General features: G+C 41.8%; 1 protein-coding gene across 1 annotated transcript; it reads right to left on the bottom strand.

Moving 5' to 3' along the window:
* Nucleotides 1-24,898: 24,898 nt before the first annotated feature.
* LOC142651504 (desmocollin-2-like) lies at nucleotides 24,899-47,349 on the bottom strand. The gene is made up of 16 exons (XM_075826313.1): nucleotides 47,180-47,349; nucleotides 43,297-43,381; nucleotides 41,012-41,223; nucleotides 40,307-40,423; nucleotides 39,178-39,333; nucleotides 37,389-37,533; nucleotides 36,626-36,792; nucleotides 34,759-34,893; nucleotides 33,971-34,156; nucleotides 32,958-33,217; nucleotides 32,640-32,782; nucleotides 30,794-31,021; nucleotides 29,960-30,193; nucleotides 27,562-27,683; nucleotides 26,638-26,886; nucleotides 24,899-25,177 (listed from the first exon to the last, which is right to left on the bottom strand). The coding sequence occupies exons 1-16, from the start codon at nucleotides 47,240-47,242 to the stop codon at nucleotides 24,977-24,979; spliced, it is 2,703 nt and encodes a 900-aa protein (XP_075682428.1). The 5' UTR covers nucleotides 47,243-47,349; the 3' UTR covers nucleotides 24,899-24,976.
* Nucleotides 47,350-72,089: the final 24,740 nt, after the last annotated feature.

Raw genomic sequence — 72,089 nt, 5'->3', positions numbered from 1 at the left:
GATAAACCGGCACAAGCTAGCTTCCGATAAACCGGCACAAGCCAGCTTCTGATAATCCGGCTCAAGACAGCTACCCAGGTACTCTCGTCCAAGTGACTGTTATTCATATTTGCTTGGCCAGCTGCTACTCCGTTACATCGGAGTGGCCCAGTGGGTCCACACTCTCCACAGTCGGTCGTGACACAGTCTTTTATATGGGGTTGTCAGATAGAGCATCCCTAGTGACCAATCTGTATCAGAACCCTCAGAATTTCCGCTGCCTGACTTTATCACTAACCTTGACTTGGCAACTGTCTTAAATTTTTTCATTTCTCTTTTATAAGCTTTGCTCACCACTATTGTGCACTACTTCAGACATATATGTTATTATTACTTTTTTTGTGGGGGAGAGGTTTAATGCATGCAGGGATACCAGATGGTATGCAACTTTAAAATCACTGTATGCACTTATCTGATCGATGCATCAAAAGTATATATTTTAAAAAGTATACAATTGGTATACTGTTGCCATCTGATTGACAAAGTCCTTTATTCCTTTATTTATTTTTACAGTGGAGGTGAATTATTTTTTGCCTTTTTTTTTCTTTTTTTGATGGTCACTAACTTTTCAGCAAACTTTGCATAAATCAATAGTACAAGCGAATATGAGAAACTTTGTAATATATCTTATTAATGAAATCACTCTTTCACCACTTATCAGGGTCCTTTCCTCCCCCTCCTCCCTCTTAAATGTCCACTCACTCTGAATTTACTGCTTTTTCCATCTCCTCAAGAGGAGACAGATGGAGAGATCAGGTTACAGCTGCACATAGAAGTCTATGGAGAGAGGAGGGTAAAGAGGGAGCATGAGCAGAGTGAGAGAGGCATAGAGACAAACACAGAGAAACACTGCAGCTTACTAGTAGGTGTCCTATCTCACCCCAGTGCTGGATTCCCAGCTACACTTCTCAGTACTGCTGAGTTATGTCCATGCTGCTGCGGCTTCTTTTTATATATATATGTGTGTGTGTGTGTGTGTGTGTGTGTGTGTGTGTGTGTGTGTGTGTGTGTGTGTGTGTGTGTGTGTGATAGAGGTAGGGAGCAGGATTCTCCTCTTCTCTATGTGTGCAGTGTATAATAGACATGATAGTCATAAGGGTATGTGCACACGGTAGCAGGCTTTTACGTCTGAGAAGACAGACTGTTTTCAGGAGAAAACAGCTGCCTCGTTTCAGACGTAAATGCTCCTCCTCACAATTTGCGAGGCTTCTCTGACAGCCGTAAATCTTGAGCTGTGCTTCATTGAGTTCAATGAAGAACGGCTCAAATTACGTCTGAAAGAAGTGTCCTGCACTTCTTTTGACGAGGCTGTATTTTTACGCGTCGTCGTTTGACAGCTGTCAAACGACGACGCGTAAATGACAAATTGTCTGCACAGTACGTCGGCAAACCCATTCAAATGAATGGGCAGATGTTTGCCGGCGTATTGTAGCCCTATTTTCAGACGTAAAACGAGGCATAATACGCCTCGTTTACGTCTGAAAATAGGTCGTGTGAACCCAGCCTTAGGCTTCACCCACTAGTTTAGAGAAAACTGAGAATTAGAGATAGAGCATGCAGATGGGAAAACGCCACATACACATCATATAATGGCCAGTAATAGTGTTATTCCTCATGTACACACATATGACAACTCATTCTGAAAAGTCACCTGAAAAGGTAGGTACACTTTCAGATGGACCCCAACATAAACTATGCAAACATTTATCAGTGTGTTTGGACTTGTCAGCCATTTACCTCCATTATATAAAAATACATATTTAAAGAGGCTCTGTCACCAGATTTTGCAACCCCTATCTGCTATTGCAGCAGATAGGCGCTGCAATGTAGATTACAGTAACGTTTTTATTTTTAAAAAACGAGCATTTTTGGCCAAGTTATGACCATTTTCGTATTTATGCAAATGAGGCTTGCAAAAGTACAACTGGGCGTGTTGCAAAGTAAAAGTACAACTGGGCGTGTATTAGGTGCGTACATCGGGGCGTGTTTACTACTTTTACTAGCTGGGCTTTCTGATGAGAAGTATCATCCACTTCTCTTCAGAACGCCCAGCTTCTGGCAGTGCAGATCTGTGACGTCACTCACAGGTCCTGCATCGTGTCGGCACCAGAGGCTACAGTTGATTCTGCAGCAGCATCAGCATTTGCAGGTAAGTAGCTACATCGACTTACCTGCAAACGCTGATGCTGCTGCAGAATCATCTGTAGCCTCTGGTGTCGATGTGTCCTCGCTCGTCTGACACGATGCAGGACCTGTGAGTGACGACACAGCGTGATCTCTGGAGAACACGGCTGTGTCTGCACTGCCAGAAGCTGGGCGTTCTGAAGAGAAGTGGATGATACTTCTCATCAGAACGCCCAGCTAGTAAAAGTAGTAAACACGCCCCGATGTACGCACATAATACACGCCCAGTTGTACTTTTACTTTTCAAAACGCCCAGTTGTACTTTTGCAAGCCTCATTTGCATAAATACGAAAATGGCCATAACTTGGCAAAAAATGCTCGTTTTTTAAAAATAAAAACGTTACTGTAATCTACATTGCAGCGCCTATCTGCTGCAATAGGAGATAGGGGTTGCAAAATCTGGTGACAGAGCCTCTTTAAATATATAACTTTTTTGTGTTTCTGAAATGTGTAAAGCCTTAATGCCATGTAAGAAGTGGAGAACCTCTTTAAATAAACCCTGTTTATAAGAAGAATATGATGAGGTTGCACCCTTTGAAAGCATTGACTTCTAAATGCCTACCTGGCCCCATATGACCATAGATTTCATGCATCCATAAATACTGTTCGTAAATACGGATCCGTAGTCATTAATAGTCATCCGTAAATCATCTGCATATACGGAACAGTGTCCATAAATACAGTCCGTAGTGCATCTATATTTACTTATCCGCAAAAAGAAGAAGGAAACCACAAATGATATGCAACATCTGAAAACCTGGCATCGCCTAGCAACGCTTCCGTAATTACGGATGGCTACGGGTGCACATACGTAGCCGTCCGTAATTACGGAAGCACCGATAGACTTCTATGGGGAGTCCGTGCTGTAATTATGGACAAGAATAGATGTTCTATATTTTACGGATCATTTTTACAGAATGGACACCCCTCCCTAAAAATACGGAAAGGTGTCTATAGCCTATAGAAATGAATGGGTCTGTAATTACAGTCTGTAATTACGGATGAAAAATACGGTCGTGTGCATGGGGCCTTACTTTGTATTAACTTGAACCCCTCCTAACCACAACATGGCCCCTCTCTGCTTCTAGTATTCCTGTATAATAACAAATTTCAAATTCATTATAAAAAAAAATATACATACTTTAATTTGCTTGCATGTTATGAATATATAATTTATTCCTGTTTGAGAGATTACTAACTACAACACTAAAAGCCAGAATTTAGTAGACACATTTATTTAATAGTTGTCTGCTCTGTCGTTGAGGATAATGATAATTGCTAAATTTTGTTTTTTTGATTTGCATTTTAATTTTAACTTATGTAAACAGATTAACTTTATAATCACTAGTATAATTGAACGTCAAGTTAAAAAAACAAATGGAGAAAGAAATTGCTCTGTTTAGTATTTACAATTAATAAATGGAAAATGTATATACAAAGTATAATGTACAGTATAATCTGTGCTGCTACTAATGTTATTATGCATACATCACTTACTACAAAGTGTAGGCATCTTTTTTTACTTTTTAACAAGATTTTCCAATAACGGAAACATATATAAATACGGACATAGCTAGTTAGTAAAATTAGACATAGACTACTAAATGTGGATCGCTCTCATGAAGGTGCCCGCACAACTGGTGGTAGTCAGCCATGCGTTCAAAACCAAAAAAACGATCCAACATCTGTTTCACTTGTAAAAAACAAACACATCATTGCCAAACAGTGTCAATTTGCAGTAAAATCGTGTGCAGTATAGCTGTGCGGTATTCTACCACCAGTTCTTCAAGAATCTTAGTGGTCTGATTAGTTAATAAAACATGAGATAAAGCATTTATTAGGATTTTTCAAACAATTTGGCTAGGGCTACAAGGCAACTTTGCCTGTGTGATATCAAGTATCACAACAGAAATTGTGTATGATCTGTCTCCAACTTGCTATTGCATTAAAGTTGCAGGAGCTATTTTAGAGCTACGTGTCAACTTTGGTCATATGACCTGACGGTTAGAAGGTCGCATTGATTGTCAATAGTCGACGTGATAGTTTGGCAAATACACTACCGTTCAAAAGTTTGGGGTCACCCAGACAATTTTGTGTTTTCCATGAAAATTCACACTTATATTTATCAAATGAGTTGCAAAATGACTAGAAAATATAGTCAAGACATTGACAAGGTTAGAAATAATGATTTTTATTTGAAATAATAATTTTCTCCTTCAAACTTTGCTTTCATCAAAGAATGCTCCATTTGCAGCAATTACAGCATTGCAGTCCTTTGGCATTCTAGCTGTTAATTTGCTGAGGTAATGAGGAGAAATTTCACCCCATGCTTCCAGAAGGCCCTCCCACAAGTTGGATTGGCTTGATGGGCACTTCTTGCGTACCATACGGTCAAACTGCTCCCACAACAGCTCTATCGGGTTGAGATCTGGTGACTGCGCTGGCCACTCCATTAAAGATAGAATACCAGCTGCCTGCTTCTTCCCTAAATAGTTCTTGCATAATTTGGAGGTGTGCTTTGGGTCATTGTCCTGTTGTAGGATGAAATTGGCTCCAATCAAGCGCTGTCCACAGGGTATGGCATGGCGTTGCAAAATGGAGTGATAGCCTTCCTTATTCAAAATCCCTTTTACCTTGTACAAATCTCCCACTTTACCAGCACCAAAGCAACCCCAGACCATCACATTACCTCCACCATGCTTGACAGATGGCGTCAGGCACTGTTCCAGCATCTTTTCAGTTGTTCTGCGTCTCACAAATTTTCTTCTGTGTGATCCAAACTCCTCAAACTTCGATTCGTCTGTCCATAACACTTTTTTCCAATCTTCCTCTGTCCAATGTCTGTGTGCTTTTGCCCATATTAATCATTTCCTTTTATTAGCCAGTCTCAGATATGGCTTTTTCTTTGCCACTCTGCCCTGAAGGCCAGCATACCGGAGTCGCCTCTTCACTGTAGACGTTGACACTTGCGTTTTGCCTGTACTATTTAATGAAGCTGCCAGTTGAGGACCTGTAAGGCGTCTATTTCTCAAACTAGAGACTCTAATGTACTTGTCTTGTTGCTCAGTTGTGCAGCGGGGCCTCTCACTTCTCTTTCTACTCTGGTTAGAGCCTGTGTGTGCTGTCCTCTGAAGGGAGTAGTACACACCGTTGTAGGAAATCTTCAGTTTCTTGGCAATTTCTCACATGGAATAGCCTTCATTTCTAAGAACAAGAATAGACTGTCGAGTTTCACATCAAAGCTCTCTTTTTCTAGCTATTTTGAGAGTTTAATCCAACCCACAAATGTAATGCTCCAGATTCTCAACTAGCTCAAAGGAAGGTCAGTTTTATAGCTCCTCTAAACAGCAAAACTGTTTACAGCGGTGCTAACATAATTGCACAAGGGTTTTCAAATGTTTTCTAATCATCCATTAGCCTTCTAACACAGTTAGCAAACACAATGTACCATTAGAACACTGGAGTGATGGTTGCTGGAAATGGGCATCTATACACCTATGTAGATATTGCATTAAAAACCAGACGTTTTCAGCTAGAATAGTCATTTAGCACATTAACAATGTATAGAGTGTATTTCTGATTAACTTAATGTTATCTTCATTGAAAAAAACTGTGATTTTCTTTCAAAAATAAGGAAATTTCTAAGTGACCCTAAACTTTTGACCGGTAGTGTATGTGAAAGCCTTTGAAATAGTTTTTTGTTTTTTATAAAAGTGTGTTTTGTGCAACTTTCTATATAACTTTTATTAAAAATTATTTTTACTTTTTCGAGATACAGCTGCTTTGTATCCTGTATACAGAGCAGCTGTATCTAGCGCTGAAACCTGTATCTGTCAGGTCAGCAGAACTGATGGGTTCAGTGTCAGCAGAACCTGACGGATTCAGGTCTTAGCACACGATACAGATCATTTTTACAGAATGGACACCCATCCGTAAAAATATGGAAAGGTGTAAATAATTTGTAATAAAAAGTAATTTGAATGTTGCACAGAACACACTGATAGATTTTTTTAAAATGATTTCAAAGGTGTACATATCCTTTAACCCCTTAAGGACGCAGCCTAGTTTTGGCCTTAAGGCTCAGAGCCCATTCTTCAAATCGGACATATTTCACTTTATGTGGTAATAACGTCGGAAGGCTTAAACCTATCCAAGCGATTCTGAGATTCTTTTCTTGTGACACATTGGGCTTCATGTTCGTGGTAACATTTGGTCGATATATTCAGTGTTTATTGGTAAAAAAAATTGCAAAATTTAGAGAAAATTTAGAAAAAATTGCATTTTTCAGAATTTAAATGCATCTGCTTGTAAAACAGATGGTTATACCACCCAAAATAGTTACTAGTTCACATTTCCCATATGTCTACTTTAGATTGGCATCGTTTTTTGAACATTCTTTTATTTTTCTTGGACGTTACAAGGCTTAGAACATAAACAGCAATTTCTCATATTTTTAAGAAAATGTCAAAAGCCTTTTTTTTTAAGGTACCTCTTCAGTTCTGAAGTGGCTTTGAGGGGCCTATGTATTAGAAACCCTGATAAAACACCCCATTTTAAAAACTAGACCCCTCAAAGTATTCAAAACAGCATTTAGAAAGTTTTTCAACCCTTCAGGCATTTCACAGGAATTAAAGCAATGTGGAGGTGAAATTTGCAAATTTCCTTTTTCTTGCTGAATTTCAATATTATTCAATTTTTTTTCTGTAACACAGAAGGTTTTACCAGAGAAACACTACTAAATATGTATTGTCCAGATTCTGCAGTTTTTAGAAATGTCCCACATGTGGCTCTACTGCGCTCGTGGACTAAAACACAAGCCCCAGAAGCAAAGAAGCACCTAGTGCATTTTGAGGTCTCTTTTTTTTATTAGAATATATTTTAGGCAGCATGCCAGGTTTGAAAAGGTGTTGAGGTGCCAAAACAGTAGGAATCCCCCAATAGTTACCCTATTTTGGAAACTACACCCCTCAAGGAATTCATTTATGGTTGTTTTTACCATTTTGACCGCACAGTTTTTTCACAGCACCTATTTGAATTGGGCTGTGAAATGAAAACAATTTCATTTTTTCCAATAAGATGTTATTTTTTATTAAAATGTCTTATTTTCACAGGGAACAAAATACCCCATTTTGTGGCCCTATTTCTCCTGAGTGCAGCAATACCCCATTTGTGGCGATAAACTGCCGTTTGGGCCCATGGGAGGCCTCAGAAGGGAAGGATCGCTGTGTGTTCTTTGGAGTGCAGATTTTGCTGGTTTGGTTTTCGGGTGGCATGTCGCATTTGCAGAGCCCCAGAGGTATCAAAGCAATGGAAACCCACCAGAAGTGACCCCATTTTGGAAACTACACCCCTCAAGGAATTCATTTATGGGTAATGTGACCATTTAGACCCCATAGTTTCTTCACAGAACTTATTTGAATTGGGCTGGGAATTAAAATTGCTAGAATGTGCCCTGCTCTTACCCCTTCTGAGTCTTAGGGAGGCCTCTCAGATTTCTTCTAGCAGTGCCGCATGCCACAGGACTGGAAGAGTGGGACGCTGGTATAAAAATTATCCAGGTAGAGTTGGTCCGGCAGTGGGTGCACCAAATCGCACACAATTTTTGCATTAACTCCCAGTAAGGGGGGGGGCATTCTGGGGGCTGAATACTGCTGTCCTTCCCTTCATATATCCTAAATCTGTAGGTATACCCTCATGCACTCTCACATAGCTTATACATCTTCACGCCATACCTTGCCCTCTTACCCGGCAGGTACTCGCGGAATTGAACCCTCCCTTTAAAATGTACCAAGGACTCATCAATAGAAATACACTTCTCGGGGGTGTATGCTTGGGAAAACCGGGCACTGAAACGGTCTAATAGGGGTCTCCGTTTATACAAACGGTCAAAACTGGGGTCATCTCGGGGTGGGCACGACTTATTATCAGTATAATGTAAGAAGCGAAGTATTGCCTAATTTATTTATTTTTTTAGGTTACAGTTCAGTTCTGAAATTGCTTTGAGGGGCCCATATATTAGAAACCCCTATCAAACACCCCATTTTAGAAACTAGACCCCTCAAAGTATTCACAACAGCATTTAGAAAGTTTATGATCGCTTTAGGTGTTTCACAGAAATTTTGAGCAAAGTAGAGGTGAAATGTAAATTTTTTTTTTTTCATAAAATCCTCTTTTTTTTTTTATAACACAAAAGGTTTTATCAGAGAAACGCAACTTAATACTTATTACCCAGATTCTGCAGTTTTGAGAAATATCCCACATGTGGCCCTAGTGCTGTAATGGACTGAAACATCGGCCTCCAAAGCAAAGGAGCACCTAGTGGATTTTGAGGCCTCTTTTTTATTAGGCACCATGTCCGGTTTGAAGAGGTCTTGTGGTGCCAAAACAGTGGAAACCCCCCAAAAGTGACCCCATTTTGGAAACTAGACCCCTTGAGGAATTCATTGTAGTTTTCTTGGGGTGCATGCGGCTTTTTGATCAGTTTTTGTTCTATGTTTAGGTGGCGTGGTGACTAAAAAACAGCAATTCTACTATTGTTTTTTTATTCTATTTTTTTTACAGCGTTCACCGTGCGCTATAAATGACATATTCACTTTATTCTGCGGGGCGATACGATTACGGCGATACCAGATGTTTATAGTTTTCTTATGTTTTATGGCGTTTGCACAATAAAATACGTTTTGTAAAAAATCATTCACTTTTTGTGTTACCTTATTCTAAGAGCCAGAAAGTTTTTATTTTTAAATCAATAAAGCCGTGCGAGGACTTATTTTTTGCGTAACGAACTGTCGTTTCGATCAGTACCATTTTTAGGTACATGCGACTTTTTGATCTCTTTTTATTCCATTTTTTGGGAGGTGAAGTGACCAAACAATTGTGATTGTGGTACGGTTTATTATTATTTTCTTTTACGGCGTTCACCGTGCGGGATAAATAATGAAATAGTTTTGTAGTTCAGGCCGTTACGGACACGGCGATACCAATTATGTATAGTTTATTTGTTTGTTTATATATTTTTATTAATAATAAAGGACTGATAAGGTAAAAAGGGGGATTTTTACTTTTAATACTTTTAAAACTTTTATTTTCTTATTTTTACACATCTTTTTTTACTTTTTTTTAACTTTATTACTTTGTCCCACTAGGGGACTTGAGGGCAGGAGGCCCTGATCGCTATTCTAATACATGCGTAGTGCAGTGTATTAGAACTGTCAGCTACTCACTGACAGCAAGCATAGTGGGTCCTGACTTTGTCAGGACCCACTGGGCTTCCGTTGATGGCATAGCCGGACGCCATTGTTTGGTGTCCGGTTGCCATGGCCTCGAATTACGCCTGTTTAAAAACGGCTCCATTACGCCTACAAACATCTGCCCATTGCTTGAAATGGGATTTACGGTGTTCTGTTCCCACGAGGCTTAATTTTACGCTTCGCTGTCAAAATACGGCGCGTAAAAAGACACCTGCGAAAAGTTCTTGGGACGTTTTTGGAGGCATTTTTCATTGACTCCATTGAAAATCAGCTCCAAAAACATCCGTAAAATACGCCGTGAAAAACAGTTGCTACAAAAACGTCTGAAAATCAGGAGCTGTTTTCGCCTGAAAACAGCTCCGTATTTTCAGACGTTTCTGGTCACTGAGTGTGAACAATGGCGGATTATCATATGGGCGGTTCGGGCCCGAACCGCACATAATCTTAAAAACTATGCAGTGCTCTAGCGCAACTAACTGCCGCTGTGGACCGCGCTGGTCCCGCTTCCAACTGAACGTGCGTCCGGAGCTCCAGCTCCAGCATTCATTCTGCCGTGAGCAGCTCGACGCAGGCAGGCGCGATGTAGTGACGTCATCGCACCTGTCTGCACCGAGTCACTCACGGGACAGTGCAGAGGAGGAGAAGCATCCCCCGCCCGTCGTGGGAATGGGGATAGGTAAGTAATTATGTTATTTTTTTATTAGGTACGTACATATGGTGGCATTATACTGTATAGGACAGCTAAGGGGTACATTATACTGTGTAGAGGCAGCTATGGAGGGCATTATACTGTGTAGAGGCAGCTATGGAGGGCATTATACTATGTGGCAGCTATGGGGGCATTATACTGTGTATGACAGCTAAGGGGAACATTATACCTTGTAAAGGCAGCTATGGAGGGCATTATACTGTGTAGCAGATATGGGGGCATTATACTGTGTAGGACAGCTAAGGGGAACATTATACTGTGTAGAGGCAGCTATGGAGAGCATTATACTGTGTGCAGCTATGGGGGCATTATACTGTGTAGGACAGCTAAGGGGAACATTATACTGTGTAGAGACAGCTATGGAGAGCATTATACTGTGTGCAGCTATGGGGGCATTATACTGTGTAGGACAGCTAAGGGGAACATTATACTGTGTAGAGACAGCTATGGATGGCATTATACTGTGTAGGACAGCTAAGGGGAACATTATACTGTGTAGAGGCAGCCATGGAGGGCATTATACTGTGTAGGACAGCTAAGGGGAACATTATACTGTGTAGGACAGCTAAGGGGACATTATACTGTGTAGAGGCAGCTATGGAGGCATTATACTGTGTAGAGGCAGCTATGGGGGCATTATACTGTGTAGGACAGCTAAGGGGAACATTATACTGTGTAGGACAGCTAAGGGGAACATGATACTGTGTAGGACAGCTAAGGGGAACATTATACTGTGTAGAGGCAGCTATGGGGGCATTATACAGTACAGGACTGCTAAGGGGAACATTATACTATGTAGGACAGCTAAGGGGAATATTATACTGTGTAGAGGCAGCCAGGGGCGTAACGAGGAAAGACTGGGCCCCATAGCAAACTTTTGACTGGGGCCCCCCTCCCCGGGCCCCCTTCCCCTGGGTGTCACACAACCCCCCCTTGTAGATAGTGCCTTTTTTACAGCCCCTCCTGTAGATAACGCCATACAGCCCCCCTTTAGATAACGCCATACAGCCCCCTCTGTAGATAACGCCATACAGCCCCCCTGTAGATAACGCCATACAGCCCCCCTGTAGATAACGCCATACAGCCCCCCCTGTAGATAACACCATACAGCTACCCCTGTAGATAACGCCATACAGCCTCCTCTGTAGATAACGCCATACAGCCCCCCTGTAGATAACGCCATACAGCCCCCCTGCAGATAACGCCATACAGCCCCCCCTGTAGATAACACCATACAGGCCCCCCTGTAGATAACGCCATACAGCTACCCCTGTAGATAACGCCATACAGCCTCCTCTGTAGATAACACCATACAGCCCCCCTGTAGATAACGCCATACAGCCCCCCTGTAGATAACGCCATACAGCCCCCTCTGTAGATAACACCATACAGACCTCTTTGTAAATAGTGCCATACAGCCCCCCTGTAGATAACGCCATACAGCCCACCCTGTAGATAACGCCATACAGCCCCCCTCTAGATAGCGCCATACAACCCCCCCTGTAGATAGCGCCATACAGCCCCCTCTGTAGATAACGCCATACAGCCCCCCTGTAGATAACGCCATACAGAACCAACCCCCACTGTAGATAACGCCATACAGCCCCCCTGTAGGTAACGCTATACAGCCCCCCCTGTAGGTAACGCTATACAGCCCCCCATGTAGGTAACGCCATGCAACCCCCCTGTAGGTAACGCTATACAGCCCCCCCTGTAGGTAACGCCATACAGCCCCCCTGTAGGTAACGCCATGCAGCTCCAACCCCCAAAAAAATCCGACCTATAGTGTGTCCTACAAAAGACATGTATCCACAGGATAGGGGATATATGTGTGATCGCTGGCACTGATAAGGAGAACAGGGGACCGAAAGTCCCCCGAAGTCTACAGGGGTCTGTGTGTAGCGCTATCTACAGGGGGTTGTGTGTGGTGCTATCTACAGGGGCTGTGTGCATGTGGTGCTTTACTCTACAGTGTTTGACACAATTATATTCAGGGGCGCAGTCTATGGTGATATAATATTTAGGGGCCCAGCGTTTGGTACTATTTTATTCAGGTGCACAGTGTTTGGTGCTATTATATTTAGGGGCACAGTGTGTGGCAACATGATAATTTTATCTTTGTTTATAGGTGTGGAAATGTTGGAAAAGTGAGGAGCCAAAGACATCTGAGTGGCAAATTCTGCAGAAATGGGTCATGGCCTGGAAAAGTCGTCATGAAGTCTGGACCGGATGGAGTAGAAAAGAGGAAAAAAACTACGTCGTCACCAGTGAGTCACTAGATTTATAATCTGTCATCTCTCCTGACATGTTTATTATAGGAAATCCTTGTATTTCACAAAAAGTATTTGTGCAGTCCAGGACTGATAGACAAATAAGTGTTACTATTCCCCTTGTCAGGAGTATGTGTCCCTACACGGTGCGATATTGTCAGCGATGGCTGGAGACTGTCAGTATGTGGGGACACTGCCTTTTGACAAGGGGAGTAGTAACACCCATTTGTTAATGTCTGGACAAAAAGGAAGTGTTAACAATAGTTACAGGGCGGCGGTGGAGAAGGGGGGCCCAACTTTGGGTAACAGCCCAGGGCCTATGGTCTACTTAATCCACCACTGCGTGTGAACATACCCTTATAAAAATAAAACTTGCTCCGTTTCACTTCTGCAGCTTCTATGTATCACTGTACATGGAAGGTGCAGAACGCCATTGTCAGTTGAATCTGTCAGTGAGCTGGTCTGATGGCTGGGTCGGCACCCAAACTAAACCTAACCTAAGTCTAAGGGTATGTTCACACGCAGTGACCAAAACGTTTTGTAGCAACTCGTGTTTTTCGTGGCATATTTTACGGCCATTATTGGAGCTGTTTTTCAATGGAGTCAATGAAAAACGGCTCCAAAAACGTCCCAAGAAGTGACATGCACTTCTTTTTCGTGGGCGTCTTTTTACGCGCCGTATTTTGACAGCGACGCGTAAAATTAAGGCTCGTGGGAACAGAACATTGTAAAACCCATTGAAAGCAATGGGCAGATATTTGTAGGCGTATTAGGGGCGTTTTTTCAGGCGTAATTCGAGGCGTAAAATGCCCGAATTACGTCTGGAAACACTGCGTGTGAACATAACCTAAGACTGATCAAATCAAAGTTGGTCAAGGTGATGTCTCAGGAGCACACAGAAGCCGCTGCAGATAAAGCCGTCAGACTAGCTCACTGACGGATTCGGCTGACAATGGCATTCTGCAGCTTCTATGTACAGGGATACATAGCAGTTGCAAAAGTGAAAAAGAGCAACAGTTTAAAAAAAGGTACATTACAAAACTGATTTTTAGTGGAAAAATACATGTTTCATTACAAAAAGGCACCAGAGGTGTCTATAGGTGTCTATAGCCTTTATTTTATTTTTATTGAATCTTAGGCCTGATTCACACAAATGTGTTAAACGTCCGTGGGACGGCCGTTGAAACAGCGGCCGTCCCACAGACCTATGTTATTCAATGCGGCCGTTCACACAGCCGTTGTTTCAATGGACCGTGTGAAGGCTCCGTGGGAAAATAGGACATGTCCTATCTTTTCACGCATCCCTCCATAGACTCTCAACTATGGGGGATACGTGACATCGAATCGCGCAGCGCTGAGCACGGCTGCACCTCGGACGTGAAAACTGCCGTTTTTCACGTCCGAGATGTGCAGCGTTCGTGTGAGTCAGGCCTTAAAGAGGCTCTGTCACCAGATTATAAGTGCCCTATCTCCTACATAATGTGATCGGCGCTGGAATGTAGATAACAGCAGTGGTTTTTATTTTGAAAAACGATCATTTTTTTAGCAAGTTATGAGCAATTTTAGATTTAGTTTCTTAATGCCCAACTGGGCGTGTTTTTACTTTTGACCAAGTGGGTGTTGTAAAGAAGTGTATGAGGCCGACCAATCAGTGTCATACACTTCTCATTGTTCCAGCCCAGCTTCTTTCACTGCACAATCTCACTGTGCTGTGGATCATGCTGGGCTGGAACAATGAGAAGTGTATGACACTGATTGGTCACTGATTGGTCGGCCTCATACACTTGTTTAAAACACCCACTTGGTCAAAAGTAAAAACACACCTAGTTGGGCATTAAGAAACTAAATCTAAAATTGCTCATAACTTGCTAAAAAAATGATTGTTTTTCAAAATAAAAACCACTGCTGTTATCTACATTCCAGCGCCGATCAGATTATGTAGGAGACAGGGCTCTTATAATCTGGTGACAGAGCCTCTTTAATTACAGTTGGTATCAGCACATCCCAGAATTCTTTGCATCACTCAGCAATTTTAGCTTGTAAAAAATGCTGATTGCTCTCTCAGCAGAAACTCAGATGCTAGTACTGCCCTGCTGTCAGCCTACGGCGGTCCCACAAGACCAAAAATGGAAAACACCGTAACAATGATGGAATTTTTTTAAATGCTTATGCTCCATTTTGCAAAAGACCCTTGTATTTGTTTTTATGGTACACATTATAGAAATGTCAGGGAACATGCAAACTCCATACAGACAGACGTTGTCCCTGGTTAGATTTACACCCAGGTGGCCAGTGCTGCAAGACAAAAGCGCTAACCACCCAGCTACCCTGCTGCGTTGTATTATATCTAGTTACAATTTAGAACTGTGTCCATTGCCTCTCCTATTGGATTTCCGATCCGAGAAACACCATCATTACATTAACTGGTACAATTTAAGATCCACGTTGTATTCATTGATGAGGAGATTTGAAAAACTATGTTTATGTTTGTTTGTAATGTTTGCACTTTTGAACCTTGGTTTTAACTTTTTGACACTTTGGTGCAGTTATTTATTTATTGAGCTAACTCCGGTCAAAAAAACTTTATTATTAATATATAATGTTTATAAAATTCTACTTTATTGTACATTTACATTTCTAATACATTTTCAGCTGTGTAGTTTATTTTAGGTCATAGCTCCATCTTGTGGTGTGCCTTTATTACTGCAGTAACAAGCATCCCTGTAAGTTTATATTTAGCGCATATTAAGAGCATTACCAATCATTTGTCTTGAATCACTGTGAATTTAATTAAATAAAAATGAGAATTAGTATTGTTTGTAATTCGGTTTCCATGATTGCAACATGACGGCACACTGGAGGCTGACACTTGACCTCTGTAGAGACAGGAATAAAAAAGCTGGAACACCATTTTATTTATTATGTTACTTCATATACATGCAAAGGGACACATGAACCATCAAAACAAGAGAGCAAAATAATAAATGCCGTCATGGTGGACTCATGAAAATTGCATTATTGTGACAATAATTCATATTTTCTATCATATCCATGACGGCACACTGGAATATACCAGATGAGATAATTAGGGTCGGACAAAAGGCTGGAGGACTTGTCTTCAAATGACTTAGCCTTTGGACACAATGTGGTTCAAGCGGTAGTTTTTCTCAAATATATACGGGCTAGACCAAATGGCAGCTTTACACATCTGGTCTAAGAATGCCCCTTCTTTATCTGCCCGGGAAGAAGCAGCAGCCCGAGTGGAATGGGCTCAAATATTAGAAGGGATCTGATTCCCTAAAGCCTATAGGATTCCCTGATGGTGGATTTTATCTATCTTGCTATAGTTGATTTGGAGTACTTTGTTTTTACCAAAGAAACTGAATAAGAAAAGGAAGATATCTCTAGATACTTTTGGACTGCTCTTTTTACACCCAAACAGTTGAATTCTTTTTCCATTTTTGAGTTTACAAAGAATAAAGGAAGAATGAACTCCTGGTTCCTGTGAAAGTCTGTGACAAACGGGAAGAAAAATAGGATTAAGTTTCAACATGATACGGTCATCAGAAATTTTCAAATAAGGATCCCTCATAGAGAGAGCCTGAATATCTACCAACCGTCTAGTAGTAGTTATTGCAAAAATCAAACCTTAAACAAAAGAAGTTTTATACTGATAGATTGTAAATGGACACTAATTTTTCAAACAACATATGCTAATCGAGTAGTATACCTGATATATATCAACTTTGTTATTAACTCACTGTTAACGTCTAGACGTATTATCCAAGCAAATTCTATGTGAAGTTACTGTCACTAGGTGTTTCTGTTCCTGCAATTTGCAGCCCACCCCGTTGTCAAGCAAAATCTGTCTATAGTTACAAAACAGGGGAGACGGACCGCTGGAAGTGGGGTGCATCTCTTCACTACCTGCCTATACAAGTCTATGGAGAGGGTACTGGGGAGCAGAGAGAGAGAGAGAAGCAGACACGCTGCTGATAGAAGTCTATGGAGAGGGGGGAGAAGGAGGGAGCAGAAAGAGAGAAAACACAGATGCTAATGCCCATAGAAGTCTATAGAGAGGGTAGTGGAAACGAGGAGGGATCAGTAGCAGAGAGAGACACACAGACACGGATGCCAATAGAAGTCTAAAAGGAAAAGGAAAGGGTGAGTATTAAGGAGTAGCAGAAGCAGAGAGATAGACACAGATACTGCTGCCCATATAAGTCTATGGATAGGGGAGGGGGGAACATTAGGATGGAGCAGAGAGAGACATAGACACACAGACTGCTGCCCATAAAAGTCTATGGGGAGCAGAGGGAGAGCATAAGAAGGGAGCGGGAGCAGGAGCAGAGAGAAAGGCACAGACACTGACTGCTGGTAAAAGTTATATGTCCCCATAGTGCTGGATTCTCAACTACACTGCTCAGTATTGCTGTGTAATCTTCTCAATGCTGCTTCTGCTTCTGGCCGGATTCACACGAGCGTGTGCATTTGGCGCACGCAAAAAATGCGCCGTTTTGCGTGCACAAAAGGCACTTAGCAGCTCCGCGTGTCATCACCTTATGATGCGCGGCTGCGTGATTTTCGCGCGGCCGCCATCATTTTTACACTCCGTTTTGATGTTTTTAAACAGAAAAGCACGTGGTGCTTTTCTGTTTTCATTCATCCTTTTCACTGCTGTTGCCATGGAAGTGCTTCCGTGTGGTGCGCGTGATTTTCATGCACCCATTGACCTCAATGGGTGCGTGATGCGCGAAATACGCACAAAGAATGGACATGTCGTGAGTTTTTCGCAGCGGACTCACGCTGCGTAAAAATCACGCAACTGTCTGCACGGCCCCATAGACTAATATAGATCCGTGCGATGCGCGTGAAAATCACGCGCGTTGCTGGGACGTATATCCCGTTCGTCTGAATAAGCCCTAAGGGTGAGCTAGAGAGAGATAGTTTACCAGGATGTTCTCTGCTCTGTGTGTGCTGTGTATAGGAGACATGATAGCATTTGGGCTCCATACACTAACTCAGTGAAAATTGAGAATGAGAGAGAGAGCCTGCAGAGGGGGAAAACTGCTAAAAAAAAATTCATATATACAATTCATATAATGACAAGAAACAGTGTTGTACATCCATGTGGCAGCTTATTTTAAAAAGTCAACTGAAAAATGATGTACACTTTAAGTGTTCAAAAGGTGGTTTGAATAGAGTCATAAGAACTAGATTAAAATCACACTACGGGTATGTTTACACGAGGTCATTACGTCCGTAATTGACGGATGTATTACGGCTGCAAGTACCAGACCAAACACAGTGCAGGGAGCCGGGCTCCCAGCATCATAGTTATGTACGACGCTAGGAGTCCCTGCCTCGCTGCAGGACAACTGTCCCGTACTGTAATCATGTTTTCAGTACGAGACAGTTGTCCGGCAGCGAGGCAGGGACTCCTAGCGTCGTACAGAACTATGATGCTAGGAGCCCGGCTCCCTGCACTGTGTTCGGTCCGGTACTTGCGGCCGAAATACGTCCGTCAATTACGGACGTAATGACCTCGTGTGAACATACCCTAAGAAGGCAAGGGGTCTGATTGTAGGTCTAAGCCTAGAAGCTGCCTTCATAAATAATTTTATCCACCTGTGTTCAACTAGGTGGGCATCTAAGAAGGCACTGATGGAAGATACCTGCACTTTTTAGGTGCTGGGCCTAAGCACAAGTTCTGTAAAAAGTTAAGAATCTTCTGTAGGACTATTCTATCTTGATCAAGGAAGTCATCACCGTACTAAGTACATCTTAAAATAAATGGCTGAGGTAACTTGTTTTCTGCTTGATTTCAAGTTATTTATTACCTTTTCTGAGAGCCCCTTGGTTTTTTCAAGTAATACTTTAGGATCCAAGCTGAAAGGTGCAGCTGCTTCAGTTGCTGATGATAGAGAGGACATTGGGAAAGAAGATATTGTCTAAAGGAGAACATTTTGGGATTTTCCAAAGCCAGATGTTTTAGCAGAGAACCAAAATCTTTTTAGCCAACACAAGACCATTAGGGTGGCTATTACTTTCTCGTGGTGAATTTTTGCAGAACTTTTTGAAATAGCGGGAGAGGAGGAAACGCATAAGCGAGATCCATGTTCCAAGGCTGAGAAAAGGCGTCGATCCCTAGAGCACCTTCTCTGTGGTCTAGAGAAGAAAGCAGGTTTACTTTAGTAGCAAAATAGTCTATCTGGGGCAAACACGAACTTGTAGAAGGAAAATTTCTTGATCTATGGAGCATTCCCACAGATAGCTGACCATAAAGTCTACCTGATGGTCTAAGACTCTGATCAAGTTGCAATGAGCAGGAAGTCGTCCAGGTTTAGTACAATCAAAATATCTCCTATCTGGATTTGAGCTACCATTACCAGCATACGTTTTGTAAACTCTCTTGGAGCGGAGAATATTCCAAATGGATAGGCCAGTGAACTGTAGATGTAATGTTAAACTTGAAGCAGTTTCTATCATAAACCTTAGAAATGTTTGAGAAGTGATGTGATTGGGTACATACTAGTATGTGTCTTTTAGATCCAAGGTGCACATTACTGCATCTCCGTCTATTAAAGGTGTGGAAGATCTTAAAGATTCCATCTTGAAATGCCTGTACACAATCCATTTGTTGAGGAAGTTTAGGTTTATAATACTTCTGTAAGTCACATAAAAAAAAATTCCCCAAGGAACAGTGATGCCCTTCCCCTGCTGCAATAAAGGTTTTGGGACCATTACACCTACCCGGAGTAATGTTTAAATGCCTTCCATCATGTTTGATTTTAGAAATTTTTAAGATGGTTGTTTGGTAACCAAGAATCTTTGAGGAGGAAGAGATGAAAGCTCTTTTTCGTAACCATTTTGAATGATGTCCAGGAGCCGTTTGTTCTGGGTAATTCTGAGAATTCCAGGCGTGTTCTCCTACTCTGGCATCATTATTTACTATTCGATTTATTGTTAGGTTTGAGCAGGAAATCATTTCCCTTGCCACCTTTTGGATAACTCCAATGTCCCATTTTGCCTTTCCACCTGTAGTGTTGTCATTAAATCTAGGTCCACTAAATGGCTTCTTCCTTCTTGCAACTTTATCTTCAGAGAAATCTTTCTTTTTGTCAGTGGCTTTTTCTAGAAGTTAGCCCAGAGCTGAACACAAAAATTATGGAGCATAATTAACTTTTTGAAGGTGTATCCTCTGACCAAGATTTCACCCGTAGGGATCTTCTTGCTGAATTTGTCAGGACTCTTTCCCTTACCGTGAATCTTACAAATTCCGCCGAGGCAGCTGCTAGAAACCCAGTGTCAGACTTCAGCGGCACAATCTCCTCTTGAGATGCCTTACTTTTTTTTTTTTTTTTTATGTTTTTTAACTTGATATACATTAATCTTGCACCTTAGGAGATTCCAATGCTTTTTTTTTTTTATTAGACAGTCAATTTACCTTTCCATTAGATCCTTGGTGTTGAGAAGAATCTTCAAATGGAAGGGATGATTACATTGCAACCTGAATATCAATCTTTGGTGTTTCATTCTAAAGCTTGGTTTTATCTTATCAAACAGAAGCCTCTTTTTAATGCAAGAAATACCCAGAGGGTAAGTATATGGATTCTGTATGCTGGGGTCTGTCTCTAAACCTTTCATGTGTGGTACAAACTGCTGGGGCCCTATAAGTCAAGGGCCAGTCCTACCTGGTTTTCAGAGTGCCTGATGTCCCTTCTGAGGCAAAAACATAGCAGCACTGGTCAGGAGGCCCAGTGTGCCCAGCAGCTGCCGTGCAAATGGAGAGCAGTGCAGCAGGCAAGGGAACATTTCGGCCCCGCCCCAGAGTGCTGCGATTGACAGCTTGCATGCTATGTGATAAGACCAGCCAATTAGAGGAGAAAGCGGAGTCCCCATGAGGGGATGGAGAATAAGAGGGCCCCGCCCTCTGCTTGCACTATGGAGCTGAAACCGGGGTAGCTGGAATATTGGTGCCGGCCATGTTGAAATAAACGGTGCCGCAGGCAAAATGAGCAAAATAATCCAAACTACATGCTACTGCAGGGTAGGTCCAGGGAACCTATACTAAATACAAGCGCTGACAGGGGGGGGGGTTAACACGCACCATCCCCTCAACGCTTTTTCCTTCATCTCCCAGATGAGTGACCAGCAGAAACGCACCCTCAGCGTTACCTCCTTTACTAAGCGGACACTGGTGGGAGGAACGTTAGAGATGCTCCTTAGGCTGGCGTGTGACAGAGGAGCTGACGCTCTGGTCCTCACAGGCCAGTTAGACACTGGTGCATTTGCAATAAGACACCAAGCGCCCACCAAGGAGAGGACACTGGAGTCAACCCTGTGTCCCATCTTTTTGCTTGATGAAAAATAAAAAGAATAAAAGTAAAAATGTTTGTAGAGCGCTGCCATCAGCAGAAGTGTCTGCCTCCTACAGACACTAAGTTAAGACTGAATAGCCCTGTGTCAGTGGGCAGGGTATATCCTGTGGGTCACTTATTTAACTCTTAGTGTCAAGCCTCTTAGTGGCAACAGCATATACCCAGTCTGTGTTTCCCAATGTAACGAACGAGAAATATGATTTTAATTAAGGGAAGAACAGACAATTGTATCATAGTTTTTATTTAAAAATACTGCAAAATTGCATGACATTAAGAAATTTCATTTTTTTTTTTAGACCAATTTTTTTTTAACAAATTTTATCTACAAACAATTTGATACCATAAAACCATAGCAGCTCTTATTGGTAATATCTTTTATAATGACACAAAATTCTTAAAGAGGATTTCCCCACCAAATGTAAAAATGTATTAGTAAACCAGAAGATGAGGCACACAAAGTCTGCCAATTATATTATTTAGAGAGATATTGTAATTTTTTGGTTTTGTTGCACTGGTCATTTCTGCATAAGTGATGATCAAAAGCACAGCCCTATTAGTTATCACTTGGTTTCAACATCAGGTTCTTAGAAGAGAATACAATCACTTTATCGATAGAACACGCTGAAAAAGTAGGATAGCACCAGAATTTTTTAATCGACCAATATGGCTGTACTTCCGATTGCCAATTCTGCAAAAATGGCCACAACTGAGCAGAAAAATGGTAATAACTTTGGAGGTAAAAACATAAAATTACCCCACTGTGGCTATCAATTACTGACTAATATGGCCATTTTCACTTTTTGAGTGGAAATAGTCCTCAACATTAAATATGATAAAACAATAAAATCCCCAAAAAGAAAAAGCAGGATGTTTTAGCTTAGCTCTGACAAAATTAAGCTGACAAAGTTGCTCCCCGACATTTGCCATGCTAGCTCATCAGACAGGCTGCATTAAGAGTTTGTTGTATCATAAACCCCCCCCCCCAACTGTCGAATAGTCACGTAAGTTGCTGCCACTTCTTCCAGGACAATCGGAAAGCCGCAGTAGTTTGTCCCGCTGGTTGGTGTCGGAAAGCAGAAGTGCCGAAAAGGAATACATCTAGCAGTATATGTTGTACATCAACCTAAAACTTTTAATACAACAACTTAAAAAGGAGTTTATATAAATAAAGCGTAATCATTGTATCAGGAACTAAATAAATGTAAAACCTAAAAGATAATGTGTGCTTTAACTCCTCACCATTTTCAAGATCTCAGTTGGCTGTCAGCGAATTAAACATTCTGGTCTACAGCCTGACTACAAACCCGTACAGACCTAGTCCTGTTCACAGCTGAAAGGTGTCTACACAATTTCTACAGTGATGGATTTTACTTTCCGGCCACATGAAGCGGATTACGTGAGCATTTGCAGAGCCAATTTATTTTGCGCCACATCCGAAGCATAACAGTACCACAAAGTAAATGAGCTTTCAAGTAATCTCATCTCCATGCTGCAGAATTTTTCCGCATCCGCAGCATGTCAATGTATCTAGCGTTTCCGTCTCAAAACTATCTTTTTTTAAAACCAAAGCCACAGTAGATAATCCACATCAAAATGTAAATTCCACATAAAAACCTGTAATTTTAAGTCTGGAATTTACCTGCATTCATCTGCAGTTTTGATGTGGAATTAAATGTGAAAAATATGCAATGTGTGCATGTAGCCTCACTGATCTATTGTAGCAGGACAGGAGGAAGATTTGTGTTGCTGATTTTGTATTTAGTTAGAATTAGGGCTTATTTAGACGAACGTGTAATACGTCCGTGCAACGCGTGTGGTTTTCACGCACCTCGCACGGACCTATGTTAATCTATGGGGCCATGCAGACAGTCCGTGATTTTTACGGAGTGGGTGTCCGCTGCGTAAAACTCACGACATGTCCTATATTTGTGCGTTTCTCGCGCATCACGCACCCATTGAAGTCAACGGGTGCGTGAAAATCACGCGCAGCACACGGAAGCACTTCCGTGTGACTCGCGTGATTCACGCAAGAGCAGTAAAGCATATGAATGAAAACAGAAAAGCACCACGTGCTTTTTGGTTTACAAACATACAGAGTGTCATAAAGATGGCGGCTGCGCGAAAATCACGCAGCCACGCATCATATGGTGATGACACACGGAGCGGTTAAGTGCCTTTTGCACGCGCAAAACGCACACGCTCGTGTAAATCCAGCCTTAATACAATTTTATCCACCGCTCAGCTGTGAGAAGTTGGTGTATTGTTTAGTTAGCTCCTGGATTACTAGAACTCTGAGGATTTGTAACAAAAACATATATTGGAATGTTCCAGAAGGCTTTATTATACAGGGATTGCTTATTTACACGAAACCCGGGAAACCCCCTTAAATCACTAAACAGTCTGGAGCCAATTCACACACATTATGCAGTATTTTCTTACATGACAATCTAAGAATAAAAATGGTTATTAAAAAAGCGTATTCTTACAAAAATATTTTAACACTGTACATTTTGTATTCTAAGCAATGATTTAAATTTGGTTAACATCTACAAAAGTAAAACTTTGCAAGCAACAATGGAAAAAAAAACAAAAAAAAAAAAAATACACTTTCCCGTTTCAGTAAGCTCAATGCACAAAGTGTACAATTTAGTTTAGACATCACTTCCACAATTAATCTTAATCCCACAGAAGTTGTATACTTACAAACTATCTATTTAAATACCAGTGCAATTTACATTGGAGAATAAAAATACAAAAAAGCCTTGTTCACACTGAGTTTATTTGACGCACCAAAAACCGCATGCTTTAAGCTTCCCATTGATATCAATGGAAAAAACGCATTGCATAAGATGTGTTTTTTTTATGCGCGCGTATTTAAAAAAACGCGTTGTGTAAAAAAAGAAATCAGGTAAATTCTTGCGCCTAATTCCCACAGTCAATGAGAGTCCTAATTACGGGCCCAAAAATGCGTTAAACGTGTCAAAGAGGAGACACCTGTACATTAAACCCATCAAACGCTAGTGTTTTTTGTGAAGCGCTTTTTACACGTCTTTCTTTTTTTGAGCGCTGTGTGAACAAGGCCTAAATCAATGAAATATTTTGACAGCAGGAAAGGAGTTTTAAATTTGATTCAATCATTGTAATTTATATAGTGTCACACAACTTCACATGTGACCAGGTGTAGTAACAAGGTTGCGGTCATACCAGGGTCTTTAAGCCCAAAAGCTCCCTCAGTCCCATTTGAGGAAACCAGTACTATAAATCATGTGTGATAGTTTAGGTGCCCCGTTACAAACTTTGCATTGGGGCCTTCAAGTTATGCTTTTTGACTTAAACAGTTTACAGCCAATGGCCCATTAATGAGTGTATTTTTCCTGTTTTTTTTTTTAATCACATACAACAACAGGATACTAGCTCTCAAGTACAATGTATGCTACACAAATATAAATAGAACAAAAGAAAATAAAAAGTTTCTGCCAAAGTGTACTAAATTTCAAAATCATTCGTTCAAAATTTTCCTAGCGATTTCTAATAATTTCAATTTAAAAAAAATTCTGATAAGGTGCAGCATCTTAAAAATGAAATACCTACATTACATTAGATATGTGAGAAAGAAAACCCTACTCTTCCTCTGTGATAAAAACATAAGCAGTAATTGTTAGTTAAAAGCTATACAAAAAAAAAGAACCACAACTATTATAACTTTGTGCTGAACTGGATTTGGTGTTAAACAAATCTGATAAATAATGTTTGACTGGTGTTACGAACTGCAACAAAACGCAATATACAGAGACACGTAATACATCATCCGGAGAACAAAAGTCATTTCAAAACCCTAAAAAAGACAAAAAACTGGGCAATGTATAAAAAAAATAAAATCTAAAATGTATTTTCTATTCTAATTTTTGGAAAGAAGACCATAATTTAAAGCCAATATGAAATTTGATATTGTAGCAATATTTCACATAAAACCAATGTTAAAAAAATGGTTTCTACAGCACAAGTTTCCTTTATATCAGACTTTGATAAGTTGTTTGGGGGGAAAAAAAATGATTACATAAAAGAGTTCTAAATGACTAACCTAAGGATGTTGTAGGAATTTAAAATTTTAGAAGAATTACTACTTGTGGACATAATGCGAACTCATTTCTTTGCACAGACTTCTGCTAATGTCCTGAATTTAGGCTCTAATTGATTTAAAAAGTCCATTCTGTCTTCTTCTCCTCGAAGTTCACTGCAGCAGCCTACAGATCCAGCCACAGACCCTTTTCCCTCATAGTTGTATGGCACAACATAATCCTCACCATGTTGATGTTCTTCATCTTGGCCGCACATGTATAATTTCTGTCAATGGAGATTTAAAATATATTAAACCTTTTTTAAAGACCATGAAATTGATGAAAGTACAATGGGGCAGATGTATTAATGTAGTCTAAGATTTAGACCGTGTAAACGAATACAAGGCAGTCAGAAGATACACCAAATTCATCACCGTGGTGAATGCTGCATGATAAATCTTAGTAGACCTGCTAGACACTTTTCGCCTTTTTATACCACCTTTGATTTGGAAGCTTGCAACAGAATTTTGTGCCACTTTTTAGTGAGCGATGGCACATCTTAAGACAAGCCCCTTTCAGTTACCCCTTTTTCTGAACACTTAAAACACATCGAATAAGGCACAAACATCCGGTTTAACAAGAATGCGCCTAACTGCACAAAGATGCGCCAGATTTTACGACACCTTCGAGCTGCAGACACACTAGCACATTTGCCACAACTTTGCCCATGTGGGTAGGCAGAAACCCTTTTTCTGCCAGGGGTTTATGGACTTTTTGAAAGTGGCCACCTGGCACATTGTCAAAATATATATATAAATATATAGATCTTAAAGGGGTTTCCCCATCAGGGACATTTATGGCATATCCACAAATGTCAAATCGATGCGGGTCCCACCTCTGAGACCCGCACCCATTTCTAGAACGAGGTCCCCTAAACCCTGCTCTACCACTCTGTGCTGCGGCTGAAGCGAGTGATTTTCGATCATGAAGGAGAAAACTGCGTAGCCAGGTTTCCTTTAGTCCCATAGTAGTGAATGGCAGTTACGGTAGCAGCGTAGCAGGCGAGCTAGGGCTATAACTGCTGCAGCCAATCAGAGACCTCTAATTGTCTGCAACAGTCACATGCCAAGTGCATGTAAACATCCACTGGGAGTGCCGCCGCAGCGACAGTGCTGGATCGGCGGGGGCAAGGCTAGGCAAGTATTGCTTATTTATTCATTTCCAGCCCCTAATAAATAAAATAAAAAAATCACATCCTGGATAATCCCTTTAAGGCCCTTTCTACACGAGCTAATGATCGGTTTATCGAGCATTCATATGAACGCTCACTGCCAATCATTGCCCTGTTTAAAACAGGCAAACGCTCGTTCACCGGCTGATCGGATCTTTTAGGGCGTATTCACACTGTGTGTTGGCTGCGCAGCTAAATGTCACAGTAAAAATATGCATGTGTTTTTCGGTGCGTTTTTTCGGCCGTGCAGCCAAAACCACGGCAAAGTCGCACAGTGTGAAATCCCCCTTATGAAGCCAATGAAATGGTCGCTAGTCAGCATGTCTCAATGTGTAAACACGAAGACGTGCTGCCGACATGATGCAAATGCAAACCCCATACATTACCAATCACTGCTCCTTGTGACTGGAGAAAATGAGCGCCAATCGACGTGCTGTATAGTCAACCGGAGCTTGTTTTCATGGCCAATATCGGACCATCTAAAAAAGGGCCTTTACACATAAGCAGATACTTACATCTCCAAGACGAGTGTTCACAAAACTATGCCATTCTCCATAAGCGTGTCTGCCGGATTCCATCGTGTGATATCCTTCTCTATGAGACTGCAATGTCTGTCTACCACCAGGTTGGTCTAAACGCCCATGTGTTGTTTTCATAGTCTGTGTTATGTGTTGTCCATTTTGTCCGCTTTCATGTGAACCCGATGGAGCACGTCCAGAAGTTACCGGATTTACCAGGATCACAGGGACTTTGAAATTGGCGTCCTGTAAGAGAAAGAAATCACTAAATACCCAATCATCTTCGAGTTAGTGGGTTTACAAAACTAGAAACTACAAGCTTTGTCTATTCAATAGTTTTGCGGTTAGTCAGAGGGGCCAGAGCACATTTCATAATCGCTTTATAGGTAAAAAGAAAACAAAACAAAAAAAATCACATAGAAGTTATAATTTCTGATTGTTATACAAGAACGCTAACTCACAAACTACATGCCATTTCAAATAAGCTCAGTTTATAGAGTTTTAACTTTATACTTAAGGGGGTTGTCCGATTTCAGCAAATGAATGTCATTCTTTATATAAATTTAAAAAAAAAAGTTATACAATTTTCCAATATACATTTTTTTTTATTAAGTGCTTATGATTTTCAAGAGCTCTACTTGTTGTTACTCAGTAGGAACATTCATGGTTTACTTCCAGTGGATAAAATTCTGTCCAATATACAGAAAGTATATTAGAAAAGTGTATAACTTTAAAAATATAAAGAAGAACATTAATTTGCTGAAACTGGACAATCCCTTTAAATATTGGTACAATAGGATGGACACTTTAGCCATCAAGATAAGCACTTGTGTTGTGGCCTGCTCTACATAACTTAATGCAACTTGTAGCTATGGGAAACATTTTCACTCAAAAAAAATAAAAATAATTGTATGCACTCACCATAACATCCGCTCCAGGCGCTTCAGTGTTGTTTATAAGTAGGTTTTGCTGTGGTCCGTCATCAGGGAATCCAGTTTTAGATAAAGCTGCTCCAGAACCACATAGGCAGGCCATCAACAAACCTATGGGCCATAGAAAATAATTCTATGTTTATGATCCACAAAGACAGTAGTCTATGGTAGTGCTACCCCTTTAGTTCTACAGATCACAAGCATTTTCCTGGCTGCAGCAGTTTTTGGGTTAGAATTATAATTGTCCAATTTTCACCATAGTTTAATGATATAGTAGGTTCAGGAAAGATAAATTGAGCAATATTTTTATTTTCGCCTTGGACTCTGACTACTGATGTGGCCCTAGTTGTCTACATATGGGGAAATGGATGCAAGTTATATATTTTTTGTGGGTGAACTGAAAATCCCCTTTAATTTCTCTACAGTGCCATATCATGAAATTAAACATTACACAGGTCTTATTAAAGTCAAGGGGCTGTCTGGGAAATGCATGATCCTCAGAGCAAGAGATGCTCTTTGTAGCTCCTCTCAGCTATGGCTAATAGAAGAGGGTCCTGAATGGGGGACCCCTTCGTGTTTAAAAATGGGTTTTCTATACCAGGCAAACCCTATAAGTTCAACCTCTGTAGCAGTTTGGTTCATTCTGACCTCTAAGGATTATCGGATTAATTCTCTAGATTATGGCAGGGCATTTTCCACCTCAACTACCATTGTTTTTTTTTTATTGTATGGTCTCCATACAAAAATACATACCCACTTTTATTCTACAGTGCCTGACGAAGTATTCACACCCCCACCCCTTGGTATTTCTGCATTAAAATCTAAATTTAAAATACGTCTTAATTCCAGGTTATGTAATGCACCAGAAAAAAAAAAAAAGTCCAAACTGTTACAGTGGAATAAAAATAAATGCCCAGTTTATAAAATAAAATTAACCAGAAGAGTTGCGAGTGCATATGTATTCACCCCCTTTTCTATGAAACCCCTAAATGAGGTATGGTCAAAATTAGTTGTACAAGGTTCCCCTGTGTGCGATCAAAGTGTCACATGATCAGTCACATGACGTCTGTATAAATACACCTGTTCTGAAAGACCCGAGTCTTCAACACCACTAAGCAAGAAACATGAAGACCAAGGAGCTCCCCAAACAGGTCAGGGACTAAGTGGTCGTGAAGAATAGATCAAGGCTGGGTCATAAAAAAAATAATTATCCTAAACTTCGAACGTTCCATGAAGCACCATTAAATCTATTATAACAAAATAGAAAAAATATGTCACGACCACAAAGCTGACAAGAGAAGGCGCCCACCAAAATTCAGACTGGGCAAGAATGGCATTAATCAGAGATTTGTAAGAATATAAGAAAACACGTTTTAGGTTGGCCAAACAGCACGTGGCAGACTCCTCAAACACATGGACGAAGGTTACCTGGTCAGAGGAGACTAAAACTTTAGATGAGACTTTTTTTGGCCATTATGGGGAACACCGTTTGGCGCAAACTCAACACTTCCCCATCACTCCATGAACACCATTCCCACAGTGAAGCATGGTGGTGGCAGCATCATGCGATGGGGAGGCTATTCATCCGCAGAGACTGGAAATCTGGTCAGGATTGAGACGACTAAGGGCTCTTTAGCTAGAAACGCAGAAGCGTCCTTCCTAGGAATGTTTTCTGACTTTTTAAAATTTGTCGCTTTTATTCTAGAATTTGGACTAGTGCTAGAAATCTTTTTTTGGTCCTTACCAATTCTTGGGAAAAACCTGTTTCGGTCTGCCAGAGATTTGATCCTGCGATGGAGGTTCACCTTCTAGAACTCTAAATTTACTGTTAAAGCTACACTGGATTGGTTTTAAAAGGAAACGTTTAAATGCCTTACAAAGGACTAGTCACAGCCCAGACCTCAATCCAATTGAGAATCTGTGGCATGACTTGAAGACTGCTCTACACCAACACAACTCATCTAATTTGTAGGACTTGGAACTTTCTTTCCTGGAAAATTGGCAAAAATCCCAAAGTCTACATGTGCTAAGCTAACACATAACCAAAGAGATTTGCATCTGTAATTGCAGAACAAGATGGCTCCACAAAAAGTATTGACTTGCAGCGGGTGAATACTTACGCACATTAAAGCTCTTGGTTTATGGTCTTAATTATTGTTTGCGTCACAGTAAAAAAAAAAATTAGAATAAAAAAAATAAATAAATATGCACCTTCAAAGTGGTAGACATGTTGTGTAAATCAAATGGTACAACCCCCCCCCCCCCCCCAAAATCCATTTCAAGGTATGAACGCAACAAAAATTAGAAACATACCAAGTGGGTGAATACTTTTACAAGGAATGGTTTATGTAGCTTAATGGAGTAGGTAAGAACACAAATATACTTACAAAGAAGTAAAGCAAACAACAGCGCTGACAGGACCATCACAAGAATAGCCAGACCTCCGAGAGACACATTATTAGCGGATAATCGGCTGGAGCAAGAAAGACTATCGAAGCAATCACATTTTCGCACAACAATCTCCTGTGTAGAGCCAGAACCCTGCTTATCAACTATTTTTAATGGAACCACATAACTTCCAAGTGGAAGGTCACTGACTTCTTCTATACGTGCAGTACTTCCTAGAGATAAGAGAAATATGAATAAGGTTAATTATTTTCTTCAATACCATTGTTTTATTATGTTTGTGCGTAACAAATGTCACGTTAACAAAAAAAAAAGGAATGCAATTCCAAGTAAGAAATTTCAACTATAACAATATTTTAAGTTATTTGACATGGTTCAGATCTGCATTCGAGGTTCCGTTAGGGGCCTCAGTCACAGATCAGTCCGAAAATACCGGAAACAATAGCACAGCAAGCTGCACGATTGTTTCCAGCAAAACAACGGACGATGGAAACCCAATAGAGCCCATTAAAAAGTCAAGGAGTTCTGCTGGTGCCGATGGTATCTATTATACGACTGAACCGGCACTTTCGGCATTTTAGTTGTTTTGCCCCTCTGAGGAAAGACCATTGCAGATGTGAACGAGGCCGTAGCCAATCTTTTTCACCCAGGACTAGGTACTACCACCTATGAGCTGGGCAAGTAAAAAGCATTTGGCCACACACTATTAAGCAAATATGCAACACTAGAGGAATTTTGTAGTACTAAGCGATTGTGAGAAAGGTTTTTATACATAAATAAATTGCATAAAACACACCAACTAATACAGTACATACCATCCTGAGAAACGATGCGCCATTTGTTTGTGATAGTTGTATCTTTATTGTTATCCAATGAAAAGAAATAAGGTTTGCTGTGAGGCACACTGTCGTCATCAGTTGCTTCAACCGTTGCATATGATCTGCCAGTTCGGCAAATAGTTAATTCACTTCTTGGTACGGTTGGAATGTTGTCATTCACATCTTCAATAGTCATCAATAGTGTACAGGTACCAGATTTGCCACCTAGTTGTAAAGGGAATGAAATTAAAATTAAGAGTAGTCACTTACCCAGAAATTACAGCCACAGTTCATAGCAAAACTTATATCAAAAATAAACTTTGTGAATTAGAATATCTGCATTCAGCTAAAACGTGTATTAAGCTTATTAATTTAACAAAAAAAAAAAAAAAAAAGATATATAATTTTCCAATATACTTTCTGAATCAATTCTTTAGAGTTTTCAAAATCTATGTTTCCTGTCATTTAATGAGAACCTTTATAGTTTACTTTCAGATGATAAAATATCTTCCCAGATCTAGGGTTGCACAATGCATCGAAATATCGATGCTATTTTGATGGCATTCAATACTATGGATTCATGTATTTCGATACGAAGCTGAGCGGCCGCATTCTGATGGCGCGTGCACAACAAGTGTGTGCGCATGGAATCAGGCGCGGGCCAATGGCTGGATTACATAGCCGCAGCCTCGCTCTAATGGTGGGGATCAGAGAAACCTCTGATCTCCACCGCTATTCCCTTGAACGCCGTGATCAAACCAGCCCATGGCATTCACAGTGAAAATTAGCACAGGGAATCCCTGTGCTGCGATCGAGAGACATAACATATATGGGAAGACAGCCAGGGGTCTATTGAAGGAACTTTAGGGCTGTCTGACCAGATTTGGGCATACTGAGGTATGTCCCAACAACTGCCTGTGTACTATCAGTATACAGACTAATGTACTGGTATACAGATAGGTCAGTACATTGAAGAGGCTGTCACCAGTTTATAACTGCCTTATCTCCTACCTAATCTAATAGGCCCTTTAATGTAGAGAGCAGTTTTGTTTTTTTGAAAAATGTTTATTTTTGACCAAATTATGAATATTTTAAGATTTATTCAAATTTGTTCTTAATGCCCAAGTCATACACTTCTCTTCATTCCAGCCCAGCTTGATCCACAGCACAGCATGCTTTACTTTTCAATTGGTGAAAAGTAAAGCAATGACCAGTTGTGCATTAAGAAAAATATTTCATAAATCTTAAAATGTTCATAACTTGGTCACAAATAAAAGTTTTTCAAAACAAAAACCAGTAGTTAACTACATTAAAGCGCCTATTAGATTAGGTAGCAGATAGGGCAGTTATTAACCGGTGACAGGGCCTCTTTAACCCGTTAGTGACCGCCAATACGCCTTTTCACGGAGGCCACTAACGGGCTTTATTCTGGGCCTTTTCACGGCGCTGCATCAGAATAAATAAGCGGCGCCGTGAAAAGGAAAAACTCCATGCTCTCAGCTCCGGTAGCGGAGGGCTTGGAGCAGCACCGCTCCCGAGGGCGGATAGAAATCCACCTGTTTAACCCCTTTGATGCGTCGCTCAATAGCCAGGGTAAGAGTATCTGTTAGTTTATTATGTTATGCCATCTCCTGCCCTGCCTCCTTTAAGTTTCCATGATCTTCCATGGAGTGGGTCTCTTGTATGCTGTGCGATATCCAAAAATCACAAAAAGTTTAAGCAAACTAAACTTTTGACATCATTCCTCCACAATTAATCAACATATTTCTATGGAATACATCAGTGTGTATCCGCTGTCATTAATAAAAACAAACATTGCTACCAAAAAGGAAGAAAGGCTTACTTTGATCAGTTGCCAAAAGTGTTAAATTGTATTGATGGGTTGGAATTGCTTTTGACTCATAATCTATAACTTTTGCTGTTGTTATCCGACCTGTATTTCCATCAATGTTAAACAAGGACAGCGGATCTGACAGAATATTGTACCTGCAATAAAACATTTTGTTGTCAACACACTGAAGTCAAAAGGCAAAAAAAAAAAAAAAAGTGCACAAGAAGAAACATGGTTAATGTTAATATTAAGTTTAGAGAAACCTAAAATGACAAATAGATGGACTTTATGTCTTAGAAATATATCATTGAAATAAAGGAGAGGACATACCGAATTCCAGAACTGCTTTTAGTTTCAGGGTCAAATGCTGGCATTTCCACAACGAAAGTTCCAACAGTCTGATTTTCTTTCATGCGAAGTTCTTTAATTGGGGGTTGGCACTCTGGTCCTTCATCCACATCTTTTACAATGACTGTAACTGGAATGGTGCTTACACCACTGCTTTTTGTCCCAGACTGTGTTATAAGGCTCACTTCATTAGCAACTGCCACTTGTAGAAGAAATCTTTTGTATTCCTCATAGTTTATTCCCTAAATGCAGAGGAAAATTAATACGACGTTATCACAGTTGTCTGCATTTGAAATCACTATCAAACCTAGTGCAGGTCAAGCACATGATGCACTGCATATCCATTACATTCTCCCATAGTTATTTAGATTGGGCTTTTTACACAGTACCTCTGCGCGACTTAGGATTCCCTGTGCATCAGATCGTAGCGGAGATAAGCGTTACACCAGATAAATCATCAGGTTACCTTTTAGGAAGTTCTGCTTTGCCATAATTTTATGAAAATAAACGAACACTTAAAACAACGAAAGAATGGCTGATAAGAGCCAGTCAAAATCTATTCAGTTACCAAATCTATGCAAATGATACCATGCCTCGCTTCCCCAATTGGCTCTTACGGAAAATATTTTGGGGGTGATCATTATAAATCTATATAAGTAACCCTTCTTGAAAGAGGTTGCACAAGATTAGGGGGGGGGGGGGGAGATCTGCTTTGTCCCCTAGAAACGGTGCCACTCTTTTCCTTAGGCTGTGTGAGGTATTGCACCTCAATTGCATTTAAGTGGATATCAATATCAGACACATTGAATGGACAGGAGTAGCACGGTTTCTGGGAAGTAAAGAAAAAAAAAAACTTTAATTAAGAGATGTCCTACATTTAGTTCAGAGGATATGAATATTTAAATAACTTATTTGTATTCAACAAAGATGTAAGTGAAAAAGTAATAGTATGTCCATAAAAACGAACACCACTACATAAAATATGGATAATTTACCTTTATAACGTGGAGTAGTCCCTCATTTGTGTTGGGATCAGTAGTTATATTGAAATGACCCAACTCATTTCCTTGTGTGATAGAGAACACAGCCCTCCAGTTTGGCGTCTTAGTCAGGTCGTTGTCCACTATAGGGATCCTCAGTATGACTATTCCACTTTCATTTTCATTTACTTCTACCTGATACTGATGGACAAAAGCAGAAGAAAATAGTAAATGCATATTACAGGACATGGAAATAAAAAGATGATGCACTCACAAATTGCAGTACATCTTTGCAGTCTTTCTGTAGCAAACTACTCTGGAATTAGGATTCTCCAGACGAACGTCACGGATGACCAGGTTGCAGGTGTTTTGCAAAATGTACAATATTTTATTAAGAAATTCCATTAACAACAATCCTGCCATATAACCGAATATACAAAGTTAGCCCTCATGCTCCCTCTGTATCCATGGTAGCACTTTCAAATTCCCCATTTTCACCTTGTTGACCCAACATCAGCCAAAGGGAATTTGACGTTAACTACCTCTCTGCAGGTTCTAATCACTATCAATGCGAATTATGTTAAAGAAATGTTATTATTGCAGATCCCTAGTATATAATAAATATAACCAATAGTAAACTAAATTACTAGATTTAATAGAAACTGGTTTCTGGGTTTGATAGATTTATCCAAATACATTCATCAATTCTAAAGCTGTATCATACTTTAGCCTTATTCTACAGGCCCAATAATAATAATAATAACTTATACTAGCTACTAAATGTAAAATGCTAAAACACTTACTGATTGCTTAATAAAAGCTGGTGCATAATCATTGATATCAAGGACAGTTACAGACATTGTTCCAGTGGAAGATAAACTGCCACGACCACCATCCATATCGCGGACTTCAATTAAAAGCGTGTATTGGTCTTGAATCTAAAACATAAGCATAGATATAGCATAAAAGTCAAGATATGAAATCAAGTTATATTTTCTTTAGTTACAAACTAAGAACCTATAAAACAATTTATTGGCATGTACTCCTATTTATCCTCTTTTTATATATAGAGTACAAAACTGTATACATTTTTTTTTTTAATTTAAAACCTTCAAGACGATTCTCTGCCATAGGCCGGTTTTTCCCAATCTGAAAACAGATTTTAAACACATCGGCAGTATTTCCTGATCTGAATATAGTTCGGGGATTCGGACTCGTAGCATCATAGATCACGATGATACTAGGAGTCCCTGCCTCCACGCAGGAATACGGTCACGTACTGAAAACAATGTTACAGCATACGTTCAGTCCGGGAAACAGGCCTTAGGGGATAGAACCCAATATTACTGACTTTAAGCCTTACCAAGGAGTTAAAAAGACCACTTGATCTCAACTCCTACACTATAAAATACCAGTAAGAATGCCAACACACTAAGGAAAGGGGGTGTCGTTTGATCTGGGTTTAGACACACGGATACTCTAGTTTGAAATCGGATAGGAAGACCTTCATGCGATCCTCCACTGGAAATATATGAAAACAAGCAGTTTCCTTCAGAAGGAGGAGAAACACTGTGTATCAAAGGGTTAATTGTGTGAAAGTCATCTTATATGAACTCCTTGTAACCCGTTTCCTATATAATGTATTTAAAGAGGCTCTGTCACCAGATTTTGCAACCCCTATCTGCTATTGCAGCAGATAGGCGCTGCAATGTAGATTACAGTAACGTTTTTATTTTTAAAAAACGAGCATTTTTTGCCAAGTTATGACCATTTTCGTATTTATGCAAATGAGGCTTGCAAAAGTACAACTGGGCGTGTTGAAAAGTAAAAGTACAACTGGGCGTGTATTATGTGCGTACATCGGGCGTGTTTACTACTTTTACTAGCTGGGCGTTGTGTATAGAAGTATCATCCACTTCTCTTCACAACGCCCAGCTTCTGGCAGTGCAGACACAGCGTGTTCTCGAGAGATCACGCTGTGACGTCACTCACAGGTCCTGCATCGTGTCAGACGAGCAAGGACACATCGGCACCAGAGGCTACAGATGATTCTGCAGCAGCCTCGGCGTTTGCAGGTAAGTCGATGTAGCTACTTACCTGCAAATGCTGATGCTGCTGCAGAATCAACTGTAGCCTCTGGTGCCGACACGATGCAGGACCTGTGAGTGACGACACAGCGTGATCTGCCAGAAGCTGGGCGTTGTGAATAGAAGTGGATGATACTTCTCATCAGAACGCCCAGCTAGTAAAAGTAGTAAACACGCCCCGATGTACACACATAATACACGCCCAGTTGGACTTTTACTTTTCAACACGCCCAGTTGTACTTTTGCAAGCCTCATTTGCATAAATACGAAAATGGTCATAACTTGGGCAAAAATGCTCGTTTTTTAAAAATAAAAACGTTACTGTAATCTACATTGCAGCGTCGATCTGCTGCAATAGCAGATAGGGGTTGCAAAATCTGGTGACAGAGCCTCTTTAAGCATACAATAAATGTTCTTATATAATGTGTTGCTGGAAATGGCAGGTCTTATAACTCTTCTGAAGTCCGTAACTGAAATCACAAGTCCACTGGAACCTAATCAAAGCTTCATTTTCTTCTGTCCTATTGCTGTATATTCCATGCTGTAAATTTAGAAACTCCTGTATCATAAGAAAATGTAGTACCTCTCTGTCCAGCTTGTTTGAATATGTAGTGACTATGCCATATTTTGGATCTATGTTAAACATAATAGGCGATGGAGGAATTTGTTGAATAAGATAATATCTTAGCAGGGTGTGCGCTGTGCCTGGTTGATCTCTGTCTGTCGCATTTACCCTTCCGACAACACTCCCTAAACAAACAAAAAAAACACAACAAATGAAAAAAAACCATTAAAAACAAAACAAATATAATGCTACTTTAAAAAAGGAAATCCACCTTAAATTAATCTAGTGAAGTGCTGTAACAAAATATCAGAGGATACCAACTGCTGGGTCTGAGTTTGCACCCTTGCCAAATTCTAAATCAAAGGAGTTTGTGTTTCTCGGTAAAGTGCCCAAGCCCACATGAAGCCAAATGGGAGGAAACCTGTGTCACAATTCTCACTTCTCCGAACCACCGATTCTAAGCAGCAGTAATTATTAGGTCGGTCGGCTAATTGGCTGCTCAAGAACGGCATAGTCCTGTATATGAATGCTACACCTACTGTGCTTCATTCTTCTCCAACAAGTGGCATTTATGCGTAATTAAAATGTCCCATTAGATGTTTTTGCCAAATGTACTTACGTGCACATGCTAACGTGCCCATATACAAGATTGCACCTCGCTTCTATAAATTATAACGTTAGATAGTGTTTGTATGGTTGCATTTATAAGAACATACAAAAGCATCAATGCGATGGATGAAATAAAGTGAATAAAAGAAAAAAAAAACAACTCTTGACTTACCAACTTTGCTATGCTCTAGAACTTCTGCACAAAACGTCTCTTCTGTAAAAACAGGAGCATTATCGTTGTCATCTTCTACTAAGATATCCAGGTCGAGTGGAGATTCAGGTGCATACCCATCTCTAGTCTTTGCATAAGCCATAAGCTAGAAGTAAAATAGATAAACTATTTAAAAAAAAAAATAGAAAATGCACGTGCAGAAAGTGCATATGCTTCCCATACCGATCAGCCATAAACATTAAAAAGGCGTTTTCCAGGGAGACACAATTTTTGCAGTGCGCAGTGCACGAACATGGATTTATATGAAGGAACACGAAGAAAATGGGGCGGCCATTGAAGAATAATTAAAGAATGAACGAACGTGGCAGGCATTGAGGAGGCTGTGGACCAATAGGATGCCTCAAACCTGGGTGTACGTCAGAAGTCCTGGGTTTGAGGCATCCTATTGGTCCACAGCCTCCTCAATGCCCGCGCCGTTCATGGTTTGCTTTAGCTTTAATGACAGACCGGTGTCGATACTCAGTGAGGTATCGACACAGGTCTGTCTGCATAATAACACAAGCACGGGCGTGTCGAAGCAAAAAAACGATAGAATGAAAAGCAGAACTTCCGGTTGGCCAGAGGTAGAATGAATAGGAACAAGCGCGCTCCGATATTTGACACAATGCATATTAGGAAGTCTATTTAATTTTGACAGAGTATTAGTACAAACATTCTGTATCCCTGGAAAACCCCTTTAAAACCACCATCCTAATATTGTGTAGGTCACCCTCGGGTTACAAAAAAAAAAAACACAATAACTCATCGAGGCATGGACTCCACAAGACCTCGGAAACGGTCCTGTGGTATCTAGAACCAAGGCATTAGCAGCACATTCTTTAAAGGGGTTGTACAGAATTAGAAAAACATTGCTGCTTTCTTCCAAAAACAGTGCCACACTTGTCCACGGTTTTTGTCTGGTATTGCAGCTCTGCTCCATTGCAGAGAATGGGATGGAATTTCAATAACACACAACCTGTGGACAGGTGTGGCGCTGATTTTGGAAGAAACAACCCCTTAAATTCCTGTAAAAGCATAAATTCCCATGTTAGACATTCATGGTATATCCACAGGATATGCCATAAGTGTCTGATGGATATGGGTTCCACCTCTGGGACCCGCACCGATCTCTAGAACAGGGGTCCCCGAACCCCATCCCATCTGGTGAGGCGAGGGGCAAGTTTAAGAGGTGGCCGGGGTTACGGAAACAGCAGAGCCTACTGTTCTCCACTGTTTCCATAACTCCTAATCACTTGTATGGCTCTGCTGTTTCCATAATCCCGGCAACCTCTTCATTTGCTCTCCTCCTAGATGTGGCGAGGAGCGTCCGCCTCACCAGACGGAACGTATTCCAGGGACCACTGTTCTGGAGATAGGTGCAGGTTCCGAAGGAGGAACCCATATCGATCAGACATTTATAACGTATCCTGTGTATATCACATATATGTCTAAGATGGGAATACTGGTTTCATCATTGTCGAATAAAAAGGGATTCAAGTTTCTGATTAAATCTGTATTTCAATATCTCGGCTTGCAGTGGGTGAATGTAAATATTCATTGTTTACTTCCAGAGGCTTAAAAAAACAAAAAATATCCTGATCATGTCCAACAGACGGACAATAAATGACAAGGGCAGGTTTTCAGTGACTGGATATAAACAATTACGGTTTCTATTCAGAAACTTCCAATCCTTTTGAAAATATTTACTGTAATTAAATGGAAATATAAAGAGGGGGAAAAACAAACCTACCTTGAAAATAGGATATTGTTCACGATCAACTTGTGCAGTAATATATATATCACCGGTTTCAGCATTTATGGTAAACAACCCAAAGGGTGGCTGATCTACTCCCTGTCCCGTGATAGAGTATAAGATCTCATAGTCTACCTGAGTATCAGATTGGATCTGCAGGAGAAGAAAAAATAAATTATATATATATATATATATATATACACACACACACACACACACAGTCATTGCGTGTCTTGAGCTTTTGTACACCCTTTAGCTTAGGTGAGGGCAGAGGTAAACACTGTATAATGAATGAAAAATGAGTGGCTTGGGTTCACCAATATTCTTCAAATCGCTATGAGGCAGCAGCACTCTCAGGAAGGAACAGCAGGTGGCACTTAAGAGTCAGTCTTAGACTAAGTTTCCCACAATGCTTTTCCATAGCAGAGAAGATAAATAAAACATTATATATTGTGTAAACAGTAAATTACGTCGCCGTCCACAGGAAACTTGAATCCTCTGTGACTTCTCCACTCCTGCCTGTAATAGGGGGGAGGTTCTGATCTTATATGTTACTATGTATAAAAGAGAACTTCTGTGTAAGCAATCCCCTACTGTCACCAAATAGGAATCTTATTAGAATACTTTTTTTGGGGTATTTGCTAAAAACATTTCTACTATACTATTAAAACAGAGTATACAGCCTTGTGACTAATATTTCAAGTGACCCGGAAGAGTTTTAATTTATCAGATAAAATTATGACATGAATGTACAGTAAATATTCATGGTTTACTTCCAGAGGCATAAAAAAAAACGAAAAAAAAAAAAAACATCCTGATCATGTCGGAGTCCTTATTAGATGAACACGAAAAATATATTTTGTTTCCCAAATTGTTCATTTTAGAAGAAATATTGCTCGTGTCCAGTTTCAACTTTCAAGAAGCTACTGCTCTAGATGCACAAAGTGATCCGTCATGACAATGCCCGGAGGCATTAATCTTGCCGATACATGTATGCCTGTGTAACAAGGCTTTAGTATAGATGTAGGCAGTCAAAAATGTTGGCAATGGTCTGCCTGCAGGTAAACGTCAGATGGCTATAGCATGTGTGTATTTTTAGAGTCGGAGATTATGCTATAGATTGTACCTGTTGAACATGGGCTGGATACTTTCCTCTGTAGTTCTCATGGACTGAAAAGGGCATAGGACGCCATCTTCTTTTTGTACGTCTTAATAATTCTCGGACATGTCTCTTTTTACCAGCCTGAAAAATGCAGAACAAATATTAAAGCACAAACAGGAATAGATTCCAGGAAAAAAAAAAAAAGGACTGGATTTCTAGGGTACTTCTACACTTTAAACGTATATGTAGTTAAAATGTAAGTGCAGGAAACTCCCCAAACACTAGTTAACCGTTTATATGCAATCCTCTGTGTTTTGCAGCAATGCTGCCTGCAGTTTAGAGGAACCTTCTGAAAAGGCTACGGAATTGATGAAATGGCCATTCCCGGGATCAGTCTCCTTAGATGCAGAGTCTTCTGCCGGCCGGGCGTTCTCTGCGGACTATTGTTCGCACTTCACTCCTAGCGTTTCATGGTAATGAGCCAACAATTCTTTGATGACAAATAGTTCAGGTCACAGCAAGTCTATAAGCGGTTTAATGCAAATATATCGTAACGTGTTGTCTTTGGCCAGATTCAGTTTCCATCCCCACTGACTTACCGGTACCTTCATTCTCAGTGGCACACCAGATGGCATCAGACTAAAGGAGGGGATGGCATTTCTTACAACCCATTATCTCTACTTTTCATGCGAGTTAGAAACTTCCCCAAAGTAAAAATGGAGGAATTACCTTTGCGTCATTTACAAGCTTAACATGAATAATCTTTTCAGTCAGGGTAGTCGTATCCATGAGAATGATTCCAAATGACAATGCGTGATCAGGCATCGTGATACGCTTAGTAGAATATATGGCGTAGTGGGAATCCACATGTTCAACAATAAAATCCGGATTGTTTGTTCCACCGACAACATCATTGGGAAGCATACAGGATTTCAAGCTTACTAGTGAAAAAAAAAAAAAAAAAAGCCAAAATTAGGAGAAAAAAATAAATAAAAATAAAATCCATACGTGAAACATGTAGTGAATTGTATAGGTTTTACCCAATAGCGTTGCAAAATATCATGGATTTCTATACGATCGGATAGGTTTCTCCCAATGCATAGCTTACATGTGACATTAGTCTGTGGTCTTCACGCGTCACTACCACATTGACATGAAGATGTATTAGGCCCTGTTTAGAGTTTCTCACGCGGATTTTGACGCGGAAACCGCGTCGGAAGGGCAAAAAACTGCCTCCCATTGATTACAATGGGAGGCAAGAGTTTTTTTCTGCGGTGGTTTTTATCTGCTCACGGTAAAACAAAGCGGCATGCTCTTTCGTGACGCTGCTCCGCCTCTGACCTCCCATTGAAATCAATGGGAAGCAGAGAAAGTGTTTTTAACTGCGTTTTTTGCCTGCGGCGCTCAATGAACACAGGAGAAAAACGCTACGAAAATGGCAGCAAGAATTTGCAGGCAGGCCAAAATCGGCCTCAAAATTTCTGCCTGCAAAAAAAAAGGGCCTTATAAATGTCGCAGTTTTATTTCAAACAAAAGCTTCATATTATAGCGAAAGTGTTGGTTTTATCTTAGACCGCCGGAAACAACCCTCAGCGCTCAAAGCATTTGGGAAATTAGTAACTGGGTTTCGATGGACTTGTATACAGGCTGCCATTTTCTCAGTGTGGTTTGTGGTTATCGGATATTTAATTAAATTTTTAAATAAAAAGTTTCCTATTAAAAGGAAAGTTTACATGAAGATCATGCTTTGTCCGTTGGGTTTGTAGGATCTACTCAGTACAATCCTGATTTGAGATGTTAGCCGTAGTTCATAACGTTATAAAAACGTATGACGACCACTTATGGATGGAAAACCTGTTGAAAGATAAGCACGGAGCCACCTAATACTTTAATACTGGTGTATTGACAGGAATCGATGAGGACCAGCCCGCCTGACATGTCCGTTTTATTAACTACTTGCATTCTCCATAAAACAATTCCGGAGCTTCTTTTCTTAGAACGCTGTTGTGACGTTCCTCTTTTACTCCTTCTGGAATTGCATGAATAAATTGATCACTGGGTGTTTCCATTTCACTTGTCAATGGGTAATGTCCCTACATACCCTGACACTGTCCAATTAGTGCTGGCACTGTCAGACTGTGTAGGGACCACACCCAATTGACAAGGGGAATTCTAACAAGCCCTTATCAATGTATTTAAACATTTCCAGGAGGAATAACAGAGGAACAACACAACACAAAGTTGAAAAAAAAAGGTGCTCCATGATTGCTACTTTATGGGGACTACAAGGATCTACGTCTTTGCAGCTTCCTATTAACCAGAGGTACACGTCATGTATGTGGCAGAAGAATGTGGCCAAACCTAGTCCAGCTGTAGGGCCCCCCCCCCCCCCCCCTTCATGTAGACGAATAGTTTTCTCATAAAATGTTCATTTAGGACTTAAATTTGCTGTGAAGTAACACAAAAGATATTTTTATAAAGGCATGACGTTTGGATCGGTGGCAATATTGTCATATAAATATTCTTCCACTGATACAAACAAGGTGTAATTAGTGGCTGTTATAAGGACTATGTTAGCTCAGCTACATCTCGGCTAGTGGAAATTTTGAGAGAAATGCAGTGGTGTCTCTGCCTTTAGCAATGACCTGAAAACTTTTACACACTATTTGAAGTCACTTTGGCTCACAAACCCATATGTCCCCCAGGTTTCAAGGCCTACACCAGCATAATGCAGCCATCTATTCAAATGAAATAAAAACACGTTAGAGGAAACAGCACAACTACAATTGTGACTACTGCCATACATGCGGTGCAGTCACAGTGCAGTTTCTGCTGTGATCTTTGCCAAATCGCTGCACTAAATCATGGCATAAGCCATGATTTGACTGAACCGTGTAGAGGCAGCTTCGTATCCTGACTGACCAATATTTTAATAAAAATGTATATATATATATATATATATATATATATATATATATATATATGTGTGTATGTATGTACAGAAACCAACTCACCTTTGCCAACCATAGATCCAGAGGAGATAACAGGTGGGACGGTGAGTTTCACTTTGTGGCATGACTTTCCCAAGATGATCAATGGCTAAAATAAATAATAATTTCATAAATAAGGTGTAATTAAGGCGTACTAGTCGTAGCATGAGTAATAAAAGTCGATTTTTGAAGTGTGAGAAGAAACCAGAGCAGCAAAACATGGGCAAAAGTTGTTTTTTTTTTAAAATCACAAACGATTTAATCTGCTTGCCAGTCTCCTTCCCCAAGTGCCCACCCCCCACATTCCTGCGAGTCAGTGCTGGTCTTTCTGCTGTAACCTGTGGTAGGGGTCATGAGACCAAGCAACGCAGAAAGAAAGAAATCCGCATTACTCCCTTAGAGCAGCAGATCATTTTACTAGACATCCCTGGAAACAAAGAAGCAGTCGTGCACGCAATTCAATAGGGTATTCAGACCATTGTCCACAATTATTCATAAATAAGCGCTGCCAACGCATGTCCTCCCAGATCAACACTCCGGGACAAAAATTCAACGGGGAGTAAAAAACATCAAGAATTAATTTCTTTTTTTCCATCTATTTGTATATTTAATCCCATTACAGAATAGGTTTACCTTTATCGTACCTACACTTGAGTGTGTAGAAAGGCTGTATGTGAAGATTCCTCAATGTATACTAAGAGCAGAGGCAATTATTAATTGATATAAAATCGCCAACATATTCTGTAACCCTGTACAATAAAATATTCGAGGAGGGCCGGGCTGGACAAATGCCACGACCCAGGTTGATGGTGTGGCCAGAAATTTGATGCTGGCCTCGAAATACTTCCATTCGTTTCTAATGGGGGTCTTTAAAAACAAAATTTGGGAGGGCCACTGCAAATGTCAGATTGCACTGATCTAACTTGCATGTAGGTGTCCACCATGTTTAATTCATTCCTAAACCCAATACACCTCAGTTCTCTGCTTTAAACAGCTGCCTGCAGAATAGCAAGACAAAGGCAGAAGATTTCATTTTCCCATCGCAGTCCTAGTCTACAATTCCAACAACAGAAACCAGAAGTATATTAGAGAACGGCTGTACATGAAACTCCCCAATAGAAAATGTAGTAGACCAGAGATAAAACCCAGAGGCAGAGGCAGAAATTTAAGCTCCTGAGTCCCAATGCAAAAATCTATAACAGGGCCCCCCCCCATCTACCACGTGCTATTAATAATACTGGTATCTTCTTATGTGGAAGATGGGGCTTTGGGCCCCCACATTCACTAGGGCCCAGGTGCAACCGCTACCTCTGCACCCCCTATAGCTAGGCCCCTGCCCAGTGGTACACAACATACTTTATAGCCATGTAAACGGTTATTTTATAAAAAAGTACAGTAATATGTGGATGGCACAAAAATCATCTCAAGCATTGACCGACCTATCAAGTCTTGTCATATTATCAGTATAGCAATAAGATAATGATACACAATCAATACATGGGAGGAAGGTCAGGAAACACAGGACCGAGAACATAGGAGAAAGACGATAGTCTTAGGGTCTCCACTGTGGCCCCATCAGGTATTAGTAACGTGCCCCAATCCAAGTTCTAGATGTGAAACACATCCTTCTGGTTCTATATATATATAAATACCAAACACAACGTATGTATCAATGAGCCTAGAATAGTAAAACTGCCCCGTATGGTGCTTGAAGATGTGACATGTTGATCAATGTGCTGCATCACTCCCTCACCACCAATATGGACAATGTGGCTAGGCAGCTGTTATATTATATTATATCATTACACCCCGTATTATTAGCCAAAAAAAACACGGCGTACACAGACAACAGGCCAGACCTGATGTACATGACACCAGCCAGTGACACATTCATAAAGGGATGTGCAACATTTTAACAATAGGTCACAAATATTGCCAATATCCGTGGCATCACAATGTGTCAGATAAGAGTAGTCCTATATGACCCTCTGTCGCTACATCAATGGCCTCAGCCGGAGAACGTGTAGTAGCTACTAAAATTCTTGAAATATTTTCTGTTGGGGGGGGGGGGGGTGATAAAAAAAAAAAATTACAATCTAAGAATTTCAGAGCAAATCAAGCACATAATAACCTTACTTTGTCACGTAGAACAGAAAGAAAGACCATGAAATCCATTCATGACAAAAAGATGACTACATTCTGACCTCTATCTACACTACTAATAAATGGAATGGGCATACAAATGGTTAAACCCTGGCACACATTAACCAAAGTATATTACATATCTAGTTGGACTACAAAAGCAAATATTTGCCATATATTCTGACAGAACGTTATAATACTAAATCTTGTACAAATCCATTGTGCACGTATAGATGTAGCAGTGCTGGGTTTGTCATTTGGCAAACTCATGATTTCTGTGGTTTTACATAGGACTCGACTAAGTTTACTATGTTTGGATCTTTTTTTTAGCCTGGTTGATAGGATGCCATGTATATAGCCTGTTGGGAACGCAAAGTTCTCCACTGCTGGGTAATAACACAAGATGTCAGCGCAGAACTCACGGCAATAGTGAACATCCTGCAGAACTACAGGGACACTATAAATGGAGTCCAATACAGATTATACCACTGACCAACACCACGTAGTTGTATTTGTACATGTGCGCAAATATTTTACATTTACGGCTAAACTCAGTTCATAAGAATCAATGTAGTCATTGCGCCATTTCTGATACATGACAACCAGACATACAAGTCATTCATTAACACTACAATAGACAACCTGGCGGAAGAAGAATCCATGTGTCACGTTAAAGAAGTTCTGTTATAGAAATAAGACACTTTGTATCAGAAGTAATAGCGTTTCACGCGAAAACCACAGAATCTCATTTCACGATTATATTTCCTGTCGTGACTCTGTATTGGGTAGAACGCTTCCGTGTAGGGGGTAGAACGCTTCCGTGTAGGGGGTAGAACGCTTCCGTGTAGGGGGTAGAACGCTTCCGCGTAGGGGGTAGAACGCTTCCGCGTAGGGGGTAGAACGCTTCCGCGTAGGGGGTAGAACGCTTCCGCGTAGGGGGGGGGGTAGAACGCTTCCGCGTAGGGGGGGGTAGAACGCTTCCGCGTAGGGGGGGTAGAACACTTCTGCGCAGGGGGGGGGGGTAGAACGCTTCCGTGTGGTGGGTAGAACGCTTCCGCGTAAGGGGTAGAACGCTTCCGCGTAAGGGGTAGAACGCTTCCGCGTAAGGGGTAGAACGCTTCCGCGTAAGGGGTAGAACGCTTCCGCGTAGGGGGTAGAACGCTTCCGCGTAGGGGGTAGAACGCTTCCGCGTAGGGGGTAGAACGCTTCCGCGTAGGGGGTAGAACGCTTCCGCGTAGGGGGTAGAACGCTTCCGCGTAGGGGGTAGAACGCTTCCGGTGTCTGGTGAACACTATAAAACGTACAGTGAACTGAATGACAATGGCTGTGATACCGATGGAGCAGAGCTGTATCTGTCATTTTACCTGGCTGCATTAAGCTAGATTAAATGACATACACAGCTCTGCTACATCAGTAAGTCCAAATCCCTATTATACTACTTTGCTAAAGAAATAAGGACTTCTGAAAACACGTCCATTTCTTACAAACTCCATACAACCCTAAGAACTAAAGGGATCAGCAGTAATTTCCACAGGTCAGCCACTAGGTAGCACATAGGGACTTGGAATCACTTCCAGAAGTTTTCTGTATGAGGAGTGGCCTGATATATATATATTATATTAATATGAAAGTTCATAGTTACAGGTAATACAGGGATAGGATACTGGATATCTCCAAGTAAAGTTGTAGAAGACCAAATTGCTTTATATACTAAGAATACTCAGAATGATGAAAACGTCTGATCACTTAAAGGGGAAGCACTCACCAGGAGCAGTGCCAGGAAGCAGCCCGTAATAAACAATCCTCTGCATGATGATGTGGACCCCATGGTGAGCAGGTCTCAGTGAACGCGGCAGATGAAGGGTTAAGAAGCTCCTAATGGAGAGAAGATGGGACAGAGGAGTGGTCCCAAGCGCCGCGGCAGTGACGAATAGACCGCTAGACCGCTACCTGTCGTCTCTCCCAGTCTATGCAGCAGACTATGGAGCTGTGCCTGTCTTTCCTGTCGGGTATGCGGCTTTACAATGCCGCTCCTCCAGCACACTCCGGCTCCTGTCTTCCTTTTCTTCCCTGATCACACTGCGCACCTGTCCCCTCCCTTGTGGAAGCCGTAGAGGTGCGACCTCCTGCCGGGCGGGGCCTCTCCAGTTTCATAAATAAACTTTTATCAACTCCCTCCTGTGACTCTGGGGCGAGTCATATTCTGTACCTGGGGAGGGCAAAGTCCCCGGCTGCGTGAGTCACCACGACGTCCAGGTCTAGTCAGGAGAGACGGCCCGGCAATGTGAAGGGAGGAGGAGGCGGCGGCATTCCTGTGTCTTCTCAACAGAACACATCCATTATTTATCCCATAGGACATTAGGACGCTGACTGAACTGATGCTGCGCCTAAAGAATGTGAACCCATGCTTAGACCGAGGTCACACAGGCTGCAATCACACATGCAGTTTTTTGGGCCAAAGCCAAGAATGAATCTGAGAGAAAAAAAATCTATATCCTTACAGCCACAACTGACTCTGGCTCAAGAAACTGAACTACAAACTGCCTGTGACTCCAGCCGCATGTTACTATTGAAGTCTATGGGTAAAAAAAACAGAAATGTCACACAAAAAAAAGCAACATGCCCTAAAAATACCACAAATGAAATCAGATTGGGATAGTTTTTTTTGTAGTAAAAATAAGGTATAATTTCCAAACATACACTAAATTCTACAATGGTACATGTGCCCCACGTTTTACCACACATGCGAATGTATCAGAGTTTTTTCCAGTTAGAAAAGTGTCAGAGAACATTGCAAAGTCCAACCTGGCATTGTTTTTGGGCTACACCAGTGTTTGGCATTGTTTTTGGGCTACACCAGTGCTTGGCGCACGCTGCACTGGTGGAATGACTGGCGCACTGTTTTATGGTGGACCAGATTACTTGTGCAAATTGCGGAAGAAAAGTGAAGTGCATGACGAGCGCCACAATTATCATGTATTTTACACACTTTTCTATACCTGAGGCCGGATTCACACCAGCGTGTTCGGTCCGGGATATACGGTCCGTATTTCGGCCACATTTCCCGGACCGAATACACTTCAGTGAGCGGGGCTCCTAGCATCATAGTTATCTATGACAATAGGAGTCCCTGCCTCGCTGTGGAACTACTGTCCCGTACTGAAATCATGATCTTTACTAATATTTTTTATCTTTGCAGGTCTTTTAGCTGAGAAAATGCAACATCCAGATTTTCGATGTGGATAAAATACGAATTTTTCACCATCAATTTCAATGAGGTACAACACAACCGATCTTCCCCCACCTACAACACAACCGATCTTCCCCCACCTACAACACAACCGATCTTCCCCCACCTACAACACAACCGATCTTCCCCCACCTACAACACAACCGATCTTCCCCCACCTACAAAACAACCGATCTTCCCCCACCTACAACACAACCGATCTTCCCCCACCTACTACACAACCGATCTTCCCCGACCTACTACACAACCGATCTTCCCCCACCTACTACACAACCGATCTTACCCCACCTACAACACAACCGATCTTCCCCCACCTACTACACAACCGATCTTACCCCACCTACAACACAACCGATCTTCCCCCACCTACTACACAACCGATCTTACCCCACCTACAACACAACCGATCTTCCCCCACCTACAACACAACCGATCTTCCCCCACCTACAACACAACCGATCTTCCCCCACCTACAACACAACCGATCTTCCCCCACCTACAACACAACCGATCTTCCCCCACCTACTACACAACCGATCTTCCCCGACCTACTACACAACCGATCTTCCCCCACCTACTACACAACCGATCTTCCCCCACCTACAACACAACCGATCTTCCCCCACCTACTACACAACCGATCTTACCCCACCTACAACACAACCGATCTTCCCCCACCTACTACACAACCGATCTTCCCCCACCTACTACACAACCGATCCTCCCCCACCTACAACACAACCGATCCTCCCCCACATACTACACAACCGATCTTCACCCACCTACTACACAACCGATCTTCCCCCACCTACAACACAACCGATCTTCCCCCACCTACAACACAACTGATCTTCCCCCACCTACTACACAACCGATCCTCCCCCACCTACTACACAACCGATCTTCACCCACCTACTACACAACCGATCTTCCCCCACCTACAACACAACCGATCTTCCCCCACCTACAACACAACTGATCTTCCCCCACCTACTACACAACCGATCTTCCCCCACCTTCTACACAACCGATCTTCCCCCACCTACTACACAACCGATCCTCCCCCACCTACTACACAACCGATCTTCACCCACCTACTACACAACCGATCTTCCCCCACCTACAACACAACCGATCTTCCCCCACCTTCTACACAACCGATCTTCCCCCACCTACTACACAACCGATCCTCCCCCACCTACAACACAACCGATCCTCCCCCACCTACAACACAACCGATCTTCCCCCACCTACAACACAACCGATCTTCCCCCACCTACAACACAACCGATCTTCCCCCACCTACAACACAACCGATCTTCCCCCACCTACAACACAACCGATCTTCCCCCACCTACAACACAACCGATCTTCCCCCACCTACAACACAACCGATCTTCCCCCACCTACAACACAACCGATCTTCCCCCACCTACTACGCAATTGATGTCATGTAATGTTATGACCTCATATAATGTGGCGCCGTTTTGACTGTCACCTAGTTACATAGTAAACAGCAAGAATCCAATAACCTAAATGCAAAAGAATGTCCTACATTTCTTATATGGGATGATCCGAGGGTTCAATCTTAAATACATCAATCAACATATAACCTACAATTAAAAAGAATCCACAAACCTACAGAAAAAGGCATTTTTTACCGAAACGTGCGTTGCGGTGGACGCTCCCCGTATTGTTACTCCTGAATTTACTATGGGTACGTTATATCTCCTTGTATCTTTTAGATAGATTTATTTTTGCTCTCATTTATGCACTGACTATTTTTGCACCGTGTAGCTACCTATTTGCTATTCGGCACTCATATACTATTTATCATGCGCAAATCCCCAGTATTCGGTTTTGTCCACACGTAGCAGATTTGCAAGTGTTTTTTTTATTTTAAACGTTCAGTAAAGTGTTTTAGTATTTTAAACTTATCTGGATTTGAAAATTTTGCTTTGCATCCGCAGGTAATCCACAGGTAAAATCCGCAATAATAGGATTTGCTTGTGGATTTTTTCTTCCCCATTGAATACAATGGAGAAAATGCTCCATAAATCTGTACTCTTCTAAAAATCCGCACCGCAGGTCAATTTTTCTGCAGAAAATGTCCACAGCATGACGATGTGATTTGTTCAAATCTCATCCGCTTTGTTGCTGCGTATTCCGCTGCATATTTTCCATCTGCAAATCCGCAGCAAATCTGCAGTGAATGTGAATAGGTTTTTAGGAAAACGTATTCACACAGTGTGGAACAAATCCCTTACAATTTTCTAATCCAGAGGCGTAAATGGGGCACAGAGTAAAATCTGTAACAAGCCCCCCCTTACCAAGCCCCCCCTTACAATGTGCAATTTATATTACGGTTGTCTTTTCACGTGGCAAAGAGGTCCAAGTGTGACGGCCACAACTTCTCCCCCTACAGCGATTCTCCTATTTAAATCTGCGGCAGTCATATCTGATTTTGATTTTTTTTCATAGATTTGCTGCAGATTTCACCCTTTGCAATGCAAACTCTGCATGTAAGGGCTGATTCAGACGAGCGTGGCGTTTTTGCACACGCAAAAACACGCAGCGTTTTGCCTGCGCAAAAGCCACTTGACAGCTCCGTGTGGCAGCAGCATATGATGCGCGGCTGCGTGGTTTTCGCGCAGCCGCCATCATTATGACACGCCATTTGGATGTTTGTAAACAGAAAAGCATGTGGTGCTTTTCTGTTTACATTCATCCTTTTGACAGCTGTTGCGCGAAACAGCCAGGTCGCACGGAAGTGCTTCCGTGCGACCTGCGTGGTTTTCACGCACCCATTGACTTCAATGGGTGCGTGACTCGCAAAAAATGCCGAGATATTGAACATGTCGCGCTTTTTACGCAGCGGACAAACGCTGCGCAAAAAGTACGGACTGTCTGAACTGCCCCATATACTTCTATTGGTCCATGCGAGCCGCGTGAAAACCACGCGGTCTGCACGGACGCAATTCACGTTCGTGTGAATCCGCCCTAACATTATGAATTTTGCTGCAGATTTTACAATGTTTCCCCAGCATGTGAACATGGTCTAATGTTCTGTCGTTTTTAAATGGCTAATAAAGATTAGGAGCAGCATGTTTTCACTAGAGACACTAAGGTTGGTTTCTCACATCGCAACCAAAATGCTATTTTTCCGCAAACCATGCCATTTAGACACGTTTCTTGTAACATCAAGACAAAAAATTCATTGTGAACCCAGCCCTATACATATGGCATAACAACCTGTCTTCCCCGTACTTAGTTATCATTTTGGTCCTGCCGATGTTAAAATACCAGACTTGTTTATGTCCAGGAAGCTGGAGTACAGACCAGGAGAATAATAAGCTAATATTATCTTCACAGCATTCTTCCCAGCTGTGCACATTTCGCGACTATGAGGGTATATTCACACGGGCTATTTTCAGCCGTTTTCCGGGCTGTAAACGTTCCGAAAAACGGCTGAAAAATCGGAAGCAGAACGCCTACAAACATTTGTCCATTGATTTCAATGGGAAATACGGCGTTCTGTTCCGACGGGGCGTTAATTTACGCCTCATTTTCAAATAACGGCACGTAAAAAGACGCCCCATAAAAAGAAGTGCATGTCACTTCTTGAGCCGTTTTTGGAGCCGTTTTTCATTGACTCAATAGAAAAACAGCTCCAAAAACGGTCGTAAAAAAAAGCCGCAATAAATGCTAGTTGCTTAAAAAACGGCTGAAAATCAGGGGCTGTTTTCGCTTATTTTCAGCCGTATTTTATTAAGCTCGTGAAAATACCCTAACAGCTTCCATTCTTCTGGGAAGGCTTTCCGCAAGATTTTTTTAGTGTTTTGTGGTCATTTGTGCCTATTTAGCCAAAAGAGCATTTGTGAGGTCAGACACTGATGTTGGATGAGACGGTCCGGCTCGCCGTTGGCTTGAGGTTAGGGCACAGTGCAGGTCTCAGGAACCTCCACACCTAGCTTGTCAAACCTTGTCTTTATGATCCTTGCTTGGCGCACCGGGGCACAGTCATGCTTCAGCAGTAAAGGGCCTTCCCCAAACTGTTGCCACAAGGTTGAAAGCCGGCAATTGTCTAAAATGTCTGTATTCTGTAACATTAACCAAACCATGAAAAACAGCCCCAGATCATTTTCCCTATTCCTTCACCAATTTTCACAGTTGCCACTTTCCGGTAGTTAGGCCTCATGCACACGACCGTAGCCGTGTGCACGGCCGTGATTTTTGGGTCGGCCGGCTGCGGACTGTCAGCCGCAGGCCGCCCGCAAAACGCGGGGCATGCACATGGCCGCGGCCATTGTTTTCAATGAGCCCGGACCGCAGAACCGGGCCGTAATAAGACATGCCCGTTCTTTCTGCGGTCCGGGCTCCCGGGCCGTGCACGGACCGCAAAAACTACGGTCGTGTGCACGGCCCCATAGAAAAGAATGGGGCCGCAATTCTCCCGTGGATTTTCGGGGGATTTGCGGCCGCAAAAACACGGTCGTGTGCATGAGGCCTTAGCTTTATCTTGGTATCTGCCAAACCCAGATTTCTCCATCAGATTCCCAAATAGTGAAATGGGATTCACTCCAGAAAACACGTTTCCACTTCTCCAGAGTCCACCTGCACTTTGAGTTTGTGTACTCTACCAGTTCATGGCTGAGCTGTTACTCCTAGATGCTTCCATTTCACAATAATAGCACTTAAAGGTGCCCAGGCAGATGTAGCAGATAAGAAATTTCACAAGCTGACTTGTGGCAAAGGTGGCATCCCAGGACAGTGCCATTTTTAAAATCACTGATCTCTTCAGTACGACACATACTACTACCAATGTTCTCCACTGTTCAAAGGCATGAATACATTTTCTGTCTCAATACAATTCTGATCCTTGTTATTGAGAGACACATCATTATATTTGATGATCTTATCTAAGTCTTCCGCCTTGTTCTGCCAATTGGCAGTGCCTATTTTTTTATGTGGGCTGCTAGATCCCTACCAGACTACAACAAAGCCTTTAATTGCGTTGATGGTGCCAAATAATAGAATGCACTTTGGAAAATATGTATATCTAAACAACTAATGGTTAGGTCCCATTCACACGAAGGCGAATCTCGTCTGTGTGCTGTGTGTTGAAACAACGCACAGCACACAGCCCCATTGATTTCAATGGGGCTATTCATACAAGCGTGAGTTTTCACGCAGAGAGAGTCCGTTGCGTGAAACTCACTGCATGTCCTATATTGATGCATTTTCACATACCCCGCCGCCCATTGACGCCAATGGGTGCGTAAAAACCACGGACAGCACACGGATGCACAGTCTTTTACGCATCAAGTGCCTGCAAGTGCGTGAAAAACGCATGCCACTCGAAAAGCACATTGATGCATAATGCAACGCACATGGACAGATTTCCGTGTATTTTATACACGTGTAAATCTGTCACGCTCGTGTGAATGTAGCCTTATTATGAGGAACCTCTACACTGATCAGTAAGCCACAGTCAAGATAGAAAATGGAAAAACAAACTGGTTTTAGATTGGTAAAGGAGTTAGACGAGGCTGCATACTATCGCCTTGCTTATTCAACCTGCATGCCGAACATATAATGAGAAAGGCAGGACTGGAGGAAGACGATCGAGAACAAGATTGTCAAAAGTAACATCAACAACCTTCGATATGCCGATGACACCATACTCAAATGCAAATGAAGAGGAAAAAGATGTAACAGAGTAAAAAGATGGGCCTGCAGCTAACTATAAGGAAACACAGGTGACAGCCCACATAGCTAACTCTACAATCTATAGTACATGGAGAAGACATAGAAGTAGTAGACAGATTTTGCCTATTTGGATCAATTAATAACAAGAGATCTATGTACGTATTTTGTCCATGAACATGGAATTCATATAAACTAAACACTTGAATCCAAATTGTAAGGCTCTGTTCATAGTAGTGTCATGGTTCCATTAACCCCTTAACGACCACCAATACGCCTATTCACGGTGGCCGTTAAGGGTACTTATGCCAGAGCGCCACCTTTTCACGGCGCTCTGACATAAGCCCGGCACGGGTGTCCTGTGCCGGCTAAAGCGGATGTCAGGCGGTCTAAAGACAGCCAGTCATCTGCACTAACAGATGGGATCTATTTCAAAATCGATCTCACCCGTTTAACCCCTTAGATGCAGCTCTCAATAGTGAGCGCCACATCCCAGTGGTTTTGAAATGAGGGAGCTCCCTCTCACCCCATCGGCACCCTACGATTGCAATCGCAGGGTGCCAATGGCTCATATGGCAGCTAGGGTCCTAACAAAGTCCCCCAGGTCTGCCTGTAGTGGATGCCCGCTAAGCCATTGCCTGAGGCATGACCTAGCAGGTGCCTGTTCGTTTTACACTGACAGGCAATAATACGCTGAAATACAAAAGTATTGCAGTGTATTATAAAAGTGATCAGAAGATCGCATAGTGAAGTCCCCTAGTGGGACTAAAGTTATCATAAAGTTAATAATAAATAAATAAAAATCCCAAAATGAAAAACCCACTTTTTCCCTTATAAAATACTTTAATATGAAAAAAAAATGAAAACATTACACATATTTGGTATCGCCGCATCCGTAATGACCCCACCTGTAAAGCGATTATGTTATTTAACCTGCACGGTGAACGCTGTAAACAATAAAATAGAAAACAATTGCTGTTTTCTGTTAATCCTGCCTTCAAATAAATGTGATAAAAAGTGATCAAAAATTCACATCTACTCCAAAATGGTGCCAATAAAAACTAGAAGTCGTCCCGCAAAAAATAAGCCCTCATACAGCTGCATCGGTGTAGAAATAAAACATTTATGGCTCTTAAAACATGGCGACACAAAAACAAATAATTTTGAAAAAAAAAGTGTTCTTACTGTGTAAAAGTAGTAAAACATACAAAATCTATATAAATTGGGTATCCCCACAATCGTAATCACCCACTGAATAAAGTTATTCTGTTATTTATACCAGACAGTAAACGGCGTAAATCTAAGATGCAAAATGTATGGTTTTTTTTCTTTATCCCCCCAAAAAAGCTAATAAAAGTTCATCAATAAATTATATATACCCCAAAATGGTGCTATTAAAAAATACAACTTGTCCCGCAAAAAATAAGAAGTTATACATCTATGTTGACACAAAAATAAAAAAGTTATAGCTCTTGGAATGCGACGATGGAAAAACGCAAAAAAATAGGCCGGCCATTAAGGGGTTAAAGAGGCTCTGTCACCAGATTAGAAGTGCCCTATCTCCTACATAATGTGATTGGCGCTGTAATGTAGATAACAGCAGTGGTTTTTATTTTGAAAAACGATCATTTTTGAGCAAGTTATGAGCTAGTTTAGATTTATGCTAATGAGTTTCTCAATGGACAACTGGGTGTGTTTTTACTTTTTACCAACTGGGCGTTGTACAGAGGAGTGTATGACGCTGACCAATCAGTGACCAATCAGCGTCATACACTTCTCATTGTTCCAGCCCAGCATGATCCACAGCACAGTGTGATTGTGCAGTGAAAGAAGTAAACACGCCCAGTTGCTAAAAACACAATACACGCCCAGTTGGAAATAAGAGAAAACACGCCCAGTTGTCCATTAGAAAGGCTCATTTGCATAAATATAAAATTGCTCATAACTTGGCCAAAAATGATCGTTTTAAAAAAAAAAAATTTTTTTACTGTTATCCACATTGCAGCGCCGATCACATGCAATAGGAGATAGGGATTTGATAATCTGGTGACAGAGCCTCTTTAAATAATGAAGCTTTGCCAGCTATTCCAGCTCTGTTTACAAACTGATACTGACGGATAACTTTCTATAGCCAGCATTAACTTTTTCAGCAATTTGTGCTACATTAGCTCCTCTGTGGGCCCGGACCAGACAGGCTAGCTTTGCTGCCAATGCGCCTCAATGAGCCTTGGAAACTCATGACCCTGTCACCGGTTTACCGATTGTCCTTCCTTAGACCACTTTTTGTAGGTATTAACCACTGCATACTGGGAACACCCCACAAGACCTACCATTTTGAAAATGCTGTGGGCCAGTCGTCTAGACATCACAATTTTACCTTCGTCAAATTTGCTCAGATCTTTACATTTGCCCAATTTCCTGCTTCCAACACATTAACTTCAAGGACTGACCGTTCCCTTGCTGCCTAATAAATCTCATACCTTGACAGATGCCATTTTAACAAAATCATCAATGTTATTCACTTCACCTGTCAGTGGTTTTAATGTTAACCCCTACCCGCACCAGGACGTAACTGTCCGTCGTTGAGGGAGGTTACTTCCCGCACGAGGACGTATAGTTACTGAGTTTTTCCCGGTGCACACTGTCGGCGACAGTGTGCACCGGGAACCGGGAGGTCAGCTGTCGCCGACAGCTGACACTCCCCTCTTGCCGACCAGCGGTCCTTTGCCGCTGATTTCGGCGAATTAACCCCTTAAATTCGGCGATCGGGTGCAATCGCCGAATTTTAGGGGTTTCTAGCATATCGGCAGACCCCCGTCCGAAATCGCGCGGTCTGCCGATAGTTAGTATGGCAAACGGAAGCCAAACAATGGCTTCCGGGTCTGCCATGGACGGAAGCCCATCAGGACCAACCTTCGGCTGGTCCTGATAGGCTTCCTGTCAGAGTGACAGAAAGTCACTGTGCCGTTCCCGATGCACACTGTCGGCGACAGTGTGCATCGGGAACTTGGAAATCAGCTGTCCCCGACAGCTGACACTCTCCAGTGTTGCCGATCAGCGGCTCATCGCCGCTGATTTCGGCAATTAACCACGGCTCGATTGCGATCTCCGCTTGTAGCGCATCAGCAGCCCCCATGCAATCGTGGGGGCTTCTGATGCTTGTGATGGCACCCGGGGGCCAGACAACGGCCCCCAGGTCTGCCATGTATGTCAGCCTATGAGGATCAGCCTCTGCTGATCCTCGTAGACCAACTGTCAGAGTGACTGTGACGTCACACTGACAGTTGGAATACATTACACTACCTAGGTAGTGTAATGTATTCTAGCAGCGATCAAAGCTGCAGGTCAAAAAAAGAAAGTGTAAAAAGTAAAAAAAAAGTTAATAAACCAAAATATAAAGTGTAAAAAGTAAAAAAAAGTTAATAAAAATGTTTTATAAAAGTGTAAAAATAAAAGGTTTTGTTTTCCTATAATAAGTCATTTATTATAGGGAAAAAATGAAAACGTTAAAAAAAAGTACACATATTTGGTATCGCCGCGTTCGTAACGGCCCAAACTATGAAACTATAATGTTAATTTTTCCGCACGGTGAACGCAGCAAACAAAATAAACGGAAAACTGTCAGCATCGCTATTTTTTGGTCACCACCCCTCCCAAGATATAGAATAAAAAGTGATCAAAAAGTCGCATTTACCCCAAAATGGTATCAATAAAAACTACAACCCTTCCCGCAAAATACAAGACCTCCCACAGCTTTTTTGACGAAAAAATTTAAAAGTTACGGCTCAGAATAGCGTGTCCCAGAAAATAAATTATTTTATAGAAACTTAATTTTATTGTGCAAACGCTGCAAAACGTAAAAAAAACTATACACATATGGTATCGGTGTAATCGTACCGACCGGCAGAATAAATGAAAACATAATTTATTGAGCACGGTGAACGCTGTAATAAATAAAGAATTGAAAGCGTCAAAATTGCTGTTTTTTGGTCACCTTAGCTCTAAAAAAGATCCTGAGGGGCCAAAATGCTCACTATACCCCTAGAAAAATTCCTTGAGGGGTGTAGTTTCCAAAATGGGGTCACTTTTGGGGGGTTTCCACTGTTTTGGTCCCTCCGGGGCGTTGCAAACCCGACATGGCACTGAAAACCAATCCAGCAAAATCTGCGCTCCAAAATCCAAAAGGCGCTCCCTCCCTCCTGAGCCCTGCTGTGGGTCCAAACATCAGTTTAAGACCACATATGGGGTATTGCCGTAATCGGGAGAAATTGCTTTACAAATGTTGGGCGGCTTTTTCTCCTTTATTCCTTGTAAAAATGAAAAAATTCTATGTTTCCACAGAAAAATAGGTGATTTTCTTCTTCACAGACTAATTCCACTAAATTCTGCAAAAAAAACTGTGGGGTCAAAATGCTAACTATACCTCTAGAAAAATGCCTTGAGGGGTGTAGTTTCCAAAATGGGGTCACTTTTTGGGGTTTTCGACTGTTTAGGTACCACAAGACCTCCTCAAACCAGACATGGTGCTTAAAATATATTCCTAAAGAAAGGAGGCCCCAAAATCCACTAGCTGCTCCTTTTGCTTCTGAGGCCGGTGCTTCAGTCCATTAGGACACTAGGGCCACATGTTGGATATTTCTAAAATCTGCAGAATCTGGGCAATAAATATTGAGTTGTGTTTCCCTGGTAAAACCTTCTGTGTTACAGATTTTTTTTTTATTACAAATGAATTTCGGCAAAAAAAATGAAATTTGTAAATTTCACCTCTACTTTGCCTTAATTCTTATGAAACGGCTAAAGGGTTAAAATACTTTCTGAATGTGGTTTTGAATACCTTGAGGGGTGCAGTTTTCAAAATGGGGTGATTTATGGGGACTTTCTAATATATAAGGCCCTCAAAGCCACTTCAGAACTGAACTGGTCCCTGAAAAAATAGCCTTTTGAAATTTTATTGAAAATATGAGAAATTGCTGCTAAAGTTCTAAGCCTCGTAATGTCCTAGAAAAATAAAAGTACGTGGAAAAAAATGATGCAAACATAAAGTAGACATATGGGGGATGTCAACTAGTAACTATTTTGTGTGGTATTACTATCTGTTTCACAAGCAAATACATTTAAATTTAGAAAAATGCAAATTTTTGCTAAAATTTGACGTTTTTCACAAATAAATATTGAATTTATCGACCAAATTTTTTCACTAACATAAAGTACAATATGTCACGAGAAAACAATCTCAGAATCGCTTGGATAGGTAAAAGTGTTCCGGAGTTATTACCACATAAAGTGACACATGTCAGATTTGAAAAAATCGGCTGTGTGCTGAAGGACCAAAACAGGCTGTGTCCTAAAGGGGTTAATCGGTGTCTGATACTTTACATTTCATAGGGGAGGGGGGGAAAATTTAGTTAAGATCTAGGTGTGCAGGTGAGGGGGGGGGGGCACAACATTGAATCGTTGACCCGGGTGAAGGAAAACCTAGCTGCAGCTCTGCTATGCTGATGAGGAAAGTAATGGAGTCTTCATTAGTGTCTTGTCATTAAATGATACCGGAGAATGACATAGAGTAAAAATTCCGTAGTAATGAAAGCTCGTCCTGTATTCCTGTGGTTTTCTCTCACAATCCACAATCATGCTTATAAATTTCTGTCTCGCTATGAAATTGACCCGTGTGTTTTTCTGTGGCACAGAAACAAGGCTCATCAGAGGCAGGGTAGGTGTATGAATGCATCCTTTGTACAATGCAGCAAATTATGACAGTGGTGTATAAATAAAAGGATAACAATAATATCTTATATAAACACTGCATCTGTGATCTTTAGTTTTTTAGTCTTGCAGTACAGAATCTACAACCATAATTTTGTTGTGACAAAAAGTGCAATCTTGTAATGACAGTGTCTAGCAACTGTTTCACAAGCCTTAAGGCATTGAAGAAATTGAGGCATAGCACAAAGCACAGTATTGTGAGTGTACATGTTGCATGTGTGGCACGGTTATACCAATCCCCAATGCTGTACAATAGTGCCTGTCAAGTGGTGGGATACATTAGACTAAGCTAAGTGAACAGTGAGTTCTTGAAGTTGTTGTGTTGGAAATAGGAAAAATGGGCAAGAGTTTGACAAGGGACACATTTTGAAGGCTAGACAAATGGGTCAGAGCATCTCCAAAACAGTAGATATTGTGGGGTGTTCCTTGTGGTTAGTACTGTACCTACCAAAAGTAGTTAATGGAAGGACAACTGGTGAACCAGCGACATTGTCCATGCCGCGACATGTCAAAGCTGTTTTGGCCGCATGAGGGGGGACTTTCACAACATTATGCAGATGATTTAAATTTTATGGTTGACCAGCGTATGTAGAAACCCTCACTCTTTGGACAGCGATGATCTAGTCTATGATCATCCCTTGTTTTGCTCCAGTTTATTTGCTTCCTTTGAAATTGAATGTAATGTTGGTGCTCAACTGGAGCAGAAACCAGTAGGAATAACTTCATTCTCTGTAAAGCACTGCAGAATATGATGGAAATATATACACTCCTCAACATTGAAATAGCAATACCAAGAACGAAAAGTTTTGGAATTGTGGAAATCACAGGATTGATAGACATGTTAATGATATACAAATGATAAAAGAAATGAAAACAAAATATTTGAGACATCTTGATTTATTCAGTATTGAGTATGAGCACCACGCGCAGAAATACATGCACTTACACGACTTGGCATGCTATTAATGAGGTTATCAATGGATGTCTGAAGAATATTATGCCACGTTGAATGCACTTGGGCTCGCAAATCATCAAGGTCGGCTGCTGGCAGCTCCCTTGGAATTGTTGACCAATGACGTCCCAGATGTGCTCCATAGGAGACAAGTCCGGAGACGCTGCAGGCCATGGTAGCACGTTTAGGCCACGCAGGCTGCTCACAGTAACACGAGCAATAGGCGGCCTGGCATTGTCCTGTTGGATATTGGCTTCTGGGAAACCTTTGGGAGAAATGGCGTACCACTGGTTCTGCGACCAAATCAATGTAACTTCGAGCTGTTAGTGTACCTGAAAGGAAGACTAGAGGGGTCCGGTTACCCTACATTATGCCACCCCACATCATAATTCTGGGATTAGGACTGGTGTGACGTTCCCTTGTGAAGGCCTCTTCTTGGCTTTGCCCACGTGGTCTCCAGACCAATCTCCGGCTATTATTCTGTCCGAGACAAAAGCGGGAATCATCGCTGAAGAGGATAGACCTCCATTCCAGCCTCCATTGCCGTCTTGCTGTGCACCTTGATAGCATTTGAGATTCGTAGTGTGTGGTCAATGAAACATATGTAGCTGGATGTCTGGCTCGTAGCCCAATATCGTGCAAATACCTTCTAATCATTTGTGTCGACACTGGTTTCCGCCCTAGATTTGGGGTGTGACATCCAATTTCACGTGCAGTACAGAATGGATCACTACGTGCCATTCTTGCAATCAGACGATCCGTCCGTGTAGAGGTTCGTCAACGCAAACCTCTTGCTGTTATTCTTGTTTGTTGTTGTTCCATCAACCACCGGGACACGCAATGTTGGGGAGCATAGCGATCTGCCAGCGTAATAATTCATGGTCTCTCAGTTCAAGGATTCTCTCCCTCTCAGTTTGCGACAAGTAGCACGTAGACGAACAGGAGGCATCGCACACTCATCCCACACCACTTTATCCGATTTTTGAGGTTTTATGTGGCTAAAAAAACTTTGCTTTCAATCTGGCTTTTATGCCCTCCCATGAGCCAGAGATTGGAGCTAGGTGCTTGAAAATGAGATCATTTGCAGATGTTAGCGACACGTGCTACTTCCTCGATTTACATAACCTTACGGCTTACCCTTCTTGGTGTTGCAATTTCAACATTGAGGAATGTAAAACTGATAAATTGATGTTTATAAATTTCTTGAAAGACATCTCAAATATGGGGATCAGTTTTGTGCTCCACATTGCAAACATTCTATACAGAGTTCAAAAGCGGGACAACTAGTTAATAAATGGGATTAGTGGTGTCTCTTACAAGGATAGGCTGGAAAAATTGGACTTCTTCAGCTTGGGAAAAAAAAGTATTTGAAATTATGTTAATATTTATATAAATATATACAATGTCAGTACAAGGAACTGGCCCATGATTTATTTATCGCCAAAACTGTGCATAAAGTAGAACCAGGGGACGTCCGTTATATCTGATGGAAAGGCAATTCAAAAACCATTAACAGGGTTGTTTACAGTTTGTAGTAAGAGTTTAGATTGCCCCACCCCAAGAGGTAGTAGAAGGGGTATTCCGACGGATGGGAAAAAAACTGAAAGACGACAGTAAGAGTAGTCAAGTAAGGGAATCTTGATGACGCAAGGTTTAAATAACAAAATAGCCTAAAAAGGCTGATGCCTCCATGCTCCCTCATCAGCGTTCTGTGAGTGGACAGGCTCCCTGCCATACCTCACGTGACAAGCACTAAACAGGGAGCTACATTTCCCATCTCCCTTTGTGCTGTTCTCTTGCAGTATATATCTTTGCACAGCTACTGCGCATGTCCTGGCAAGTTGTGGAAATGGACTCCCTTAGATACAGACTGGGTGGTGAAATTTGGGATCATAATATCTCTTCACCACTGTAAATTTGTAAAATAATGTGAATTTCAAAAATCCACAATTAAAAAAGAAAAAGCTCATAGCACTCGCCCTTAAATATCAGAAGCAATTCTTTATTGTAAAGTTTTCATGCAAGTATTCAATCGGGAGACATACACATAGCACTCTGCATATGGCTGTTTTGCGTTCCACGTTTTCTCAACGCCGAGGGACGTTATTTGCACCACCCAAATGTGCAGCTGTAGCACCACAGAAGTTATCAGTTTTGATAATCCAGGGAAATTTACACATGCTATGAGTAGAGCCAACTGTAATTCTTTATCAAATTGCAAAAATGCTTGTGTAATGTCACAGCTATGATCGCGGACCGCCGCTGTTCCCTACCATACGACGACCACAGACCGCTGCCAGCCTGCCAGCGTCTCCCTCCTAGGAGACGCCGGCACTCGCGGCTGTCCAGCCCTGCTCTCTGTGTCGGTCCCGGGCCTTAAAATGCCAGCGTGCGCACCTGTTAAAAGTTCTCTAATCTGTCCTGATCATCCTGGACTGTAAGAAGGGCTCCGCCCTTCCACTCCTTCCTGAGCATTGTTGTTGTCTACCCATGTTCGTATTGCAAATGGTCCCTTAGTGTTATCCTGCTCCCAGTGTTCCCATGCCCTGCTACCCGTATCCCATGCTGTGTTTTGTTCCTGAGCCTTTCTAGTCTTGAAGTCGTGTTGTGTCGCCTGCTGTTATACACCATGTCTGGCGCTACCTGCCACGCCCGCTGTTATACACCACGTCTGGTAGCATATGCCACTCCTGGTATCATCCGACAACGTCTGGCGCTTACTGCCACACCTGCTGATATATGCTTCGTCTGGTGTCATCTGTCAACTCCTGTTATCATCCGCCCACGTCTGGCGCTACCTGCCACGTCTAGCCCCATCCGTGCCAAAGCCTCTACCACTGTCTGGACTATCTCAGGTACCCTTGCGCTACGAACTTTTGTATAGACTTGCATAGACTGTGACCTGACCAGCTGCCTCTCCGCCATGGCCGAGCGGCCTAATGGGTCCACATACCCCTAGTTCATGACATGTAACCATTCACTATTAATGGAGGCCAACTTTCTATGATTGAAATACCCCTTTAAGATAGGGCTTCACATTTATCTTGTGACTAATGGCATTGAGCGTTATCATTAAAATAACGAAAAATTATGTTTAATGGTTCCAGGTAATTTATATGTCTGCCGTGTGTGCTCAGAAAGCACCTCTTTTTTCCACTCTGAGGCGCAATTAGCAATAATTGGCCATAGGGTTTTGTTTTGTATAACTATTATACAAATATGTTTAGGTTTTTATTCCTGAATAAAAATATATATTATCAAATAGAAAGGGGATAGTTCATGCAACATCATCTATGTTTTCATTTAGACTCCTGAAGCCAATCACCCATATGTGCACACGCTTAGCAAAAAAACTTCTGAAAATACGGAGCTGTTTTCAAGGGAAAACAGCTCCTGATTTTCAGATGGGTTTTTTTAGCAACTTTTTTTGGAGCTGTTTTTCTATAGAGTCAATGAAAAACGGCTCAAGAAGTGACATGCACTTCTTTTTCACAGGAGTTTTTTTACGCGGCCATTTTTCAAAACGACCGCATAAAAAAAACATCCCGTCTGAACAGAACGTCGTTTTTCTCATTAAAATCAATGGGCAGATGTTTGGAGGCGTTCTGCTTCCGATTTACCTGCTGTTTTTCGGCCGTTTACGGCCCGATATTAAGCCGTGTAAACATACCCTTAGGCTTGACACAACCGTAATTTGACTGTATTTCAGCAACTATTTTAGTTTGTTTCATCAGAATTGCGTGGGGAGCGGGAATATACAGTGGGTAAAATACTATAATATGGGCATTGAAATGTGGCTGTATTATTTTCATCTGAAACTGGTGTAAATATATACCAAGATCTGTCTGTTAATTGCAACACATAAACTACTTCTCAGATTTAGGACTCAAGCACACAGCAGAGGAACCTTTACAGCAGTGCACGGAGGCCATAAGGCTCCTTAGTAGAGAGCTGCACATCCTTCGTGATCTGCTGTATAGATTCCATCAGACTTCGTATGTACAGAGATATTTTTCCCTAGAAACAATGCTTTTAGAGGAGAATACCTCAGTAGATACTGAGTCTGTTGGAACATGCCACAATTGTCATATGGAGGTACAATAGAAGTCTCATGACACGATAGCAGTCCTATTACAGCGTTGTACAAAATGGAGCCATGATACACCATGTGCCTTAAGTTTCACATAGTGAATATCTTGTTGCCTTCATAAGTAATTAAACCAACTATTTGAGTACGATACCAGATCACTCTATACATTAGTGTCATAAAATCATAACTATCCCTATGACAAACCTACAATTGAGACTTCTGCCAGTGCTAACACCAATAAGAATCCAATGAATCATGTTTTCATAAGATGAATGAATGATTATTTACATGGTTCACATATTACTCTTCAAGACCATCAAACCCAAAGCATTCTCAGTGCAGATTGTCACCATTCAGAAAATTGAGAATCCTGTCTATGCAATTATTCTGTATGTCATAAAAGAGAACAAAAATGTCCGTGCTAAAATAATCAGAAAAAGGTCCCAAGTTCTCATTGTATTTGTTGAAAATGTTGCAATGTTTTAAAATATAATATTTCCTTGACAAAATGTAATCTTTTTAATTAAGCATTAAAAGCATTATAAGTCTGCAGATGGGATCCCAGGTTGACGCTCGCTTCTCCCTTTGTTTTTCAATTTGGAAAGCTTTTCATTGGATTGTACTGACTCCTTGGGTGTGTGTATGTATGAGTGGTTCCTTCTGGCAGGTCCAGTGAGACACTTAAACAAGGGTGTGAAGAGAGCCAATGACTCTTCCACTGCAAGTCTAAACATTTACAGGATGCAGTAGTACACAGATTTCCATATGTGTCTACCTGTGCATTTCTGATATTTCTGCAAACGGAATCCTCCTAATATTATTGCACACGTGAGGTAAACATTATTAATAAAAATCAAAGCCAAGAAACCAGCATCCAGTTCATTTAAACGTGTCAGATTATCAGGGTTCAGTGTAATCCCATTGTCACGTTGAGGTTTACAGTATGGCAAACAAAAACAAAAGTTGCTTTTACTAATAAAGTAGACGAATATACAAGGCAGAGAAAACATATTAAACTTGTGTAAGCATATAACTAAAGCATATGCATGTTCACTAGGTTCAATAAAGTGACTACCAACCATGGCCATCACTTCCAAGTAACCAGCTGCTATGAGGACCAGCAAATAAGGGGTCCAACATAAACTCAGAGGTGAGGTGCAGTTAGTGATGACTATGAATGATAGCATGGAATAATGGAATGCAGATCACTGAGAGACCAAAGAATTGTGTTTAATATGCCTGTACTGTGAAATCACTGCGTGCATTAACCTTGTACTGTGACATTACTGTGTGCATTATCCCTGTACTCATAATTCATACGGGGGAGATGTCCGGCCCATAGAAATGACTTGCTAAAGATAGGACATGTCCTATTTTTTTATTTTATGGACCGTGCTCCCATACTTTATAATGGGAGCACGAACCGCAACTGTGGGCGACTGTCCGCAGTCGGCCGTAGCCGTAATCACGGCCCAGGATTACAGCTACGGACGTGTGCAGGGGGCCTTAGACTTCTATGTACAGTTCTGTCTTTTCTGTCTCAATAACCTCATTCCTCCCTAAGCTTATCCCTCTCTTCCTATTTATTAAACATGCATGCTAACGTGCACGTTTTTGGAGGTGGCCTCGTGCACACGACCGTGCTTTTGCGTCCGCAATTTATCCACATTTTTGCTGATAAATTGCGGACCCATTCATTTCTATGGCCCCATGCACACGACTGTAGTTTACACAGATCCGTGTGCGGGACACAAATCTGAACCACAAAAACTCAGGACATGTCATTTTATGTTTCAGATTTGCGGATTCCCCAATACTGGTGAATTGTTATAGATCAGTCAGTCCTGATGACACACGGATGCACAACAAAGTTTTTTTGTGGTCCAGTGGAACGCAACGTACCTGTGGTTTTGCGCACCACAAAACCAACGCGGTCGTGTGCATGAAGCCTAAGCCTACAAAAGTGAAAACCGCAAAATATGCAATGAAGGTTTATTACAAGGATGATGTATTTTGTACTGTTCTATCTATCTATCTATCTATCTATCTATCTACCTATCTATCTATCTATCTACAATGCAAAAAATAGGCAGCACTCCGTTCAGGTAAAAGTGAAAAAGAGGGTACTTTATTGTCCCATAAACAGTAGCAACGTTTCAGCTCCTTCCACTGGAGCCTTTCTCAAGCAATGAACATGTGAATGATATGGTGTATACATACTAGTGTCAATTAACAATCAATTAAATATTAATAAGAGGGGCGTGGTCTCGGCATGTGAGGAAGAAGGTCGCATTTTCAGGAGCTCCCGCCGACCGTGATTTAACCTGTGACATTAACGCTTTCAGCGACTTACTATCATCCCGGCACCTCGCGTTATGCCCCGAGGTAAACCTCTGAAGACCGTGGACAAAAATATTCCGGCATCCTCACTGTCTCGCTTCCTACGGCCACGTATATCTCAGAAGCAGGAGGAAGCCAACATGGCGGCCGCAGCTGCATGTGGAACGCCTCAACGACCGGGTTAGACGACATCAGCCCGCTCCCACGAGCTACCAGGTGTGTCAACCTCTTATAAACCCCTGGAGAGTGCCCCGGTCACCAGCCCTAGTCCGGAGAGATCCCATGAGTGAAGTTCTTGGTCGCCGGGCCCGGTCTCCCCATGCGTGGAGACGCCATTAACGCCACTAACACAATCAGAGCTGGAGGAGGCCCTTAAACATCTCCCATCCCAGAGCTTTTTTGACACCATGCTGGAAAGAATGGAGAAAATGCAACGTACGTGTTTAGAGGAGGTGAACCGTACTGTTGAGCAAATGTGCTCTAGGGTCTCAGCCATTGAGCAACAGACATCTTCTCATGGCGACAGATTGGATAGGATGGAGGACCAACTGCGCTCACAACAGGCATTAATCCAAGCTATGACTCTGCACCATGATGATCTGGAGAACCGCAACAGGCGCAATAATGTCCGTATTAGGGGACTACCGGAGGATAAGGAAGGTCATAATCTACGCGCAACAGTGGTAGAACTGTTTAACGGTATCCTGGGAGAGCTGCCGAACAATCACATAGAATTGGATCGGGTACACAGAGCGTTGGGCCCGGTGTCAGTAGATCCAGATCGTCCACGGGACATTGTATGTAGGATTCACTACTTTACAGTGAAGGAAAATTTAATGCGTAAAATGCGCACCATGGGCCAAGTGAAATTTAGGGGGGCTGAGATTCATATTTTGCCTGACCTATCAGCTCGTACACTGCATATGAGACTGGTTATGAGACCACTGCTAGATATCATCAGAGAGGCTGAAGCGACATATATGTGGGGTTTTCCATTCCACCTCATTGTCAAGAAACAAGGCTTGGTGATTGCTATCCATTCGCCACAAGATCTACCCGCCCTTTTTGTCTTCCTGTAAGTCCCACCAAGAGCCATTCCGGACTGGATTGCGGCATCCTTGAATTATCGTCCTACAAAACGCAGCAGAAACCGCCCTATCGACCCTCTTCAACCCAGACCGCAATGCATCAGACTGGCGAGGCAACAACTGCCATAGAAGGGAATCCAAGATCTGGGAATGTCTTGCCGTACTGTGGAGGCAGGATTACACATGACACGGGACTCCTTGTTCATCCTGGTGCAAATGCTCGGTTTCCTGATTTTGTGCCTAGCGGGTCAGATAATGTATCCTTATAAATGGAGTCATGCTTAAAGGAATAGTTACCTAAAAATGTTTATCTAGCAACTAGATATTTCTCTCAGAACAAATCACGGAGCGGTCTGTACGTGGTTAGGGGGAAAGAGATAGAGTCACTCACGCAGCTGGTTAATGTGGGCCTCAGGGTTCATGATACGTCATCTGATGGGATTTGCATAGGATTATGCCACATAGTGGAGTTAGGTTTTATTAGTTGGGACTTAATGTGTAGGGAGACGTCGGTTATGGGTAATGGAGTATGTTTCATAAACACCCTCTGCGGGCGAGAGATATTTTAGGATTCCATTGCACAAGGTGAAGGAGACTTCTGTGGTCATGAGTGTCGTTGCAGGAGCTGGTACCTGGGGTTAGGCTCCTTATGGAGTTTGTGAGCTTATGGGCGGGAGCGAGCTAGTCAGGGCGGAGAAGGGGTTTGAGATTCCTACGGAGTAGGGCTATATCTTTATTGTTACAAGTTTTGAAGTTGCTTCACGCCATTGATCGCCCTGGTGAATTACTAATAGAGGTTGGAAGTAGATGTTTGGGTTCGCTGAAAGTGTACTATTTACAGACAATTACACGGGAGGTGGTCTCCACTTCCTTAGATTCCTTACCAACTCTCCCCTATAGGTATTCCCTCCGAGGTGTCTCGCTGGCTGAGTACCCTCGGTTTCTTTAACCTTCCTTAGAGAATTCCCTGATTATCCTTACTTACTTATCTGTTTTTTCGATTCCTATTGTTGTTTCTTTTCTTTTCTTCCCTTTTTCTCCTTCCCTCCCTTCGGTTTCTTCCCTCGCAGCACCTGGGAACTATGAACACAGATACGAAATTGCTCTCCTACAATGTCCGAGGCCTGAGGACTCCAGAGAAGCGCTCCATGATTCTTGCTGAACTGTGGAGACTTAAAACTCAGGTGGCGTTTCTTCAAGAAACACATTTCCGGAAAGATAAGGTACCACGGTTCTCCAATAGACGCTTTCCATATTGCTATCATGGTTGCTCAGAGGATGCCAGATCTAGGGGTGTGAGTATTCTCATTGCACAACATGTACCTTGGATATTCACTGATCCATTGGCAGACCCTCAGGGTAGATTTCTGTTTGTCAAGGGCACTCTATTCTCACAGGCAGTTACACTAGCTAACCTGTACTTACCAAACACGGGACAATCAGCGGCTCTAGCGACATATTTGGAACAGCTCCAGACTTTTGGGGACGGTATGATTATAGTTGGAGGGGATTTTAATGTAGCAATGGAACCTCACCTTGACGTCTCAAGGGGCGCCTCCCATCTTCCTTACTCTCAACTTAGCTCCATTAGGAAAACTATTCATGATCACCAACTAGTGGATGTCTGGAGGACTCTGTACCCGGGAGCTAGAGATTACTCATATTACTCAGCAACTCATGATATGTTTTCCAGAATAGACTATTTTTTCATCAGTCATTTTCATTTGGATAGAGTAGTGGGGGCAGACATTCACACATCACCTTTGTCGAACCATTCGCCAATTGCGCTCTCTCTCTCTTTCGCCCCGCCCTCACAGGCACAGGGTCGGTGGAAACTCAATGAGTTTTTACTTCAACATCCTGAGGCTCAATCTGAAATTCGTCGTGAGCTGGAGCTCTACTTCGCTACCAATACTGGCTCAGTGGCAAATCCGCTCATATTATGGGAGGCCCATAAATGCTACAGGTTTTTTCATCAAGTGGGGGGCGCGGCTCAAGAGAGAGAGTGGCAAAAACAAGTGACCTGTTGACCAAGATTAGCGAAATAGAGGTCAAACATAAACATTGTCAGACCTCAGAAACTAGGGGAGTTTTGCTGTCACTTCGGGAAGAACTTAGAGCTCTTTATGAAGTTAAGGCTAAAGCCACATTAGTTAAGTGTCGGAGAATATTTTATGAATATGGAAATAAACCGGGGAAACTTCTGGCAAATGCCTTGAGAACCCAGAGAGCCTCGGCTTATGTTCCTCATATTACCTCCCAGACAGGGGCAAAGATAACCTCCCCGAGGGAGATAGCACGATCCTTTCGGGAATTCTACTCCTCACTATACTAATTAACACCTCATTCGCCTCCCATGAAGGTAGCTATACAGGAATACATATCCTCCTCAGGTTTCCCACGACTACCTGAAGATGCATGTGACACCTTAGATCATCCAATCACTCATGAAGAACTTTCTGAAGCTTTGCAGGACACAAAAAAGGGTAAGGCTTTTTTGGGGCTCTTAATGCGATATCATCAGGCAGCTCGGTACCTTCAGATTCACTGAAGGCCACCATAGTGGTTATCCCGAAGGATGGCAAGGATCCCTCCTCATGTGCTAGCTATAGACCGATTTCGTTACTCAATGTAGATCTGAAATTGTTTTCTAAAATATTGGCGAATCGGATAGCCCCATTGATGACTACCGTAATTCACGGAGACCAAACAGGCTTCATCCCATCAAGGGAGGCGAGAGATAATACGACTAAGGCTCTCAACCTTGTCCATTGGGTCAACTCACAGAAGAACCCTGCTGTCATTTTATCCACAGACGCGGAAAACGCTTTTGATCGAGTCGGGTGGCCTTTTTTATTTGGAACTCTGGAACATCTGGGTGTAGGACCTAACATGCGCTCCTGGGTGGGAGCACTGTACTCGTCGCCTTCGGCTTCTGTGAGAGTAAATGGTACTTATTCTTCCCCGTTTACGATTCATAATGGGACAAGACAGGGATGCCCTCTTTCACCCCTGCTGTTCGCCTTAGCTCTGGAACCTTTTTTATGTAAGATCAGAGGCAACGTCAATGTGAGTGGTTTAAACATGAGAGGTAAAGTTTTCAAGGTGGCGGCTTATGCAGATGATCTGCTATTTTTCGTGACCTCTCCTCATGTTTCAATGCCCAATCTCATGAAGGAATTTCGAGAGTATGGCCTAATGTCCGACCTGAAAATCAACTTTCAGAAGTCGGAGGCGATGATGCTACATACTCCACATGATCTAGGGAACTCCCTACGGGCTAGTTTTTCCTTTAGATGGGCGAGAGAATCGATCAAATATCTGGGTATCCAACTGCCGGCCAATATAGATCAGACATTCCAGCTGAACTTTTTACCTCTGTTACAAACATTGAGAAATGATTTGGCTCGATGGACAGGGGGGACGTTCTCATGGTTTGGGAGAGTGAGCATTATTAAGATGAATGTGTTACCCAGATTCCTATAC

This window comes from Rhinoderma darwinii, chromosome 5, assembly GCF_050947455.1.
Source record: "Rhinoderma darwinii isolate aRhiDar2 chromosome 5, aRhiDar2.hap1, whole genome shotgun sequence".
In the NCBI taxonomy this organism is placed as follows: domain Eukaryota; kingdom Metazoa; phylum Chordata; class Amphibia; order Anura; family Rhinodermatidae; genus Rhinoderma; species Rhinoderma darwinii.
The sequence above is the reverse complement of the archived record's forward strand: the minus strand, read 5'-3'. Positions and strand labels throughout refer to the sequence as shown.

Excerpts from the sequence above, each read along its gene's own strand:
- LOC142651504 (XM_075826313.1), bottom strand. The coding sequence starts at position 47,242 with ATGGGGTCCACATCATCATGCAGAGGATTGTTTATTACGGGCTGCTTC. Across the intron at positions 43,382-47,179 it reads GCTTCCTGGCACTGCTCCTG|CCATTGATCATCTTGGGAAA; the intron begins GTGAGTGCTTCC and ends TATTTATTTTAG. Across the intron at positions 39,334-40,306 it reads ATCCAGCCCATGTTCAACAG|ATCCAATCTGATACTCAGGT; the intron begins GTACAATCTATA and ends CTTCTCCTGCAG.